The sequence below is a fragment of the Phoxinus phoxinus genome, assembly GCF_949152265.1.
Source record: "Phoxinus phoxinus genome assembly, chromosome: 25".
NCBI lineage: Eukaryota > Metazoa > Chordata > Actinopteri > Cypriniformes > Leuciscidae > Phoxinus > Phoxinus phoxinus.
The window spans coordinates 16,675,326-16,737,174 of NC_136900.1; the positions used below are offsets into that span (position 1 = coordinate 16,675,326).

The 61,849-nt window shown below is 39.2% G+C and overlaps 1 protein-coding gene across 3 annotated transcripts; it reads right to left on the reverse strand.

Annotated features, from left to right (window-relative positions):
- Positions 1–1,936: 1,936 nt before the first annotated feature.
- LOC306993587 (solute carrier family 23 member 2) lies at positions 1,937–40,312 on the reverse strand. 3 transcript variants are annotated; one of them, XM_079603453.1, is made up of 12 exons: positions 40,201–40,312; positions 32,140–32,295; positions 28,624–28,781; positions 25,109–25,280; positions 23,520–23,701; positions 22,363–22,480; positions 21,038–21,194; positions 10,206–10,459; positions 8,379–8,543; positions 8,142–8,250; positions 4,759–4,854; positions 1,937–3,603 (listed from the first exon to the last, which is right to left on the reverse strand). In XM_079603453.1, exons 1-12 carry the CDS (start codon positions 40,273–40,275, stop codon positions 3,419–3,421), a joined length of 1,827 nt encoding a protein of 608 aa, XP_079459579.1. In that variant the 5' UTR covers positions 40,276–40,312; the 3' UTR covers positions 1,937–3,418. The 3 variants fall into 3 exon arrangements, with proteins under 3 accessions (XP_079459579.1, XP_079459580.1, XP_079459581.1); XM_079603454.1 differs by lacking the exon at positions 40,201–40,312 and adding an exon at positions 35,815–36,072; XM_079603455.1 differs by lacking the exons at positions 28,624–28,781; positions 40,201–40,312 and adding an exon at positions 35,727–36,072.
- Between the last annotated feature and the right edge of the window lie 21,537 nt (positions 40,313–61,849).

A 61,849-nucleotide genomic window follows, 5' to 3' on the forward strand; every position in this document is an offset into this window, starting at 1 on the left:
AATTTCTCTGAAAGGGAATGAGAACAGGCAGTGCTGTAATTTCATTTGGCACAACTGAAATGTCATGTTGATGTCGGGCATTCTGTTTACTGATACTTTGACGCAACTGTCCTACGTCAAAGAAAAAAGAAGGCTCTTAGGTATAAGTGAGCTAAATATTGTGGTGCCGAGGAGTCCAGATCCTCTAGTGACCAGTGTCTAAACTCTTTTCAGTTATCTAACGCTTTAAGTTCACAGTTTGTTTTCCCTATAGTTCTCATTTCTAGACTTTTCTCCATGCTTAGTGTCCAAAAGGAATAGTTCACCCAATCATTTTTAAATTCTAGCATTATTTACTCACCCACACGTCATAAGAAAGCTGTGACTTAGTAGAACATAAAAGATACTTATGAAGAACAATATGATATTGAGTAAATAATGACAATTACCCATGTTGTATTTATTTTTTATTAAATATAATAATTACATTATATATAGATAGATAGATAGATAGATAGATAGATAGATATAGATATACATACATAGGCTACATACAAAATTCAAATATCGTGCAAAAGTTCATTTATTTCAGTAATTCAACTTAAAAGGTGAAACTAATAGCTATGAAAACCTTTTCACAATATTCTAATCTTGAATTTGGGGTTTTCATAAGCTGTAAGCCACTAAGCCATAATCATCAACATTATAACAAATAAAGGCTTGAAATATCTCACTTTGCAAGTAATGAGTCTATATAATATATTACAGTAGTTTCACCTTAAAGTTGAATTACTGAAATAACTTTTGTACGATATTCGAATTTTTCAAGTTTCACGTATATGTATATATATATAACAATTTTGCTTTGTATAAGGCCATGTTAAAGCAAATTTGAATATTTTTCATATTTTCTCTCAGTCTTCGTTTCCAACATAAATACATTTGAACAAATAAAAAACAAAATAAAATGATTAGGAATACAAGTCAACAATATATTTATTTGGTTACACATGTAAATATGAACTGCTTCGTCCATTTCAAGGAAGACAAACACAAATTGATGTATTTATTCACAGACCAGCTTGTCTTTGATCTAAAGATTAGCTTTCAGCTTGAAAGGACCCGTTGCTTTTGTCTATTTTTTGGCACACAGTCATTTACATGCACAAGTGTGCAAAACACAGTACTGAAGATATAGTGTCACATTTACATTTGAGGACAGCAGAATAGTGCTTTTAAAGAATATTTAATTTTCTGTAGAGGTAGCATAAAATAATCTTGCTGAAATTATATTGTCACATGATATTCAGACGTGAAAATACACTGTGTATATATATATATATATATATATAATAGGATACAACGATGTCCTCAAAATCACAAGTCTAATATAAAAAATACAATAAAAGATTTGAATGGCTATAATTATTTAAATATTAATCAGGATCAAAAATCTAAATTCCTACTAAAGATTTGAATGTGTTCAAAGAGCATTGTGGATTTTGAATATCTGATGCACAGTTCTCACAGAACTGACATGACATTTATTCTGTAGTAGTACATCTCTGTATTCAGGTTACAGAATTCAGTTAATGTCTCAAAGCAGAACTGAAATGACACCAAGAGAAACAAGAATGACGCAGAGCGGAAGGAAGGAATTTGTTCTATTGTGTTATACAAGTGTTTAATGCCAACAAAGCTGGCATGCGGTGACAAATGTGTTATACTGTACCATGAAAGGAGTGGTATTATTGTCATGACAACGGCAGCGTTTATGGCAACGGTACCTGTGAGCTCCAGGGTACAGCAAATCCGCCGCAGCCCTGAGGTGACATGTTATTTTATCCACTACAAAAAGCAAATGCAAATGCAAAATTCCACTGACGCAAATGGGTTTTATTTGATTTATTACGAGTATTATTAACTTTTTGAAACCTAAATCTTTATCACCTAAATCACAGAAAAGTGATGTACAGCCATCATGCTCAAGAACTCGAAACAGAAGGGTTTTCAATTCACCTTTGGCTAAGCCCCGCCCCCCTTAGTTACTGTTGCTACGTCCGTCAACTTCAAATGGGCTGTGACAGCTCTTCCTGCAGAAATTTTATCAAACTTTTTTGTACTTTTTTGTAAATAAAGCAGCAAATAAAGTGTCTGATAGAAGTAGCCAAAAGTGGCTGCAATATGCGTTCGAAGGCTATATTCAAGACATACCGGTGAAACGCAAGCAACAACAAGGCATCCAAATAGAGGCAAAAGCATAATGGTCACAGTCAAAAAATGAACCACCGCATATCCTAATCGAGACGGAGGCTGGGACTACACTGTTCATGCAAAGCTGGGTAGGCCTCTATTCACTTCTATAATCGTTATTACAAAGCAAACGGACTACGCGAGTATAAAGTTGTATTTATTAGCAGCGTGTGCTAGCGTATCAACAATTAGGGTAGAGAACCTTAATCATAACCTAAAACAGTATAAAACTGTCTAACTAGTATAACTTCACAGTTTATGCGATGTGTTTCACATGTTGACTCTATTCTGCCTCACATCTGTGCCAGTTCACCGCCGGCGCTGTCTGTAAGACATATCGCTCTGATTGGCTGTTCAGCTTAGCGAACGATAAAAGCGGAAGTGATGAAAGCAAGCAAAAAATTAAAGACGGGTTGTTCTATTTTTACGCCATCTTATCGCCTGAAATGAAGAAATTGATCAACATGATGGATCTTCAAAATGGTAAGCAAGCGTTTATTTTGGGCCGAGACGCAGTCGACAAAACAGTCGGTATTTGTCGCCACTAATTCTTTGACATAACCTTGTTATGTCGACCTGTAGTCAAGCATTTGTCATGGATTCATAGCTTATACAGTCAGTCTGTGCAAAGCACTTCATCTTTTATAACATGAGATTTTGGCCAAATGACAGAAAAAAAAAAACATAGTGTCCACATAGTTACAATAAACTGTAAGTTGATGAAAACGTAATGCCTTAGATGCAGCCATTCTAATGATGGACAAAACACATGTCCGAAATTCTCCAAAACTCGCTGGTCAAAAACCTTTTAAACTCCATTTGTGCTTGATTTTGGTTAATGTAATGTAAATAACATAAATGACACATGCAAGTGTCTGACCATATATAAAGCCACATATTTATATATTTTTTTGGACATACAAGGTTTCCACCCGACATCGACAATATATTATAATGAAAATTGGTAGGAGGCGCTTTTGAGGAACTTTCATGTAATTTAAAAATCCCAAAATAGCTGAAAAATGTCCAAGTTTGAACGAGTCCCATTAAAAATTGGAGCAATTCTGTGGTTAGGGGGAACTCTTATTCTAATGAGCTTAACGTTGGAGACGGGCATGAATGTTGCTCACCTCTTGCCTGGAATATGCCATTCAAAAACCAAGCCTCACCACAGAAAGCTACGGTGCTACAGATGCGTTCCCAGTTCCTGTGACTCAAGTGATGGGAGAAATGGGAGGTAGTGGAGCAATTTGAACCTCTGAATAAAGTTCGTGCAGAAAGGCAGATTGTAACAGGACTGATCGGTCATGTGTATTTTAGATCCTGCATCAACCTTCCTCCAGCTCTTTATTCCTCTTTCTTCTTCGGTTCCTAAGGGAAAAAACATGATTTGTATTCATTATATTAACAATACTTTGACACAACTAGATGAAAAAGCAGATATTTAAATCTTTTCATAATGCAAACATTCATTTCAATAGATTTCAGTCATGTTATATGCCAATTAGATCTGGACTCTTAGAATTTTTTTTATTGGCATCTGGTTCCATGAAGAACCTTTAAAGGCCTGTTCACACCAAGGACGATAACTATAAGGTTGACAACAAAGATATAGTAATAGCAGAGTCCACACCACAACTATAATGACAATGTCACAGAGGAACAATATTGCTGGATACACTTTTTCCATTAACAGCCAATAAGAATCTTAAAGAGCTTGAGCATTTAAAGTCTGCGTGAACTGGAAGTTGCAAACAACTTTTCTCCAGTGTTGTGACGTATTTCCAAGTGAAACGGAATATTGAACAGAGGGCAGGGTTTTACTTTAGCGCTCCTCCTCTCCATCTCTTGCTCATAGCAGACTAATGGTTTAAGGGGAGTGGTTAAGCGTTTTCAACCCAAGCCGTCAAACTGACGTCATCAGAAAAGCAACGCCATTCCAGACCGGAAGTAACTTGTCAATTTTTTATTAAAGATTAAACGGCAAATACCTTTTCTCTGTGTATTAACTTGCACGGATGAATTGCTCACCACAAGACTAGTAATATGCGCTAACAATGTAAATAGGGTCAATTTTGATTTCATGTCGACTTTAAAGTGTGCAAAAGAATGCTATTAGTGTGGACGCTAATATAGTTATCATTATTGGTGTGAACAGGCCTTAACATCCATCGAATCTTTCCATTGCACAAAAAGTTGTTTATAGTGGAAAAAGATTCTGTAGATAAATTTCTTTACACTAAAAAAAATGGTTATTTTAAGAATTGTTAATTGAAAGGGTCTCTGGGGAAACAAAAATGGTTCTTCCATGACATCACTGCAAAAATTACCTTTTGGAGTGTTCCTTAGCATTTCCTGTTATGTTCACAGATGTCATTTTTAATGAATAGTGACTTTCATATGACTTCCGAAGAGTTAAAACAAGCCCGTACAAAGGCGTAAAAGGCACACTTACAGTAAACCTTTTGACCACAGCGTGCCCCTGCAGATTTACATGCCCAACAGTCATGCTTTTTTACGACTTACCTGGTATTGTGTTGTCCAAAACAAACCCAAAGAATCCACCAATGAACATGTGGGTGGTGAAGAGAATCATAATGAGCTGATCCAACTCTTTTATGCCTGTTGACAGATACAAACCATTCAGGTCACAAAGAGCCTGGCGGACAGTGACAGATGCCCAATGCATGTATATATATAAGCAAGTCAACAGGTGGGCGTAAAAACTCTTGGTATAAGATATCTTATTATTATGTCTTAATAGGGTAAATATTCTAGGACGAATTGACACCCATCTGACGAGACCAACACAGCAAGTGTAAGTCGGGAGTTCAATGTATCAGCTTAGAACACTAATTCCTGAAAACCTATCAATAAACTGCTTAAAAGAGCCCCTGATGAAGCACTTTAAGACTTATGGTGATGAGCCGCCCAAATTTTAAGCAGTTTTAACCCAACACTCAAAGGACAAAGTTCATCGAAAGGGTGCACTGGCCAAATGTCGAAGGGGGAACGCTGGTTTTTACGTGAAAGGTTTGTGCTGAAGCGAAGGGAGGAGATTACAGCAGAGTCAAACGGAGACTTGTAAAGAGGATTGGCAGATAAGTCGCCCTATCCTCAGGAGTCCAGACAATGCTTCTCACCACTGCGGATAAGCTCGGGATGTGCCACTTGCACCGAGTGACCCGACACATAGCTGTAGTTATGACTCTCAAATGAGATCTCAAAGAACTACTGTTTCTTTCCCTGTTCAGTTGCTGAAGCAATATTTGCGTCTAATGCGCAGCAAAGGAGTTCAGACTGGAATTGTTCTTTTAATGTATTTATTTTTTATTCGTTTTATAAACTTTTTAGTTAAGGTCATATGTGTGTGTCAGACCATGCAATGCTCAGAGAAACTGCAAAAAAAAAAAAAAAAAAACAATAGCGACATCTCAGACTCTACAGGCCTCAGTTAACATCTTAAATGTTAAAGTTCATGACAGTACAATTAGAAAAAGACTGAACAAGTATGGCTTGTTTGGAAGGGTTGGCCTCTTCACTCTAAAAAAGAACATGACAGCATGGCTTAGGTTTGCAAAGTTGTATCTGAACAAACCTCAAGACTTCTGGAACAATGTCCTTTGGACAGACGAGACCAAAGTGGAGATGTTTGGCCATAATGCACAGCGCCACATTTGGCAAAAACCAAACACAGCATATCAGCACAAACACCTCATACCAACTGTCAAGCACAGTGTTGGAGGGGTGATGATCTGGGCTTGTTTCGCAGGAACAGGACCTGGGCACCTTGCAGTCATTGAGTCGACCATAAACTCTCTGTACACTAAAGTATTCTACAGTCAAATGTGATGCCATCTGTCTGACAGCTAATGGCAAATGACTTGGCAGAAATTGGGTACTATCTACAACAGAATGGCTAAAAAAAAGAGGGAATGAAGGTGTTGCACTTGCCAAGTCAAAGTCCAGACCTCAACCCGATTGAAATGCTAACCGACCTAAAGAGAGCTGTGCATGAACAGATGCCCACAAACTTCAGTGAACTGAAGCAACACTAAAGAAGAGTGGGCTAAAATTCCTCCAGAATGATTTGAGAGACTGATAAAGGCATAAAGAAAATGATTACTTCAAATTATTGCTCTTAAATGTCACACATGGCTTCTCCATTTTGGCTTTATTTTGGTTAAATAAATAATGACATTGTGTAAAATGTCACATGTTGTTGTTCATCTGAGGTTGTAGTTACCTAATTTTAAGACCTGCTAAAGATCAGATGATTTTTTGTTATGTCCTGATGCATAAAACCATATAATTCAAAAGAGTGTACTTTCTTTTTCACATGACTGTATACATACACACACACACACACACACACATATATATATATATATATATATACAATTTACAATTAAGTTTATATTTTGGCAAAATGCAGTATGCAGTAGGCTCAACTTTACTCAGTTTCAGAGACAACTTATTGAACATTTATATCTACGTCATCAAGATTCAACAAAACAAAATTAAACTTAATTTTGTGTGAATGCTTGAAACCATAACAGAAGTCATATGTGCCTATAGTGTTGTGAGATCGGGTTAACATCACATGCAAACGCTTGTCTGCTGTCCAGGTTTCGTTTCTTTTGATCTGGCCACGCTACAAGGTATCCATGTGTTAAAGTATTATATTACCAACAGTCTTTCTAAAACAGAGCAGTCGGATATCACCAGCACAGATGCTGAATACTCTTAAAAAAAAGGGAAAAGGCAAAGTGGTTTGGTCTTGTTGTCTGGTTCTGTTGTTTAAATTCAGTTTGTGGTGTGGAAAGGAGTCACAGACTACAAAACAAGTCTACATCGGGTTCTCAAAAAACAAAGAAGTGGAGAGAGAGGAAAAGAAAGCTGCAGGAGGGCAGACAACTTCTAGTTTTTATTTTTTTTGGAAGAATGGTGAGCCTTATGAGAGAAGCGTAACTGTTCTTATCCCTTTGCCTCAGTGTAGTAGTGTTGTCAAAGATACCGGTACTTTGGTACAAAGTGGATACTGAAATTGAAAAAATGTGACGATACCAGTCTCTCTTAATTAGATACCCGCTGATAGGCGGCTGCATTCAAACGGACTCGTGCGTATTCATGTTTGCATTCAACGTTTACAACGTATTTGCAGCGTTGAGCATTGTAGTCAATCACAGAAAAGCGCATGAATGCAGTGACCAATCAGAGGTGTTTAATTTAGTCAGAATCAGAGTCAGAGTTTTCTTTCAGCCTGAGCTCACTGAATTTTAATGAAGAATCCTTTTATGTGTAAACATGATGTAAATACGAGATTCATTGTGCTTCTTTGATTAATGGGAGTTTTCGCAAGAGTGCAGAACCGAGACTGAAGTTATTGACAGCTTCAATGATTAATGAGAGCGCACTTAGCAAGATTTTTGTATTGGCTATATCCCATTCGCTATTTCAAGAAATGGTGTGTTTTTCATGCTACCAACACACTACACAGTGAACAGTTTCAGGAGTGACAACCCGAGAGTGAATCTGTTATATTATTGTTTTAAGTCACCCGGAAATTGAAATGATTGACAGTGATAATTTTAGCAGTAGACGGAAGAAGAAAAAATGATATGTTATGTGTTTTTTCACTAGGTCTTTTTAAAGGAATGATGGCTGGATTGAAAATATTCGAAGGGGACATTATGATGTTTTGATGCAAATAAATACAATTTGAAATAAAAGCTGTGAATCAGTGAAAATGAAGCTGTATTGGGTTTTTGTGACGGGCCCAATAATTGGTGCTATGCCCCTGGGTAGAAGTGTTATACTCCAGTAAAATATGTTTGCTGATGGGTTAAATGCTGCATACTTTAGGTGATGCTGATGTTATTTTGTATATGTTTCAATGTTATATTCACCTGTGTTGATCATGCCTGGATTCGAATGAAACCAGGTTGGGAGCACAAGACCACTGAAGGTCGAGAAGCCAAGAATTAGGAGATTCCTGGAGGAGTTTAAGTCCACATACTGCAAGAAAAGAAATGAAATACAAAAGAAACAAACTCTTAGTATGTATTTTATTAGATGAAGTCGCCCTGATAATAAATTTTATAACAATGAAATGAAAATGTATGACAACTCTCTTTCAAGTATACCTGCAGATTGGAAATACCCACTGCTGCTACCATGCCAAACATGATGAGGAACATTCCACCAATGACCGGGTCTGGAATAGTTATAAAGACTGCACTGAATTTACCAAAGAGTCCCAAGATGATCATAAGAAGCCCAGCGGTCTGAAGTACCAATCTGCTGCCAACCTGGCACACAATGTAGGGATCAACCATCAAAAATATAAATCATCCAAAATACTGTCATGAAACCCAAACCAAACAAACCAAAAAAAACATTTATGAACATGCAGGAATGCAATAATTATCATTCCCATGAAATAGAGATAAATTATATTAAGAGAAATGGCCTGATAACATTTAAAAACCACTTGGCAAAAATCGAGATAAAATGTTTAAAATAAGACTTTTTTTATATAGCACTGCCCTGAAGAAGCTGCACAGCAGATGTTTAAGCATTCCTCAAAAAATGACATTAATCTCATGTCATGTGTTGCCTCCTCGAGCATCAATGACGGCTTGCAGCTGTTGGTGATAGATGTGGATGAGACCCTCAATTGTCCTAAGAGGGGAAGATCTTAAATGTGCAGAGGATGCTCAAAAAACAAAATAATTTACAGGAAGTGCAAGATGTTTGAGAACAGTGGGGACCTTTATTACCCAGAACTCATGCACAGGAACGATCATAAAAGGACACAAATAGTCATTGATGCTCGGGAAGTCAACACTAACTATTAAGCACCAAAACAACCTGAAATTCTGATCAGGATAATTTCTGTAAATTAGTTTTTGATTTTGTGGGGTTGGGGATTATATGTAGGCCTATATATGTGTACTGCATATTCTTTTATTGAATTAAATGTATTCATTTACTGCTCTAACTTCTCTTTACTCTTTAAAAAGTGAAACATTATTATTTTAGTTATTTATGTTCTGGAATATGTGTAAATATCAGTAATGACAAGTTATGAAAAGCTTTATCACCAAAATATCAGTAATGGCAAGTTATGAAAAGCTTAATCACCCAAAAAAATTTAAATAATAATGCACGTGCAGATTGTCCAAGATGTATGTAAACTTATGAGCAGAAATGTATGTAATATTTGTAACGTGAAAAAACATGCAGCATGGCCTCATACAGTATTTCTGGTATATTGATATTAAGAACATATACAAATGGCAATATTAATATTAAGAAGATATCAAACTGAATTCATCTGAGTTTAATTTTGAAGTAGGCCCACATAAAGTTATGTTAAAGCATGTAATTCTCACATTTTCTATTCTCAAATATAGTGTACTTATCCAACTTTATCCGCATATACATATAGAATACCCACGTAAAGCGATATTTCCTATATAGCAAGTCTCAACTGCATGGTTGTTTATATAGAGCTGTGCGATAAAAGTTTACAGTTTGATATGATATAAAGCTTGATCCAAATTTATTCTCATACATACACTCGCATAAAGTGATCTATAGAATATAGCAAATCTGCTTGATTGTTTAGATTTTCACAAAATGTTTATTATAAGTTCACCCAGCTCTAATCTGTTAAATTTGTATACAAAGCATGAAGATATTAAAATCGTATAAACAATAACATAATGATTTACTGTAAAGCTGCTCCGAGATAATGTGTATTGTGAAAAGCACTATATAAAATAAAATCGAGTATGGATTACTAATGTGTGGCTTCAGGAAGCCTAGTCAATGTTTTAGTTGAATAGTAATATAAAAGTGTTGAAATATAATTAAGAACTTGCTTTGGTGTTGGTGCCCACAACAATGAAGATAGTTATAGTTATTATTATTATTGTTGTTGTTGTCAATAAACAGAGAAATCCTACCCTTGTAATTCCCAGAGCGGCGATATTCTGACTGTAGGAGGTGGTTCCATTACCACTACCCCACAGGGCAGCCAAGATGCAGCCCACGCCTTCCACCGCAATGCCGCGGTTAATAGCATGCGTGGGAGGTGGAGGCGCACCAGAGAGACGAGCGCACGCATAATAGTCTCCAATGGACTCCATTGTTGAGGCCAGCACTCCAGCCATCATGCCCAGTACAGACGACACGCTCACAGTGGGTAAACCCCACTGTCCTGTAAAAGAGTTAATAGATGAGGAAATGCTCGTTATGGACAAGGAAGAAGTTCCTTAGTACACTTTATGATGCAAAAAAATAAACAAATGGAATATGTAAGGGAGTGTTTTACAATGGCATGTTGAGAGTAAAACATAATTATAGTATGGTTGGAAGCATATGAAGATTATGAGGTTACCAGGAAAAACATTTCTTTTAACCGTTTAAGGTGGAGAAACTGAACCTAAAGAAACCTTTGGGTTGTTGTTTTTTCATTTCGTCTATTGACACAAGGAGGCAAAGTTTGAATAGTTTGTTATGGTGTCATGAAGGTATGTTTGCTTTGACTCCCACTCAAATCTGTATCAGATTTTCAGCCAAATAAATACTCAAAATACCAGTTTTGATTTTTGATTTGAATCAGACTTTCTCAGTAATACGTAAGCATAGTTCCCTATCAGTCGGTCACTACTACGTAGGTCGTGACCGACCAATAGGAATCTCGCTAGAGAGCCGATCTACTTCGAGTGAAACTAAACGAGCCAATACACATTGGCGTGCAATCATTTGCATCAGCTGCGCAGCCTCGCAGCGCGGGTATATAACGAGCAGCTGGTGATTGCACTGTAGCTTTTTGCTTCGGAGCCAACCGATGCTGTTTAATCTATCTAATATTGAGTGATCAAACAACGAGCAAGCTCTTCAGGAAGATCTCTCGTGTCTGGTACGGGCGATACAGCGCAGCAGTGGGGTCGACTTTCTTTTGTTTTTGTGTTTCTGAGCAAAACAAAAAAGCTGTTTTCACAGCTGGTAACGGTGCGCCAAGAGCGTTAAATAGCCGTTCTTACGGCTGGTAAGACCGCCGTGAAGAGAGACAGCGCACGACAGGTTGAACATTTCTGTCTGTGTCCGCTGCGACCATTCCCCTGCGTGCTTCAGTACCAAGAAGAGCATTCACCTGAAAGAGCTTACATGGGTGTGAGTTGCGTCTTTCTAAAGATGACATTCCACCCGTGTGTTTCTGGATGCGGTCGTTTCCTGTCCTCACTGACGGCCACGATCACTGTCTCGCATGCCTGGGAAACATGTGAGACTGTGTTCGTGGGTGGTTCATGTTTTCGCACGGGAACATGACCACGTCGGCACGCCGGTTGACTCTGCTTTCTCCGGAAAGCTTGAGTCCCCTCTGTTGTTGGCCAGCCGCTGCTTGTGTGTGAAAGCACAGCTGCAGGTCTGCTCGACACTCTGGGACACCAGCGTGTCGTGTGCCGTCGAGCTGCCGGGCTGCAGCGCGGGTTGTCACGGCGACCCAGCGCTCGCTCGGCGCTCTAGGTGCGCGGTCCCCATGTCTGTTCTCCGTTGTAGCGCCCTCCCTGGTGGCCACCAGGAGAGGTCTACTTCAGTAGAATAGCTTGGGTGATCCTGAGAGCTGAGGGCTTCTCCTTCGGGGAACCAACCCCCTAGGGCCCCTCCCTCTCTAGCGCATCACAAGCTGTGCAGCTTCTGGATGAGATGGCTGGTCCTTCAAAAAAAAAAAAAAATGGAGGAACCTAGCATTTCATTCAAGGCTCCAGCTGAGGGCAGATGTCGATTGCTACATCGGAGAGAGGGGCTGTTTTGTTCTGGAAATGAGGATGATGTTAAGTTCCCACTGTAATAGTGTGTGTGCTTATGCTGAATCAGATTCAGAGCGGACAGCCATGCTTTCCCGGGTCTTTCTCGGACGTGCATTGAAAACTTAACAGTATGGAGCTATATTGGTGCCAAAAATATGGAACGCCAAAAGTGCCAAATTCTGCATAAAGTTTTCACCTCTCTCACTACCCTCGATAGTGGGGTGGCCGTGCCTCTGGCAGGCCACCTCTACCCTGCATGCGAGGCCAAGGCACTCTTATTGCACGAGGGTAGTTCTGAGCCGGGGTTGAGCTGCGCTTGTCGACTGACCGTGTTCAAGTCACAGTGCTGGCCCTCGATCAGACGATGTCCACCTTGGTGGTCCAGAAGCCCCCCTGGCTGTCCTTGTAGAGGTGTGAGAGCTCGTCAAAGTACGCTTTCTCGATGCTCCATCTCATAAGGTGGCCTTTTCAGCGACACTGTTGAGAACTGGCCCAGCAGTTCTCCACAGTCGGCAGCAGACTGAAGCGCTTCCCCTGACGTACCACCAGAGTACCTCGTGGGCTGCCCCTCAGTCTACTCGTCGCCAAGGGTGTCATCCCCTGCAAAAAAGAGAAAACTCCGGCACAACCTGCTCTACTGTGTCCGCTGCAGGAGGATGACACCACCCGTCTCAACCACTGTTTAAGTGGTCGGTGAAACAATCACTGGAGACGGGTGACCCGGAGATGGTTGGAGCTGCTCTCTCCCAGTAGAGGGCTGGGAAACTAATCTTTTGAGTCAAAATTCTGTTCCACCACTGGAGTCACAGTGGTTCCCAAGTTCTCAAAAAAAAAAAAAAAAAAGAGCAGATCCTCTATCTCTGGGTCTGAAGAGGGTCTGGAGAGTAGTGGGAGGAGAAAATCCTCACCACCCTCATCCGCCTCTTCTGTCGCCAGCGGGCAGCGCAGTGTGTGGTTCGAGAACGCAACCAAGCCGCCTCCTGCACCTCCTGCCTCGTGGAACCAGGTAAGTGCTGCACAGCACACTTAGACGACGCTACGGGCCGCCTCCCCAAGAGAGCCTCCCGGGCCGCGTCCCTGTGTTCCACCTCGCTGCCCCACTCCGGGTACGCCTACGGTCCCTTTGGTCCCGCTTGTACGGTCTCTGCGAGCCTGGTTAGCGCTCCCCAGTCCGTTTCGCTGGCTCATTCGGACCATCAGGCTCGGCTATGCGATTTAGTTCGCCCCGGCATCCCCCCAAGTTTCGGGCCATCCACTCCACTACAGTGAGAGCAGCCGATGCCCATGTCTTGCGTGCGGAGATCGCAGTCCTACTGGCGAAGGACGCGATAGAGCCGGTCCCTCCAGCCGATATGAGGTCAGGACACTACAGTCCCTACTTCATTGTACCCAAGAAAGGTGGTGGGTTACGACCGATCTTGGATCTGCGAGTTTTGAATCGGAGCCTCCACAAGCTACCGTTAAAAATGCTCACGCAGAGACGCATTTTCAGATGCATCCGTCCCCAAGATTGGTTTGCAGCGATCGACCTGAAGGCTGCGTACTTTCATGTCTCGATTCTTCCTCGACACAGGCCGTTTCTGCGCTTTGCGTTCGAGGGTCGAGCATATCAGTACAAGGTCCTGCCCTTCGGGCTGTCCCTGTCTCCCCGTGTCTTCACGAAAGTCACGGAGGGGGCCCTTGTTCCCATGAGAGAACAGGGCGTTCGCCTCCTCAACTATCTCGACGACTGGCTCATACTAGCACACTCTCGAGAGCAGTTATGCGAACACAGGGACCTCGTGCTCAGGCACCTCAGCCAGTTGGGCCTTCAGGTCAACTGGGAAAAGAGCAAACTCGCCCCCGTGCAGAGGATCTCTTTTCTCGGTATGGAGTTGGATTCGGTCGCACAGACAGCGCGCCTCACAGAGCAGCGCGCCCAGTCGGTGCTGAACTGCTTGAACACGTTCAAAGGCAGGACGGCGGTCCCACTGAAACTTTTTCAGAGGCTCCTGGGGCATATGGCAGCGGCAGCAGCGGTAATCCCGCTCGGGCTGCTTCATATGAGACCGCTTCAGCACTGGCTTCACGGCCGAGTCCCGAGATGGGCGTGGCATCACGGCACTCACCGGGTGGCAATCACACCGGCGTGCCGCCAGACCTTCAGCCCGTGGTCAGATCCCTCGTTCCTATGGGCAGGAGTGCCCTTGGAACAGGTGTCCAGGCATGCTGTGGTATTCACAGATGCCTCTGCCACCGGCTGGGGCGCCACGTACAACGGGCATGCAGTGTCAGGGGTGTGGACGGCTCCCCAACTGCATTGGCATATCAACTGCCTCGAGTTGCTAGCAATACATCTCGCTCTGAGCCGCCTAAAGAGGCCGCTACAGGACAGAGACGTGCTGGTCCGTACGGACAACACAGCGACCGTTGCGTACATCAACCGACAAGGTGGTCTACGCTCCCGTCGCATGTCGCAACTCGCCCGCCATCTCCTCCTCTGGAGTCAGAAGCATCTGAGGTCGCTTCGAGCCATGTATGTCCCCGGGGTGCTCAACCGTGTGGCCGACGAGCTATCACGAGCTGTGCTCCCGGGAGAATGGCGACTCCACCCCCAGGCGGTTCAGCTGATGTGGAGAGAGTTCGGGGAGGCTCAGGTAGACCTGTTTGCCTCCTCAGAAACCACCCACTGCCAGCTGTTTTACTCCCTGACCGAGGGAACACTCGGCACGGACGCACTGGCACACAGCTGGCCCCGGGGCCTCCGCAAATATGCGTTCCCCCCAGTGAGCCTACTTGCACAGACCTTGTGCAAAGCCAGGGAGGACGAGGAGCAGGTCCCTTCTGGTGGCTCCCTATTGGCCCACCCGGACTTGGTTCCCAGAACTCATGCTCCTCGTGACAGTCCCTCCCTGGCCCATTCCTCTGAGGAAGGATCTTCTGACTCAGAGACGGGGCACCCTGTGGCACCCGCGTCCAGACCTCTGGAAACTCCATGTCTGGTCCCTGGACGGGATGCGGAGGTTCTAGGTGACTTACCCCCAGAGGTACTTAACACCATCACTTCTGCAAGGGCGCCGTCCACGACGTGTGTACGCCTTGAAGTGGAACCTGTTCGTCGAGTGGTGCTCTTCTCGCCGAGAAGACCCCCGAAGATGTTCGATAGGGTCCGTGCTTTCCTTCTTGCAGCAAGGGTTGGAGCGAAGGCTGTGTCCCTCCACCCTCAAAGTACATGCTGCCGCTATTTCAGCCTATCACGACCACATAGATGGCAAAACCGTTGGAAAGCACGACCTGGTCGTCAGGTTCCTTAGGGGGGCGAGACGATTAAATCCTCCTCGACCCCCCTCCATACCCTCTTGGGACCTTTCCCTGGTGCTTCGAGCACTTCAGGATGCTCCCTTTGAGCCATTGCAATCAGCGGACCTAAAGCTTCTCTCCATGAAGACTTTGCTGCTGGTTGCACTGGCCTCTGTCAAGAGGGTAGGGGACCTGCAGGCATTTTCGGTCGACGAATCGTGCCTAGAGTTTGGGCCGGGTGACAACCATGTTGTACTAAGACCCCGGCCTGGCTATGTGCCCAAGGTTCCTACCACTCCCTTCAGGGACCAGGTAGTGAACCTGCAAGCGCTGCCCCTGGAGGAGGCAGACCCAGCCCTGGCTTTGCTCTGTCCCGTTCGCGCTCTGCGTATGTACGTGGACAGAACTCAAAGCGTCAGGACCTCAGACCAGCTCTTTGTCTGTTACGGAGGCCAGCAGAAGGGAAAGGCTGTCTCCAAGCAGAGGATGGCCCACTGGATAGTGGAGGCCATCGCCTTGGCTTACCAAGTTCAAGGCGTGCCCTGCCCGCTCGGGTTGCATGCACACTCCACGAGAGGCGTTGCATCCTCCTGGGCGCTGGCACGTGGCTCCTCGCTAACAGATATCTGTAGAGCTGCGGGCTGGGCGACACCTAACACGTTCGCTAGATACTATAGCCTACGTGTAGAGCCGGTCTCCTCCCGTGTTCTCACCCTAGACGGGTAGAAGCACTGAGAGGCCCGGCTCTGTCGGCTTGCTGCACCCTACTGTGCACCCTTATTCTCCAGTGTGAAAAACCTGTGAGTCCTCCGAACACCCTCGGGCCGGACATGGCGGAGCGTCCTGTGCCAGGCCTGTATCCGCTGAATCCTTGAGAACCGGATATAGGCTGGGTCCCATATGTGTGACCCTACGGGGATCCCATATGTGTATATTCTCCACGGCTGCTCCTAAACGGAAGCCCGTGTCTTTCCCTTAGGCTAAGTCACCCATTACTCATATGCTGTACAACCCTCGGGTTAGTCCATATGTTATCTCCACTTAACTCCTTGAGAATGTGGCTTCCGCAGCGTTCCCCTCCTTCAGTTCGGGCACGCTTTCCCAGTGTTAATCTCACTGTATGGGTTATCACGGAACAACAGTGACAGGTTCACTCTGTGTAAGCCGCCTCCTATCGTCCTTCCAGGCAAGAAGGTGTAGAGGCTTGCACAGGGCGCTGGATGGGGTGCAGCAGCTGTGGCGCTTTGGTAGGGATTCCTATTGGTCGGTCACGACCTACGTAGTAGTGACCGACTGATAGGGAACGTCTCGGTTACGTATGTAACCCTCGTTCCCTGAAGGAGGGAACGGAGACGTAGGTCCCGTCGCCACATCTGCTGCCGCCCGCCGGGGCAGCCAGCGTATCGGCTTGGCTCCTCAGCAAAAAACTACAGTGCAATCACCAGCTGCTCGTTATATACCCGCGCTGCGAGGCTGCGCAGCTGATGCAAATGATTGCACGCCAATGTGTATTGGCTCGTTTAGTTTCACTCGAAGTAGATCGGCTCTCTAGCGAGATTCCTATTGGTCGGTCACGACCTACGTCTCCGTTCCCTCCTTCAGGGAACGAGGGTTACATACGTAACCGAGACGTTTTCCCAATGACTCAACTTGATGCATTTAGGCATGCAGACATGGTCGAGACGATCTGCTGAAGTTCAGCCTCAAAATGAGGAGGAAAGGTGATTTAAGTGACTATGAACGTGGTGACAGATGGGCTGGTCTGAGTATTACTGAAACTGCTGATCTACTGGGGATTTTCACACACAGCCATCTCTAGAGTCTACAGATAATGGGCTGAGGTCAGAGAAGAATGGCCAGACTGATCTGGTTTGAACAGATAGAAAGGCAACAGTAACTCAAATAACCACTTGTTACAACCGAGGTGTGCAAACAAACATTTCTAAACAAACAACACGTTGAACTATGAAGCATATGGGCTACAGCAGCAGAAGACACACCGGGTTAGTCAGCTAAGTACAGGAAACTGAGTTAACAATTTGCACAGGCTCACCAAAATTGGACAATAGAAGATTGGAAAAACATTGCCTAGTCTGATGAATCTTGATTTCTGCTGTTACATTCAGATGGTAGGGTCAGAATTTGGTGTAAACACTTTGAATTTGGCACACTTTGGGTCCCTTAGTACCAATTGAGCATCGCTTAAACACCACAGCCTACCCTCAGTATTGTTGCTGACCATGTCCATCCCTTTATGACTGCAGTGTGTGGCTACTTCCAGTAGGATAATGTACCATATCACAAATCTCTCTCCCTCTCATATAGCTATATATATATATATATATATATATAGCTATATAAAGCAAAAAGGATAATACACACAGTAGTAGAATATACACAGTAGAAACACACTATGGTAAAAAAAAAAAAACAGTAATATGAGGCCCATGTTAAGTTATTCTTGTATAGCCCGGAGCACATGTCTCAAGGGATTTAAGTGGGTCAAGCCAAATGACTGATTGTCCTCACTAACATTCAGACACTGATGCAGTCAAACCTGTATTAGCTATTTGATGTTTAAAATACCACCTTCCCGAACATTTAAGCCCCTGGGTGATACAACTAATAGGCTTTATCTAAAGAAGTCAAATGGGACGCAGTGAAAAGTAACGATGGAAACCTTAAAGCTGTTTCAAATACATATATATGTGCTAGCTGATTCATAGCAGAGGACCGATTGGTGTTGAATGCATTTCTTAATACAACAGAACGACTGAAAAGACCTGAGAGGGAAGCACGCTGAATGGGTGAGGGCTCAAAGCCTCACTGTCATAGACAATATACACCTCACCTTTATGAGTGAGAATTGACCCTAGCAAAGAAAACTAGGGTTCCCGGTGACTGACAGTTCCTAAATGTTCTTCAGGATGAATTAGAGAAGCCCCATTCATGTCACTTTATCACCAATGCCCTCAGAGCATATGTATCTCTCATCTCTGGATTCTGAAAGAAACACTACCATTCAAGATAGCTCTTTCTTTTTTAACAGACGTGTCGTAAAAACAGCTGGCAAACAGCAGTTGGGAACCAGCTTTGACAGTACTTATGAAATAGCTAACATTCATGTTCATTGACTATGAAAATCAACTTTCATATATTATTCAGAGAGCCGTCAGATGGTTGACAAAATGTTTGTTTAATGAGTTCCAGTGAAACCATGTATCTTTGCATCAAACCATTCATTAACTTTTTGCTATCATGAATTGGTATTTTAATTCATGACAAGATTAATTTGATTATTTCTTCAGGAATTTGCACAGGTAAGCCAAGAGATAACAAATGTGGGTGTTTTTTCAACTATGTAGAAGTAGATAAGTAGATCGGTAGCTAGGACTTTAGGTAAGTAGATCGGTAGTTAGGACTTCAGGTAAGTAGATCGGTAGCTAGGACTTCAGGTAAGTAGATCGGTAGCTAGGACTTCAGGTAAGTAGATCGGTAGCTAGGACTTCAGGTAAATAGAGCGGTAGTTAGGACTTCAGGTAAGTAGATCGGTAGTTAGGACTTCAGGTAAGTAGATCGGTAGCTAGGACTTCAGGTAAGTAGATCGGTAGCTAGGACTTCAGGTAAGTAGATCGGTAGCTAGGACTTCAGGTAAGTAGATCGGTAGCTAGGACTTCAGGTAAGTAGATCGGTAGCTGGAAGTTCATGTAAGTAGTCTAGGTCGTGTAGAGACAAGACCAGACACTGAAGTGAAGGGAACGGTGGCTGATATAGGGAGTGTAATCATGAAATAGGGAGTGTACAGGTGCAGGTGATTAGAATTTAGGTGACTGTGATCGGGTGGGCGGAGTGTAGTGATCAGGTGCAGTGGGCGGAAGTGATGACTCTGTGACAGTTTTTAAAGGAACACTCCGACTTTTTGGGACTTTAGCCTATTCAACTTATCCCCCAGAGTTAGATAAGTCCATACATACCTTTTTCATCTCCGTGCGTGCTATAAGTCTGTTTGACGCACACACCGCTAGCCTAGCTTAGCACAAAGACTGGATGTAAATGGTTGCAGCTAGCATACTAATCCAAATAAGTGACAAAATAACGCAAACATTTTCCTATTTACATGTTGTGATTTGTATAGTCACAGAGTGTACAAAAAACAAAGTCACATGAGACACAGACATATTTTAACCATATAAATACTGTGAACTATATTCTCTGAAGGCGAAGCACTGCTACTTGGGCGGAGTGATAACCGCAGCACCTGAGATGCGCTCTGAACGAACTCTCTGCTCCTCACCACGGCGCGTCTCAGGTGCTGCGGTTATCACTCCGCCCAAGTAGCAGTGCTTCGCCTTCAGGGGGATAAGTTGAATAGGCTAAAGTCCCAAAAAGTCGGAGTGTTCCTTTAACAGAAAGAAATAAACATGAAATTATCATTTATTGGCTATGAGACATAATTTATTTAAATCATATGATTTTTAACCTCATATATTTATATTTGAACTGTGAACCATATTGAACTGACATATACGAGTTGCCTTTGACGGCAGCTACAAGCACTACTGTCTGTTCAAAAGAAAAAATCATAATCACGATTATTTTGGTCAGTATTGAAATCACGATTATGTAACACGATTAGTTCACATGATTTTGGGAACGTGTTGCATTTATTAAAAAGACACCTTTCAACAATTCTTAAAAAATTGAAATTTTAACATTTACTGTACTTTTTGAACTATTAAAATAAATACTATAGCAGATAATACTTCAATAAGTATTTTAATAATTCCCGCAGGTCTACCACTTATAATGCGGGAAATTCCCCCGCAAACATTGATTCACTTTAGCAAGTAGATTGTATGAGTAGCCTAATTTAATTCATTATAAAATCAAATCAATAATTTAAAAACTTTTCACAAACAATTTCACAAACCGCGTGAGTGTTCAGTGGTGCTGCGTCTTTTCTCTCTCTCACTCTCAAAATGGGTTGGACAAGGCAAGCGCCGAAACTCTCGCGTTCAGGAGTCGGGACATGACGGAATTGTCACTTGCACAATCGGCATCGTAAATAAAGTTGATAATTTTCACTTCTTTTTAAGTTTTATCAATTTAAACATTCAAGCTGAGAGAGGTTATGGCTTCAGGAGGGGCGCATGTGCGTGTGTCATTCAGAACACAAGACAAAATAAGAGTGATCTTGCACAACAGAACATGGCAAAATAATCGCTTTTACTCGATTGTACTATTTTGGTGATCGTTGGGAGCCAAAATCGAAATTGAAATTCAATTTATTGCACAGCCCTAATTTGTAACTTTTTCCTGTTGTACTGAACTCGTATCGAACCGTGACCCAAAAACCGAGGTACTTACGGAACCGTGACTCGTGACTTCTGTGTACCATTACCGTTCTGTGAACGTTTTTACAAAAGCGTTCTATTTCAGATAAATGCTGTTCATGTAAAACTTTCTTTTCATCAAAGAATACTGAAAAAAATTTACACAACTGTACTCAACATTGATAATAATAATAAATGTTTCTTAAGCACAAATCATACCATCACAAGAATAAATGACATATATATATATATATATATATATATATATATATAGTGAAAAAACTTTCACTATATATGGGCAAATATGGGTCTTCGAAATCTTTAAATAAAATTTGTAAAAAATTATGACGACATAATAGCAAGGCTCACCTGGATAAGGCACATAAAACCATGCAGCACTTTTTACTGCATTGAGATTGATGTCAGTTCTGGCCATGTATCCGTACTCATTCGGGGAAGAGGGCAGGGCATTGAAATATGTCAGCAGGAAGCACACCAGCCAGGCTCCACACATCCCAAATAAAGCCTGTACATTAAATACAACATACACAAACATATGGCTTTCTACATCTCCTTGTCATGGACTTCACAATGTACACTTTCTTGTTTTTGAACCTTTACAGGCTGGATTTATTAGCTCACTCATGTCAATTATAGTCAGGCTAGTAATGCTAGGAATCTTTTTGCAATCCGTATCTGTAGCATGTAAAATGTGACAAGGCAAGCATTAGCCCTGGGGTATTTCTTGATTGTTTGCCAAGAGTAAAGCTTGAAACTATTATTTTTTTATTTTAAAAAAATTGTCACAGACTGAGCGGTATTTTAGACGTAGTTACTTCGAAACCACCATGTGACAGATTACATCTAATATCTTATATGTTATCAGTAGTGGCTTTCGCAACGGAAAAACCTTTTCATAGTTCCTAGTACTATTGGCGGAAGTAGACTTTAAGGAATAAAGTCCAGGGAGAAGCCCATAGAGAGTGATAAAGTTGATCCTGCTGCTAGCTCATGGACAGCTAATAATCCCCCTTGGAAAACAGTGATAGGTGGGCCTATTAACCTTTACGCTAAGGAGAAAATCCAACGGGGACCAAGCAAAACATGATTATGTGTTTCTGCTCAGCTAGCAACCTTTTCAAATACGGTCTACTTTCTATATATAATAATAGTTATATCTAATAACATAGTAGACAGGACTGTTAGACAGATGGTAAACTAATGAACATGGAGAATGTGAGCACTGTGTGCTCAGGCTCTGGCTGACGTTCTCAGCACCGTCTAAATAAAGATATGCCGTGCCGTCAAAATAAAAGTCACAAAAAACAAGCACGGCTTTGTCACTTCAGAGTTCCAATTGGCGGTGTGAATGCAACCTGGAAAATGGTTGCACTAAAATCTGCACTATTTCTAGGTCACTAATTTAATTGAAGGATTCAAAAACGTGGTTTACCAGGCACAAACTTGTGGAGTTCATGCCAGTTTGTCACTAAAGCAAATTGAGGACATACCCAATATTAAGAAATTCAATTTTTCACTCAAATTGTTATGCTATTATAGCATTTGTAATGACAATTTAAACAGCAATGCAGAATCATTTTCTCTAGTGGCCTCATACCTTTGGATCCCATGGTAGATATACCTACGTAATTATATTATACAGACATAATTATAATGATATAAAATACACTCACAGAAAAGAGTTTGAAGAGAGGGTACTGGAAGACTTTCCACTTCTTGTCCTTATAAGCAATGAGAGGAAGGTTAACTTTACTTAAATACTGGGAGAAGAGAAGGATCAGGCAAACAGTTCTGTAGAAAGATGACAAGATATCATCATTAGAAAGACAGTAGCTCAAATGCACAGATCTATACAATTTACAAATATTTAACATCTTAATCTTTGTTTCCATATTAAACATAATTATTCTAAAATGATTCTAGTTGTTTTAATCCATTACTTTTATCTGTTTTCTAGGTCCAGCAAAGAAAAATCTAATTCTTTCCAAGTATCTGCCACGTGTAAACCCTGATTGGAATGCTTTAAACGTGATCTCTTCAAGAACAAAATGTCAATAATCCATTTTTTTTAACTAAACCATAATTTTAATGTGCATACGATTCAGGTTTTTTACTCTAATTCAATTGGTTTACTTTAACAACAAAGCTTGCCATATTGTATATGGTGTAGGCAAGGTTTAAGATTAAGACTAGTGAGGATCAGATTAAAGGACTGGACGAGTATGAGGAAGAGGATTATGAATAAGGATTGGATTTAATTTGATACTGAATTAAAAATCCTCATAAATAGCATCTGCTTTGATTATTTAATTTTTTTTAAGTAGCTGACAACAACGAACTTAAAATAAAAGTAAAAACGCACAGAAATCAACACGTTATTTGTTCAAACAAACAAACAAACAGGCATCTTTTGTCTTGTACACTAATTAATGCTGCCACAACCTGAATCTTATTTACAGGGCTTAAGATGAGATGTTTAAGTGACCTGATGGGTCACACACACATATGTGCTTTAAACCTTTGTTTACACTGTGGCACCTGGACAGGGAGGGTCAGAGGGGCGAGACGCTCAAACCGATGGCAGGATTAATGTATTCTCTTAGGGATGCTTGAGGGTGAGTAATGAACAGCGTTTTTTTCATCAAAGGATCTGAGCGATGTTTTATCATTGAAATGAAAACACTGAAGAGGGTTGATCTGTACAGATAATAACTGAACCCTTCGTGTGAGAGCCCTTGCATTGTGAGAGCCACACGAAAGCCATACACAATTAGAAATACAGATTAGTGACTCGGCTCTCGAAGTTACACGTAATTCTGCAGTAACTCACAGTGCAGCAATTCCCCAGTGAGCTCCTGACTTCTGCCCAGCTTGGATGAAGAGCGACAGTCCGATGAGGTTGATGGTGGGAGCAATGGCCAGCGGCCCGATGAACCTCAGCACTAGCCCCACGAGACCCGACAGGCCCAGGACAAGCTGAAGCATTGAGGCCACTAGAATAGCACCCTGGATCTACGGAATGTGGGGGAAAAAAATGGTCCGAATGTTCTGAGAAAATCTATGAAAATTGTACATATTTATTCATGAAACAAGGTACGTTCATTGAGTTTTGGTTTTCCCTGTCTGTGTTCCTAGTTAGTTTATTTGGTTGTTAATTAGCTGTGCACATGTAATGTTTTACCTTGATTTCTCTGTCTTTAATTTAAGTATTTAATTCCCTAGTTCTGTGTTTCGCGTCATTAACGTTTAGTTGTGAGTTATTCCCTGGTTATCTCCTGCACGTTTCATTTAAATTCTATTAAAATAGGTTTTGCATTCAAGAAATTCTTACATGCATCACAAACTGGTTTCTCTTCCCCTCACAATAAATATGAATGAGCGAGTCTTGAGTGACCAGTACGACATCTCATATATACGACCTGTTCATTTCTATTAAAATAATAACAATTTTTAACTCCTTGATTTAGTACTGGGCTCACCTCATATAGGTAGTAATATATGCATGGATTCATTCCATTCTCCATTTATTGTAAATGTACATATTTGAATTACCCTATACAACTGAATAACTTTAAAGCCTCCCTCTAATTTACAAAGAACATCAATACATTTTTGCAATACTTAAGGCTAAACTTAAAATGCCTTTGATTGAAAATATCTGGTCGTTCAGATGTTAAATATTATAGGTTTTCCTTTTGTAACCTCCTTAAGACAAAAGCTGCTCTTCACATCTGAGACTTTACAAAGTAAAATTATTACAGTAACAAAAAATTCTCTAATTTTACAGTCAACACTCATTTTAAATGAGCAGACTCAGCATCTCATTAGTATTCATAAGTACATGGTATAAGAGCATTCTTAAATTTTTGTACATTACTGATAACTATAATTTCCATGACAGCTTTTAAATCAAACCTTTTTACAATTGAAAATCTTTAACGACGTGCAAATGTTTATCAATATTTGTTATTTAATAATTGTTATGTATTGTAATTAATATATATTAAATGAAACATGTTTAATGATATTTAATTTAACGCATTTACAACGGTTTTACCCAACTGTGTGCGTATACATATCAAGAGTGTTCTTATATTTCATTCTTGTGGAGCATTTGCCATTTAAAATGTCTTTAAAAGTTCAATGAGAGAATCACTACGAGGATTGAAATCACTCACAAAGCTTCCAACGATTTCAGTTTGGATGAGGTTTCGTAAAGATTTGCGAGTCTCCAAAACTTACTAAAATGTATGTGCTCACTTTCCACATCATTAGTGGATCATTATCGTCCATCTGTCCTTATTTCTTTTGCTCTTGACACACATTTCCTTTTGACACATGACTCGCAGCTAAGAACAGACACACTTGTTTCAAATTATGCAATTAGGTTCAGGTTTGAAATAATATTTCCTACAGTACCTCACGGATGCGGACCTTCCACACCTCATCGCCATCCACGAGGAGGGCTGCAGAATCTGTGGTGTTCGGTTGAGCGGTGGCACTCATGTCTGGGCATCTCCACTTGGGGAGGGCGAGGATAGCCAAGGTCGGGGTGATGAAGGTGAACGTCCCCCCTTGGAGGATCGGCAACCTGCGAAGTCATAAATCATTTTATAGATTATGTCAGTTAAATCATAAAAACATTGGCAGGAGTCATACAAAACATTGTTATATTCCTTTCACTGAATTATGGAGTTCATAAAAATCGTTGAATGCAAAGGTCCCGGCTGAAAAGACGAGAGCCAGACTGATTTTAATGTACTTATATTGAAATTCTGTCGTTGTTTATTCACTCTCATGTTATTCCAAACTTCTTTCTTCTGTGGAACATCACCACAGATGTTTATTTTCAGTCAGTGTTCAATGTTGTTGATTTTCATTGTATGGACAAAACCAGTACTCCTATGTTTTGTACTAATATGACTTAACTCTTTCCCCGCCATTTTCTTGCAATCCATGTTTTCACTGTTATGCATTAGGGGGCACTATTACACATATTTTAATATAGTACAGTATCTCTGGCTCAAAACACAGGAGAAGAAGCAGAAACAAAAAGCGATCGAAGCATTGCTTATGCACATGTTAAATTTTGCGGTGTTGATGGATGAAGCTCCATCATACCCTATACTCCCAAACAAGCAACGCAAAGCTGATGCGCGTCCCCACCCGAGATAAAACGAGGGTAGGGAACAACACAACGTTTGAATTCTTGTTTCTCCATAATATATATATATAGATACTGAGACAGACAACAATAAATAGACATGGACAGTTTACAGATAGCGCTTGCTGAAGGCAACAAAGCTAATGTGGTATGATCGCAAGGGTGCTTTATAGCTTCCTGGTCGATGACGTCACCCGCCTATGACGTCTACCCTTTTTCCATTGGACTGATTATTCACGTTCTTCACGACGCAATCACGCAAGGCGTTCCCACCGAGTCTCGACGCAGCTCGAGTTCCCTTGAAAGGGAACCATTATTTTCTTAGTGCAAAGAAGATTGTAATAACTAAAGAACCTTTTTGTGCATTGCAAAGATTCCATGGATGTTAAAGGGATTGTAGCCTGGCTAACGCCAGACCCAATTCTCATTGAGACTTGGGTCTGGGAACCACATGTGCATTTTCTCGTATTTGAGGCGTGGTTTACGAATGCCCGGCGCCGTTTATTGGGTGCTAAGAATGTCTATCAAATGCGCCTGTACGTAGCTCATAGCCAATTGTTTCCATTATACCAGATGACGTATGTAGAGTTACAGAAATTATACAAGGAAGAAGACGATGGGTAAGATATTTTTGTGTAAATAATGACGTTCAGCGACTATTGCCGTTTGTGCAAGATAAACATGAGGGTCGAAGGTATATATGGATATAAACAAACTGCTTAGTTGTGTCGCATATATGTCGTCATCGTCTTGCTGCTCCCTCCCCGTTCTGTGATTGGTTCCCTAGATGAGGTGAAAATCTGGTCCATGGTATCCAGACTGCCTTTCAGCGTGAATAAAATCGAATGGGGAAACCCAGGCTAGGGATTGTTCACCCACAAATGAACATTTTGTTGATGAAATCTGAGAGCTTTCTTTCCCTCCATTGGTAGCTACGCAACTACCACTTTGATGCTTCAAAAAGTTCATAAAGAGATCGTAACACTAATCCATAAAAATTTAGCAGTTTTGTCCAAATTTTCTGAAGAGACACAATCGCTTTATATGTGGAACAGATTGAATTTAGGCATTTATTCACATATAAACATTGATCAGCGAACATAAACAGAAGTTCAAACAAACTTGCTTGACGAGCGGGAACAAACCTCTTACGGAAGCTCAAATGTGCTGCGTAACACGAGAATTACCCTCATTTGTTCTTGGGGAAGCTCAAACGTGCTGCGTAACACGAGAATGAACCTCATTGGTTCTCGCAGAAGCTCAAACGTAATGCGCGACACGAGAATGAACCTCATTGGTTCTTGCAGAAGCTCAAACGTAATGCGCGACACGAGAATGAACCTCATTGGTTCTTGAGGAAGCTCAAACGTGCTGCGTAACACGAGAATGAACCTCATTGGTTCTCGAGGAAGCTCAAACGTAATCCGCGACATGAGAATGAACCTCATTGGTTCTTGCAGAAACTCAAACGTGCTGCGTAACATGAGAATGAACCTCATTGGTTCTTGAGGAAGCTCAAACGTGCTGCGTAACACGAGAATTAACCTCATTGGTTCTTGAGGAAGCTCAAACATGATGCGCGACACAAGAATGAACCTCATTGGTTCTCGAGGAAGCTCAAACGTGCTGCGTAACATTACCCCTTTTCCACCAAGGCAGAGCTGGTGCTGGTTCGGAGCCAGAGCCTAGTTTCAAATCGGTTCTTTGTTTTTCGACCACCAAAGCACCAGCTCCGAACCAGTAAAAGTGGTTCTTAAGTAGCACCAAAACATTGCTGGGCTAGAGTAAGAACTGCTTGCGTCAGGGGCTGGGGGCGGGGTTACCGTGACCAACAAGACGAAAAAAAACTTGTGACCGCCATTTTTTAAATAGCTGCTAATCGAGCTAATAGCTGCTCGATTGTAATCTCCGTCTATGCAAGTTACGGCGAGCTGCACGAACGCGTTGGATTCACCGTGTTTGGATGCCGATGTAGTTTCGCAAAGCCATGAGCATCAATAGTAACGCAACGAACAGCATTGTTGATGTAAGACTTGTTCGAGATGCATCGGAGCGGCGCGGACCGATCAGAGCTCCGGGAGTATTTGGAGAGCATACGACTCCTTGTGCTTTTGGATCGCTTTCGCAGTGCTTTAATGTCACGCGGCGATCGGTCTGCGTGAAGCCGAACCATCTTGAACAAGCCTGGTGTGTTTTTGTTTGGCGCTGCCGCGCTAGCGTTGCTGGGCAACATGAGATGTATACACAGTGACGTAAGATCTGGCTCTGTTTTGGCTCTCTAGCCTGTGGAAAGGCAAACCGGTTCTTAGAAGAACCGTCAGTAGAACCAACTCCGAACCGGCTCTAGCTCTAGCTCTGAACCAGCACCTGGTTCTTGTTGGTGGAAAAGGGGTACATGAGAATGAACCTCATTGGTTCTTGAGGAAGCTCAAACGTGATGCGCGACACGAGAATGAACTTCATTGGTTCTTGCACGTCAAGTGAACATTGAGCTTCCATTTACTACAACTGATGTGTGAGTTGATGAATTAATCAAATAAAGCGATTGTGTCTCTACAGACACTGGAGTAAACCGCTTGATTCATATAGATAAGTTTTACGATCTCTTTATGGGTTTGGAACGACATAAGGGTGAGTAAATGATGACAGAACTTTAATTCTTTATGGAACCTTTAACATCCATGAAATTTTTAAGAGTGAAGGCATTTTTTTTCAGGCAGTGTATATAACTTCAGATATCACACACATTGAGGAATGTTAATCCCCGTACCTGGTCCCGAAGGTGGTCTGTAGCAAGGTGCACAGGCCCGAGACGAAGAAGATGGTAGAGATGAGTTGACTTTTGGCAGCGTTGTTCTCTTTGATGCACAACGGCTCAGCCAGGATGAGAGGAATTGCCAGGATGCCACCAAATGCCAGTATGTAATGCTGTGTGACGCAAGAAATGGGTATGAAGAGCTACCATGGATGACACCGGTCTTAGGTTCATCGCAAACAACTTGTTATGCGGGACGAGACACAATCGAAGACAGATGATCACAAAAAATGTAGCAAATCTTAAATCCGGCCTGACTAAGCCAGGGAGACGTGCGAGAAATGGAAGACAGATGTTGGACTATCTGTTGTGAATTGATAGCACCTCTTTACTCTCACCAGTAAGCTTCATAAATTTGTCAGGCTCAGAAAAAGTTAAACCTGCCTGAATGCTCAGCAGCTTTGACAGGAGATTACCGTGCGGATACGGAGATGGTGCACGGGAGACTATTTACACAGCAGGAGAGGTATGGAAATAAATGTGTACGGTTTTGATGCTTTATGTTATCCACACTTAAATTCCTGTTGTTTTATTGTTTTTCGGCTGTTCTGGTTTATACTTTCACAGCTGCCTTCCCCCAGAAGCCAAGTAGAGCAGAGCGGGTAAAACAGTTGAATTGAATTTTAAAATTTCAGAACCCTAGAGGGACGTGCATTAGCGTAAAAACATCGGTAATGAAAGCAGAAACGGCTGGGGGCTCCAAGGGAGTCTGCGCTGACATGAAATACCAGGTCTCTCCCTGCCTTTTCCTCCCCTCCATGACACCGGAGAGATGAAAGCGAGCATGCTGGAGGAGTGAGACTTCTTCTTTGTACTCCTCTTTACGCTCAGCACATCATCTTACCTCACATGTCAATGCGAGTCCCTTGTGTACCTTGCTGGCCTTTCTCTCCCCCCACCCAGTTGCCTTTGATCTCCATGTGTCATTCCACGAGTAAGTGGAATGCTTTGGCTCATATTCCCCTCACCTTGAACATCAGATGCATATAATAAGTAATAACACGGTAAAGAGTGGCAGTGAAGCCTTTAGGCGCTTAGGCTGACGATGATAATTAGCGGCGTCAAAGCAACCAGAAATCATCCGTTTTTAATGAGAATTGGCGGTTTGAAATTAAAGAGACCATTTACAAAATGGAATGATGACACAAAGGGCCCTATTTTAACGATCTGAAACGCAAGTGTCAAAGCGCAAAGCGCAAGTAACTTTGTGGGCGGATCCCGGCGCTGTTGCTATTTTCCCAGCGGGATAAACGACTCTTGCGCCTGGCGCAAATCTAAAAGGGGTTGGTCTGAAGTAGCTTCATTATTCATAGGTGTGGTTTGGGCGTAACGTGAAATAAACCAATCAGAGCGTCCTCTCACATTCCCTTCAAGAGCCGGCGCGCTTGTTCCACGGCGGATCGCTATTATAACGGCGGATTTGCCAGCGCACACCAGGAGCAGTTCAAAGCCGAGGAGACCGACGTTCTCGTCAGGGCCGTAAAACACAGAGAAGTGACATTCGGGATGATGGGAGAAACCCACCCAAATTAGCTTCGGTTAAACGGGCGTATAATTTGGGTAAATGTGTAGCCTAATCTAGATTATTATTATTTTTTAATCTAGATAGATCTTTTTCACATCTTCACGGGCACAACAATGATTTCCCTCGTGTGTTAATATTTTTCCTTGTAATAATGTATGATTTGCAAAAATGAAAACTGCTGCGTCTGTTTATAATTATTAGAGAATCAAAGTGGATGCGCGTTAACACGCTACATTATGGCCAAGCACGCGCCCTTAAAATACCATATCACTAACGCGCAACGCGCCACTGTCTTTAGACTGTTTTTTTCCTGGTCAGTGGCGCAATTGCTTTCTAAAACTGGAAAATAGCACCAGGGGAGTTTTGCGCCGGAACACGCCTCCTCTTTGCGCTGAACCGCCCCCGCGAGTGCAAGTTCATTCCCTAATTTACCGACGTGCGTCTGTGATGATATGATACATGCGTCGGTGTTCAAAGTCAATTGCGCTGGGTGCAAGATAGGGCCCCAAGAATGATAACAACCAGCTCGAGTTTTGTGTGACTGTGAAAACGGTAAACTAATTTCTGTGTGACTTACACTATTGACAATAGATAATGGATAACGTTTTGCTAATGTGACCGTTTTAATTAGCGGAGAGCATGCCAACAATATGTAAAACAGCACAGAGGAAAGATATCATTTGAATCACTTTCAGACTGATTTTTTTCAGTTAATGAACTAAAGCTGTAGTGCACGCTTAAAAAAATAACGTTATCGTCCACTAGTGCGAACGGACACTATTGTAGTTAGCATTATAGTTTTTATTCTTGGCTGGAATGAACCTTAAAGCTATAGCTCACACAAAAATGTTAATTCATCATCTGTCATCATTTTCTCATCTCATGTCATTCCAAACATGAATGAGTTTCTTCTGCAGAGCACAAAAGAAGATATTTTGAAGAATGTTGGTAAACAAACAGTTTTGAATTCCATTGACATCTTGTAAAATATTTTCATGAACTATCCCTTTAAGCTATGTAAGCAAAATGCAAAGGGTAACTGAAATATACCCCAAAAGATTCATACTAAAATGAAATCAAATTGATCAAATTAAGAGCTTGTGAACTGCAATATTGGATCATAAAATATATATCTATTCCCAGCTCTAGCAGGAAAAGCTACTAGAAAGAAACAGTACAGCAAATAATTTTAGTCACCAAGACTTTACACCATGTCTAAACTGTGTGATGCAACAATAAAAATGATTGAGAATTTGAACATTCCAATTTTAAGCACCTAAGCACTGCAAACTAGCAAGGTGACTAGCGGACTTGCAGTGTAGACTGGTACCATCCACCTACTATTCGTCATAAATATATGTCCCAAATCATAGCATGTTGAAGTGAGTATTCCAAAGATACCCGGATTGTCTACTATTTTCGGTTAGGATACCGGTTAGTGAAGGTCCATGCATACTCAATAGCTAATATAGCCCACAAAAAAAAAAAAATACAAAAATGCCAGATAAAGGGGTTTGAATTATTAAAAATCAGTATCTAACTTGACAAAAAAAAGTTTATTCAATGTTATCCACATTATATTTCATCTGCAACAACATGATACGTAAAATAAGCGGATCTGTGAAATATCAGATGTGACCAAGCTTCAGTGCAACATTCCTGGGTATTAGGGAGTTGAACCTTATCTTTTAGTCACTCTGCTCATGCCCTTCAAGGCAACTCTACCATCCAGATGTTTACACACCTTTTGCTTGGCATGCAATGAGGAGAACTCTACCCTCAAGCTCAATTTAACCCTAAAAAGGCCATTAAAGGTCACTTGTTTAAATCAGGAGAGGCCTGTACGCTTGAGAAGAGATGTGTGCAGAGATGTCATTACGTGTGGTGGGGGTTAAGCCGCCTTTCTCGAAAGGCTAACTAGAGATTTGAAGCATGTTGTGTCTCACCTGGAAACCCAGAAGAATGCAGAGGTACCAGGGCGGGCGATCATTGATGGAGTAGATAAGGTTGCCATCGGGCCTTGTGTCCAGGCCCTCTTCCAAACTGTCAGCACGGGGTTCAGTGATAACGTTCTTCTCAGGGTCATTGATGCCATCTGAAATCTGAAAGTAGTGGGGATTATTCCAGCATATACAAGGAGACATATCAGCATTGAGGTTAATTAAGAGAGCAAAGGGCAGTAACCACTGAATCCTTCCGAGAAACAAGATATGGAGACATTTAATGTTCCGAGAAAAGCTCTGTTCCAGAACCAAGTGAGCCACTTTATTCTCTACATAGGAAGCAGCATCTTAACAGTTATGGAACCTCATAAGTGACCATTTTGGCAAACTATAAGGCAGCATTTCAGTATAGATGACATGAGGGAAATGACAAACTGAAAAGAAAAAAAACCCAGAAACATCTAATAAATTAACTGGTTTTATTCAACTCAAAAATATTATTTAATATCGGTAATTCAAACTAAATCCAGGGCTAACAACTTTAGAGCTTAGATTGGAGTGAGAAATATAAATTCTTAAATTATGTCATGCTAATTCTTTTGAGGAGGCTCTGTCTTCTGTGTCTCCTAGAAGAATACACCACTGGTTCATTTTCAGAGGAACACATTATCAGACATTAATGCATTCCTGTCATGCATCTATGTTATCTTCATAACTCCCAAATACTTACTTTCTCGTGTGACTCATTCAAGTCAATGAGTTTCCCAATCACCCCTTTTCCTTTCGCTTCATGCTCATTGAGAAATTTATTCAGATGAGCATGCATGCAGCCAAATAATGGGCCTTTTAAACAGTGTTTGTTCTGAGGTTGATCTGCAGTTAAGAAAAACCAGGCCAGAGCACCTCACGGGGGATATACGATACAGCAAACAAGTGACTTGATTTAACGCGATTCGGTCCAGCGCATATGCATGTATGAATGATTTTAAGGAGTTTGCTCTTTTCTTTTCATAAGCTACATATCCTCAGGTCAATTTCAATACATAGCATTTCTTTAAAATTAAGGAAAAATGATTCATCCATGCGTGAACGAAAAAGTCATTATAAGGTAGTGAGATTGATGATGTCTTAATGGAAGAGTTCACCAAAAATGAAACTTCTGTCATCGTTTACTCAGCTCATGTCGTTCCAAACCTGTCGGACTTTCTTTGTTCTGTGGAACACAAAAGAACAGTTTTGGCAGAATGACAGTGTCAGTCACCGTTCTCTGTTAGTGAATGGGGAAAAAAGATGCAACAACAGTAAATGGTGACTGATGATGTCTAAATAACATAATCTTTTTCTGTTTTCAATGGAAGACATATGGATTCAAAACAACAAAAGATGACAGATTAATTTTCAGCTTTGAGTGAACAACAGACAGATAGATACAGTGCTATGCATAAGTTTAGACACCCATGCTAAAGTTCACTAAAAAGAAGAATAAAAAATCATATTTTGGAAATTGAACTTAATGCCTTAATTTAAAAAAATAGGAAAAATCCAACCTTTAAGGACACCAATTTTCTTTGTGAATGAATAATGTATCGTAAATAAATAAATGTTCTTCCTTAAAATACAGGGTGCATAAGTTTGGACACCCCTATGTTAAATTCCCATAGAGGCAGGCAGATTTTTATTTTTAAAGGCCAGTTACTTCATGGATCCAGGATACACTGCATCCTGATAAAGTTCCCTCAGCCTTTGGAATTAAAATATCCCCACATCATCACACACCCTTCACCATACCTAGAGATTGGCATGGAGTACTTTCCATAAGATCATCTCTCAATGCAAATCAAACCAGCTGTTAGGCTAACTGAAATAAAACCATGCCAATCTCTAGGTATGGTGAAGGCTATGTGATGATGTGGGGCTATTTTAATCCCAAAGGCCAAGGGAACTTTATCAGGATGCAGAGTATCCTGGATCCATGAAGTAACTGGCCTTTAAAAATAAAAATCTGCCTGCCTCTATGGGAATTTAACATAGTGGTGTCCAAACTTATGCACCCTGTATTTTAAGGAAGAACATTTATTTATTTACGATACATTATTTATTCACAAAGAAAATTGGTGTCCTTAAAGGTTGGATTTTTCCTATTTTTTTAAATTAAGGCATTAAGTTTAATTTCCAAAATATGATTTTTTATTCCTCTTTTTAGTCAACTTTAGCATGGGTGTCTAAACTTATGCATAGCACTGTAGATAAATCGACAGACAGACATACAGTGCTATGCATAAGTTTAGACACCCATGCTAAAGTTGACTAAAAAGAGGAATAAAAAATCATCTTTTGGAAATTGAACTTAATGCCTTAATTTAAAAAAATAGGAAAAATCCAACCTTTAAGGACACCAATTTTCGTTGTGAATGAATAATGTATCGTAAATAAATAAATGTTCTTCCTTAAAATACAGGGTGCATAAGTTTGGACACCCCTATGTTAAACTCCCATAGAGGCAGGCAGATTTTTATTTTTAAAGGCCAGTTACTTCATGGATCCAGGATACTCTGCATCCTGATAAAGTTCCCCTGGCCTTTGGAATTAAAATAGCCCCACATCATCACATACCCTTCACCATACCTAGAGATTGGCATGGTTTTATTTCAGTTAGCCTAACAGCTGGTTTGATTTGCATTGAGAGATGATCTTATGGAAAGTACTCCATGCCAATCTCCAGGTATAGTGAAGAGTGTGTGATGATGTGGGGCTATTTTAATTCCAGAGGCCAAGGGAACTTTATCAGGATGCTGAGTATCCTGGATCCATATAGTAACTGGCCTTTAAAAATAAAAATCTGCCTGCCTCTATGGGAGTTTAACATAGGGGTGTCCAAACTTATGCACCCTGTATTTTAAGGAAGAACATTTATTTATTTACGATACATTATTCATTCACAAAGAAAATTGGTGTCCTTAAAGGTTGGATTTTTCCTATTTTTTTAAATTAAGGCATTAAGTTCAATTTCCAAAAGATGATTTTTTATTCCTCTTTTTAGTCAACTTTAGCATGGGTGTCTAAACTTATGCATAGCACTGTATGATAGATAGACAGACAGATAGAAAGATAGATAGACTGACTGACAGACAGACAGATAGACTGATAGAACAGGTAGATAGATGTACGGACAGTCATTGAAACTGTTAGCCAGTTAGTTAGCCAGTCAAATAGATGAACAAATAAACAGACTAGGCAGGCTAGGTAACCAGACAGAATATCTGAACAATAAATAAAAAAGAAATAAGCTAGCTAGCTAACTAACCAGTCAGATATTTATATAGGCCTATACTTTTTTTAAAGATTTTTTAATTAATGTCATACTAATGTCAGTATTACAGGAATGTATCTGCATGTAATTTATTCAGACATACCATAGTAACATGTGATGACAGTTCTTGAAAAGCACCTAACTCTGATAAGGATGTGTGTGCTACATAGGCTACACTTTGTGTCGACAGTTGTTTTAATGTGAAGATAAACTGGGATTTGTGATGTCATGGTTTACGAATTTACGACTATACTCAATCCCACCTAGTGAAAATACATACCACTTCCCTTTTGGTTGAGGTCCAGGGGTTGAATTTGGCATGAAAGCTAGTAAATTTATTACACGAATTAAGGGCTACACATGTTTACCTGAGCAACGCCGCCCCCCAGGCACTCGACTGACGAGGCTTTTCTAAATGGTATTACCTCCTGGTTCATATATCGACACAGTGGGTGTTGAAAGCAATTAAATCACTTATAAAACCATGTCTGCTTTCCCAAGAAGATTATCATTTTTGCATAGCCTACTGTATGTGTGGCATTTAAATCCACTCAGCTCTTGTTTCGTACGCAACCATGCTTCTGTTTCATGCTCTGATGTTGTTTGTGCAGCCACGTCTATAACACATCAAATCAGCCATTAAGGATATTAATACATGGGTGATTCTATAATTGGAGATACATTTTGCACTTCAATTTTTTTTTTTTTAAAGGTTGTCATACAGAACCATTGTTTAAGAATTACCTTGAAAACACTTTAAAGTTGATATATTCAGTGCTATACAAATACAGATAGTTTATTATTTTCTCTATTTTATCAAAATATCACCTGTTCATAGTTTTTCTCGTCAATTCTGTTACGGACGAACAACCAAATATATAGAAATAACAGTACATCAAAAAATTATAAATCTTTTTAGTTTCATTTGTCATTTAGTCCTTTTATTCAGGCCTTTAAAACAGATATTAAATGTTATATTTATACAACTTCAAAATTAGATTCACCCCCAGGCAATAGTGGATTATCCAAAGGGTGCACTAGTTTTTTTATCAAATTACTTGAACATTACAGGCTAGAGATAAAACTATAACATATATCTTACTCTTGCACAATATAAAAATAACAATATTAAGTAGTTTGATATTTCAATGTATTATCTCATTAATATTCAAGATGAAAGACTAAAAACAGAATTGACACATCTGGCAACAGAATTGATGGGGGTAACAGAATTGACCCAAACCAACCAGAACATGCCTATAACAAGAAAATAACTGCTGAGTTATTGAGAAATACTCGACCAGATATCCCTCTGGATCTCTACATGCCGTGTCGCAACCTTGGTCGGGGGTGGAATTAATCTGAGGATGTCCTCATGTGGGTACCAATGAACATCTTCACGACCAGGCCAAAAGAATCAATTTTTTCCTATTTGGTGCATGCACTTGACCCTCACATGAGTCTCATTGACCATAGTTGATTGTGTATCAGCAAATTACATAAGAATAATGTTCTCTGATCAAAAGTAAAATTTAATTCTCCAATATACTAAACTCTGTGCATTCCAAATACAAAACATACTCCATTAACTTTCATTGAGGCACACATTTTTACATTATATTACATTGTATTATATTATTGTACGGTAGCATGACAAATAACCACACATACTTGGGTGGATGGTGCATGTGTGTGTCTGTGTGTGTGTTGAAATCCTCTGATCATGGTAGAATAACCCAATTGATCAGTGTGTCTCGGTGTGTGTGTGTGTGTGTGTGTGGCTATAAACACACATTATGCATTTTTGTGTGTGTTTGTATCATTGTGTGATTGTAACCAAGGCAGGGGCAGTGTGAAAACCAAGGCATTGGTCAATTCTGTTACCGTACCTTGGTAACAGAATTGACAGTAACAGAGTTGACATTTTTAGCATTTTTTTACTAATAACACCACATGCTAGCATAAAGGCTAAGAGCACATGGCCTGATACTAGAGATGATTTTAAAAACTTTTAATACCTCCTTTTGTTAATATCTTTGAACTTTGCTTTCCCTATGAGATTGTTGAAACAGTTTTGACATGTTATATAAGAACTCTTGGTGGAAGTGCCTGTAAGATTACATGGCTTCAGAGAGAACAAAACACATACCTCCTAGTTCTTCAGAGTTTAATACCAAAAGGGAAGTGACATCATCTTGCGTTGCTTAGGATACTGATGCGACAGATAAGCATAATTTAAAGAGACAATAACATGTAGTAACAGAATTGACACAGGATTTATGGATTGGTATTTTTCAACAATAAAAGTTACTTTTAAACAAATTAATTTAGCATAATTTGGAAACTGTCACCAATAATAATTTATAAACAAAATAATTAAAACCCCAACCTGAAATTTGTAATTTAAAACATGTTTAATGCATATTTTACCCTTGTTTGAAAAAAGTACCACCCACTAAGGACAGTATGATATCATGACTTTCAGCATCATTAAATAGCTTTTAAAATAAAATATTTTCTAGTTTTACACTCTAACATTTTGTGACTCTTAAAAAGAATTAAAACAAATAAAAATGTGTTTTTGGAGTAAAATTTTGGTAAAGCTGTTAAAAATAAATGGCTTCGGACTTCAAATGTATCTCCAATTAAAGAATCACCCACATATTTGTTAATGTTGTTCAACGATTTGCATACGGTAAACACATTGTAGCTGAGGTTTATCTAACAGCTGGACAAAAAAAAAAAAAAAACCTATGCATTCACGCTTCGCTGCCGCCTCGTAGTGGTAGTTAGTGGGTATTTCATTCACATTATTAGGCCTCGGGTCTAGCACCGCTGACTCTGTGCTCTGTCAAGTAGGCTACACAAATTCTACCTTCACGTGCTATCGGAAACTTCCTACTTCCCACTTGTCGTGATTACGAGTTCATTGCATTCAATTTTGACTTGAGAGGGCGTTCATGTCCAATTTTTTTTACTATAAAACTAGGCGTTTTTACGATAATTCCAATATCACGTGAAGGCAGAATTAGTCTGGACAAATTGTGAGTTATATTTTTTTATAAATATAATAGGCTACTAATTGATGTAGCCTACTAAGTCACAGAATTCACACTGCCTACCAACCAGGCTGTGTTGTTATGCACTATTTATTTTTTACTAATGCTTTGTTTAGGTTTGCTTTGCAGATATGATTGTTGTATATGTAAATGTTAATCAATGATGTAGTTGCTCATGGCATGAAATTCCACATAGTGACTGATCCTTCATAAAACCCAGTTGGCCTATATCTGCAAAATATTAAAAGCTGGTTGAGGGAGGAGTGTTGGTTATTGTTGGACTATGGTGTCTATTTTTTGCACTTAAGGAAGTACGCGTGTTTATCTAAAACAACAAGATGGTGTCCCACAGTTTCCCCCAAAGCCATTTGACCTTTCTAAATCTGTTTTCAGTCCGTAATTAAATTACTCTGGTCTTTATCAGCCTTTCCCTCCGCAACATATGAAACAAATTGACAAGAGCTAAACTTATTCATATCTGTTATGCTATATTTTATAATAATGCTTTCATTTATTGGATGAAGCCCCCAAAATATAGGCTATTACATCAAATTATTAACCCACAACTTATATATATGTAATGAATGAATAATAAACTTAATTATTAAAGATGCATTATCAGAGAATGAATAAATAAATAAATCATATATGTTAACGTTACAATGTTATTTTATTTCAATAACTGTATAGTATATTCTGCAATATATACTATAAATAGTGCCGTAATCCTGATTACAAAAAAAAAAAATTATAGTGTGTTAATATAATATATAATATAATAATTATACTTGCGAATATTTTTCTTACATCATATTGGAATCAGACTTAATTATTTAAGACTGAACTTATGCAGTTTCATTGCATATTACATTTTTCTGATTTTGCGGTTATGTGTGTTTGAAAACTGGCACTGTAAAGCATTTTACTAATACATAATATGGTGGCGACAAGAATTTCAAATATTATAAACATAATATTACCTCAACAAGCCCAGCATTCATATGGTCTCTCAAAACCACAAATTATGTCTTATTAACTTCTCAGATTACTCATGTTAGTGCTGCAGAATTCCACTATGAGAAGATGGTTATGATGATTTGAAAATGATCCTAAGAAATTTGGAATCCAGTTTGAACAGTTGCATTCTGTCACGTAACATTTTGACCTCATAATTCAAAAAGCAAAATCACAGATATATTAATCTCTGTTAACCCATAATCCACCACATGACTCCAGAAAACAATATACACTAGTATTGTCTCACATTCATTAACATTAATGAACTGCATTTATTCATCTTTGTCAATGTTAATTTCAACATTTACTAATACATTATTCAAATCAAAAGTTGTATTTGTTAACATTAGTTAATGCACTGTGAACTAACATGAACAAACAATAAACAGCTGAATATTTACAAACTAGATTTATCACAGATTAATAAATACTGTAACAAATGTATTGCTCATAGTTAATGAGTAAATAGTTCAAGCTGGTTAATACATTAACTAATGTTAACAAATGAAAACTTACTGTAAAGTGATACCCATGTATTGACTTGCCCGTAACTAAAACTGACAAAACAAGGCTTTCTATAAAATCACATGAGATGAAGAGAAACAAGCAGCAATTGATAAAACATGTTTTTCTCAGAATCGAGCTGTTTTTATTCAGAGCATTTTTTTTGGCACTTACTTCAAAAGTTGAGTCTGTGGCTCCCTGGTTTCTTAACACAATGTCAATCTTTTGGTCCTGTCGAGTGAGATGCATGGCTGACCTGTAGGATTTGGAGAGAGACACCGGCCACACTTCTGATAAGTTCAGAGAGAGAGACACTGGCCTTTGCCGTCTGATGGTCGTCAAGGAAACCAGAGCTGTGTTTTACATGCGCCTTGAACTTTTGAAGCATTTATGTAATGGGTAGCTGGACTGAGGGTTTTGGAGTCATGTGCCTGCCTGAGGACCGCTATACGGCTACTGATAGGGCCCGAGACCACACGAGTGCTCCCAGTGTTTGTGTTGATTTTAAGCAGATCAAACCAACCCTGACTGAGCATGAGGAGGACCAGGGGGTGTTCTTTTACGTCGAGTGGAACAGGAGCGGTGCAAATCAAAATCTATGCTCCAGTCTGGGAAAGACACTATGTAAAGCAGAAACCGATATCAAGAACCGAACAGATATCTCATTATGATGTTAAAGTGTCAACTTACTTGAACTTCTTTAATCTGTTTTGTAGTAAAATAGGATGAATTAAGGTGAATCAAAATAGACTGTCAAATTACATTTATGTTTGTTTTATATATTTAATGTTTGACCATATATGATAAAGAAACATATAAGCTTCAATTTTTGTAATGTTTAATTGTTTAATTTTTTTGTAACATTGACAGTAAAAATATAATACAAACTGAGAATTCTCAAATCAATTACCAATATAATATAATATCAATGTGTTGTTTGAACATATATGGTAAGAAAACTTCTGCCATCATTTACGTACCCTCAAGTTGTTTCAAACCTGCATGAATGTCTTTCTGCTGAACACAAAGGAAGATATTTTGAAGAATGTCAGTAACCAGACAGTTGATGGACCCCATTGACTTCCATAGTAGATACAAACATACTATGGAAGTCAATGGGGTCCAAAAAGTGTTACTGACATTCTTCAACATCTTTGTTTGGGTTCAGCAGAAACAAGAAATCCATACAGGTTTGAAACAACTTGAGGCCGAGTAAATGATGGCAGAATTTTTATTGCGGTGGTCTGGACTATAGCACTAAACCAGCATGAATCAGCAGACCAGCATGGAAATTGATGGCAGTTTTGTGGAATCATCATTACATGAACTGTCATTTTGATGATGTCAGCTCTGACCCTATTTGCTCTAAATGCCTTCTCACTGTCACGATTATAATGGATTAGTAGTGTGTCAGAGCAGCTCCCTTTTAAGCGGTCTTGTCATTATGGCTTTGCATTTGTCAGTTGGATTGATACATAAAAGAATCAATTGATCTCTGTGACCTCTTTTTTCAGCCCCCATCATCAGCCATCAACCAAATAAAATACCTTCAATTAATAGATATTCAAAGAGGCCTTATAAACTCATCACAATCTGGGTGAAAGGTGACACTTTCTTGGCTGACAGGGTCAGAAACATAGATGCCGAGATGTGACTTGCGTAACTTTTCACCAGGAATTTTTCTGTTTGTGTCTTTTGCTTTTTCAACCCCCTATGTCGACCAGCTGGACAAATGTCTAAATATACAGACGTCTTTTTTTTCTTCCCTTGTCCAGATTTCCCTTTTTAAATTATATTATATTATATTATGAATAATTTCAAGGTTTAAGGTCATTATAATTATACTTTATTTTAAGATTTTTTCTTAAGGCTGCATTTATTTGATTAAAAATACAGTAAAATAGTAATATTTTGAAATATTATTACTATTTAAAATTTGATTTTTATTTCTGTTTACATCATTATCAATGTGCTGCTTAATATATTTGTGGAAACCGTGATACATTTTGTTCAGGATTCTTTGATGATTAGAAAGCTCAAAAGAATTGAAATAGAAATGTAACATTATAAATGTCTTTACTGTCACTTTTGATCAATTTAATAATAGACCCTTGCTGAATAAAAGTACTCATTTAAATCAGCTTAAATTCAAACACAGTCTTGGGACATATTGTAAAAAAAAAAAAAAAAAAAAAATGCCCACCATAACCTTCTGTAATCTAGTGATATGGTCTCGTGAGGGAGCAAAACAGAATGGGTTTATGGAATATTGTGTAGATCACATTCATGAGTCCAGACCCTGAAAGAGGAAGTTAAATCAATTTACTCTGATGTGGCAGATACACAAATACCACACAAAACCTATACCACACAAACACACTGTCATTTAAGCATGTCTCTGTAATCATGCCTTATCGATGCACTGTTCATGCACAGAAAATGGCAATTAGATGTAGATTGACTCACATGAACCTCACATGGTTTGACTGACTGACTAAAGATGTGTCAATGCTATATATAGAATGTAATGTGACATATAATATAAATTAATGAATGAAATAAGAAAACGGTTCTTTTAAGAACCAAACATTTGGGGAACAAAGACTGGTTCTTCTATGACATCACTTTTTTAAAGAGTGTAACTGGTATAATTTTTTTTGATATTTTGTTGATATAATATACTGCTGTATAACTGGGGTAATTTGGGATACATACTCAATAGCTGGGATATTATTATTTTGTTTTAGATATTTTGGCATTCTATAACACTAAATAACTGGGATATTTTGGAGATATATAATATTAGATGGGATATTTTGGGGATATATACTTTATAACCATAATATTTGGGGATATATAATACTCTGTAACTGGGATACAATGAGGAAGGAATGATGTTATACATTTTCTCCGTTCGCAGAGGAAATTCCTCAAGGAAACACAGTGGAGATCAATGTGATTTAAGAAGAACTTCAACATATCAAATAAGACCAAACATATTCCTCCTGTTTCATTCCATTTCCCCTAAAACCAATGGGATCTTAGCTCAAATTAAATACTGTACTGGCCAAGAATGGTCAGAGTTTCCATATGTACACGCTGTGATGTTGTTTAGAGGCCCTCAAGCAAAAAGGGGTCTTGGGGGATCTCTATGAAATCCGTGAACTCAAGTAAAAGGAAATGAGAGAATACTACTAATGCTAACCCCCCACAAACATAATATGATTTGCAGTTGATTTATGTCTTGTTTGCGGTGCAGTTGTTTGCATATGGTAACATGGATATGCAGGCCTGGCCACAGTATCCTAAACTTTGTATCAAAATTATGAGTTATGACAGTCCCATAGAACATCAATTTTTAACATTCATTGCATGCTCATATTGCTACAGGGCAGGGATTACATGATTACATCGCATGATGCTTGTTGTATCACAGTGGTTATATTCAGTATTAAAGGTACAATATGTGAGAATTTAGTAATAAAATATACAAAAATCACTTGCACAGTGTGATATATTTCCTGCAGTTGTGTACTAGCCTACAATATCCCAAAAGTTCCCAAAGATTTTTAATTTCCAGGCCGTCCTGGAAAACCTGTTCACTTGTCAATGACATAATATCCACGTTGCCCCTGGTTTCCGCCATAGACAGTATATAAGATGGACACAGCGACCCCATAGATTTCAACGGAGAAAAGTGAAGCCCATTTGAAGCACTCACTTCCTGATCGCCAGGCGAACTGCGCAGACTCAAACTGAGCTTGACGACGTAGATGTGACGTGGGTCTTCTAGTAGCTGTGCCGAGAGAAATCTGAATAATTCCCTTCCGAATCTCGCAGAGACGGAGAGCGTGATTATTAGTTGTCAATGAGCAAGCAGCGGGAGCAACTTTATGAATCTCTATGGATTTCTCCCTTGACTTTATGCCTCCACGTCCCCCCGATTGCTTGCAAGCTTCTCCGCCTGTCTATACGGTAATTTCTCTACAGTGCGACAGAGAGTCGCGTGGGTATGATGCAATCGTTAGCCTATTTTTTACAAAAACGGCTTCTACGAAGTCATAACGTAAGATACAAAGTAATGGAGCCTTTTATACATTGTCGTGTTTCTTTAGAAATAAATAATGGACAAATGGAGTCTTTGGACGCCTCAGATGTAAAGTTATTCGCTGTCAAAGTGACGCAAAAATGAATGGGAGTCAATGGAATGCTAACAGCAGGTGAAGTTCTGCTACAATGGCGGCTCCCGCGGAGGCTTCAGTTTCCGGCGGATGGATTACCCCCTTGGTTTCCGCTCATAGTACTGCCATAGTAACCATGGGGACAGACGTGGACAACTGCCTAGTGCGTAACATCTAGCTGCACGCTGTTGTTGTTTCGTTCAAACATTATTGACCATGGCAAGCAGACTTTGGGGAAAAAAGGAGAACTAAATCGTGGATCAATATCAGCGTGGCGTTTTCGAGACGCCGAGAGCTCCACGCTCTTGACAAACTTCGACTTGACAGAGCTCGTATGTAAGTTACTTTATTAGACAGGAGAGCAAATGTACAAACTAATCAATGTTATATAGCTCCTCAACATGATAAAATGTTAGAATATGATCTGTATGTTATTCTAATGTTGATCTAGCTTACTGCTAGTCTCATACAGACAAACTAACACATAGAATGACATTATAACTTTCACCACACTCAAATGCAGTTTAGTGTGATAGTGTAACGTTAGACCAAGTGAAACAGCGCTGCGTAACCTCACAAGTTTAATTCGTCAAATAAACTGACCTGTGTCTGTGAGTAGTAATTCAGCACTTGCGGGTAGTTCTGTAGAAATAAATGTCCTTATTGCTTTATATCCGCGAGGCTCGCGGGATTCGCTTGTGGCGCTGATATGTCTCTTATTAGCAATCGCGCCCTGCTTCATACCACAGTCATGATAAAAACATCAATGTATTCACTCATCCATAAGCATTATTAAATCCATCGGCTTGACGACAAGTTCCATAATTCCGCAGGAAATTTTGCGTCATCAATGTACGCCTTTGTCATTGTAAGAGGTTAGCGACCCCTAGCGGCGAAAAACAACAACATTTTGTGTCTTTAATATAATCCAGAAATACAATACAGAATAATACAGTATAATATTTTCTTAACATCTGTGCAGATATTTACCTTTGAGCATGATTTAGAGAAAAAACATAGACTCGTGTACAATGACTTTTTTTTTGTAATGCCACTCATTACATTTTAAACTAAAATAACTTTTATGCACCCATCTTTTTTTAAACTTGCCTTTTTCCAAAATGTAAAAAAAAAATATGAAACACAAAAACAAATGAACCTTAAATATTTGATACACACATTTCTAAGGCCTTTAATGATCTACATGATCAAAACTTTGCTGAAAAACCTGTTATACACAATCTACTTGCATGCCTTTTTTCATCTGAGAAGTCTATCGGACTACCCTGCACGTTGAAAATTGACACCAAAGGTATGCCCAGTGCGTTAAAAAATTACGCCAAGGGGTCCTGGCCAAGCTTCTATATGTGACGAGTTGGGAGTGAGAATGACTTGAATATATATGAAAACTTCAGATGCAAAAGCTTCTAAGTGCCATCTGAAATCTTCTTCTAAAATTAGCATTTTTATCAAGCTCGTATATTTAAGTTCAGTCATTTCACTTTAATGACAATTAATAGGTAATTTTCAATGCCATTTAAAGTAAATAAACTGAACATAAACATACAATCTTGATAAAAATGATCATTCTAGAAGACAATTTCAGATGGCACTTAGAGGCTTTTTTGCATCTGAAGTCTTCATATATATATATTTTTTTTTTTTGTCTAAATGTTCAATAAACTGTTCCATTCAAATAATAATAACAATAATAATTGCCAGGCCTTACAGGGTTAACATTTATTATTTTTAAATTGTTATTGTTTTCACAGTTTTACATGCTGTACAGTACCTTTAGCACATTTAATTCACCGTGATAAAGCTCAGTGAGAAAAAGGTCATGTAAAATTACATTAAAATTTCTTAGAAACCTTTAAATTATGATTATTTAATAAATTTTAAATAATAATTTAGATGACATTAATCAAATATAATGCTACAAGTTTGCTATATAGCCCTTTTAAAGAAACACTTAACACATTACATCCTTCCTTCCTCTTCTTTTTTTATTGAACAAAAAGCACAGGGGATACAAGTATCACGCACAAAAAGTAAAAATAAAAATATGAATAAGTCATAAAACTCAAAGTAAAGCAAGGCGGTAGATAAGGGATAGTTTATACATAAAAAAAATCCTTCCTCTTCTTCCTCTTCAATTTTTGTATAACTGATTTCAATATACTGCAGTCTGTCCAGCAGATGGCAGCATGTATCATCTTATGCACCACAGCAAACTCCTGACATCATCAACCTTGGGGCAGAAATATCCATGGTAACCCATGAATGAATTCTCACAGCTTACTGTAATGAATAAAATGAACCCAAAGAAGAAATACGCCTCCTGTCACATGAACGCTTAAACATTAGGATTTGCGCTTGATCACACCTGGTGAATATTTAACATCATGTTTAGGGCTCAAGATTTGGCTGGTTCATGGTCCAGTTTAGCCTCTGGTGGAAGTGTTGAAACGAGACCATTCTGTCTTTCTCCAGGTCACCACAATGGCCTCTGCATCTGTTCTTAATCTCTGGAACAGTTACATGTCCAACAGGAAGGGACTGATAACATGTCTGCTCAACCGAATCAGGCCAATTAGCTTCCTGTGAACACAGAGTGGACAGTCAATAGTGACACGGAAGGGTCACTAGCCACTGGCTTTTAATGACATGCGGAGAGGACGCAGGATTAGTGAGGGATGATGTCATCCCTGCCACCAGCAACTGTGCCCTAAATGACATTTCTATTACTCTGTGTCGGCTTATAAAGGAACTCATGCCATTTTAATGCCAAAGAGACACAGAGAAAGAAGGTTTGGGTGACAAAAAACGAGGTGTACCTACCGATATTCTTTCCTCTGATTTATTTGCTTGTTATGAATCATACAGTGGATGGCTGAATTTATATTGCTTCATGCAGCAAGAATGCCTGATTTGTTCAAGTCTCAGTACGACTTCTCGAAGACACAATAGATTCCAGTACATCTGTGTTACATTACATCCAAGTTAGATCACTTTATGACCCGCCTTTTTTGGAAATCTGCGTACTTGGTGATGCGGGAATTCTTTTTTATATATCTTGGTTTTTGTTGTTGTTGAGTGAACAGTCTCTGTTGTTTCTGTACAGCTAGAGTTTTTAATCAAGGTTTAGAGAACATATATAGCCTTGCCTACATATTAAAAGAGCAAGATGTTGTTATGAATATCATATCATTCAGCCGTAGCCATGACACAGTATTGTCAGTTCCTGTTCACACCAAGGACGAAAACTAACGCGATAACTATAACGATAAAGCTTTACAAATCGCTCTAGTTCTATGAGAATAGCGGAGTTCACACCACCACAACTATAGCGATAACATCACAGGGAAGCTTATGTAGTTGGAATCACTTTCAGAACGTTTTTGTCCACCTAATGAACAATAAAGTCATTAGCAGCCAATCAGAATGCTCAAGCATTTAAAGTGGCAGATGACAAAACTGCAGCGCACTATTAAAATAAACAGAATGTTCTTTTGAAGTACTTATTTTGAATAAGTTGCGACCGCTAAAAAAAAAGTATGTTCTATATTGTATGAATCTGTATAGTATTATAATATAATCCAGACATACTACATCAGCCATGTAGTTACAGTCACGTGACCTACCAGCGTCAGTTGCGTCCCTTCACTGCCATTCACAAATCCTCGTGGAATATATTGCTTATTTTTTTATGAGTATTGTGAATTTGGACATACTACTTTTGTCACATACTGTTTTTCATCTACTAGCCGATTATAGTTATAGAAGTATGCAGTTTCCAATGCAGCCAACGTTATCATCTGATGGTGGACATTACTATAGTTATCACTATAGTTATCGTTCTTGATGTAAGCAGGCCTTAAATAATAATGATAAAAATAAAGTTTTTAAAATAACGCTGGAATCATTTTCAGAACAATGTTTTGCTGCTGTTGAACAATAAAAAACATTAATAGCCAATCATAATCTACCCGACTTTAAAAGCCTTGAGCATATAAAGCAGCAGACCACATGCAGCATGCACTTATGATAAAAAGAACATTATCATTCTTTGGTGTGGACTCTAATATATAGTTATCGTTATAGTTATCATTGTGAATGGCCTTTTACGGCCTTTTTTTACTCCATCAATGGAAATAGTTTCAGTCAATGCCATTGTGTGTCTCAGAGCAACACAGTAGTGGTGTTTTGTTCCTGAATGAATCAGTGTTTTTAAAAAAAAATCAGTTGAGGGAATGATTCAATAACTCACTCAAAGACAATGAAAGAATCAGTGTGTTGGACTCATTGGTTCAGTGAATATCTAAATTAATCCGTCCATGAAGACCGTTTCTTTCCTGAAATTAATCAGTGTGTTTGATGGTTCACTCATTAAAAAAAAGCCACTTGTCGCTGCTTACTGGCTTAATAATGTAAATGTGCAAAATTTCCACCACTAATGCACAGTGATCAGCCAATCAAATTGGAGAATCGTTGTGTAATATTATGTAAAATGGTCATTATGATGGTCTTCTTTTTATAAAAAGGTAGTCTTAATGGCTGATTGATTCAGGAGTTGAACTCAAAATTATATCAGATTTATCTTCTTTGTCATTTGTTTCATCCATTCATTTTCTTTTGCTTGTCTGCCTACTTTTTTATTATTCATAAGCTTTCATTCATCCCTCGTTCCTTTGATTCGTCTGCCACACTCAATGCTAATATCTGTTGAATCCATTAGGTATTATTTTTAGCTCTGCTTTACAAAGGAAGAAAATGCGGTCTAAATCTAGATGCATTCTCTTTACTCTCTATTTTCCATTCTCTCCATTCTATCTCTCTCTCTCTCTCTCTCTCTCTCTCTCTCTCTCTCTCTCTCTCTCTAAAATTCAGAACTTAAGAATTAGCTTCTTTTCATGAATTAGTTGAAATGTAATTTGCACCTCACACAGGAATTAACTCATTTTAATTTGTAAGGTTTTTGAAAGAGATTTCTTATGCTTACCAAGGCAGCATATATTTGATCAAAAATAAAACAGTAATATTATGAAATTTTAATATATTAAATATTTTAAAAGTGCTAAATGATCTCCTTCTGGTTTCTGATTCTGGTGCCCATAGTATCCTGGTTCATCTTGATCTCAGTGCAGCATTTGACACTGTGCTACTCTACACTTCTTTCTCGACTGTCTGCAATAGGTATCCCTGGTGCTGCTCTTCAGTGGTTAACTTCATATCTTTCGGATAGACAGCAATTTGTTAGGATAGGTGAGAATCGATCCCGTCACTATTTCTCATGGTGTGCCATACCTCAAGGTTCTGTACTTGGTCCACTTTTATTTCTCATTTATGTGCAGCCACTACACTGTAAAAAATTATCGTGACTTTAAAGGTAAAAGACTAAAAATGCTACAGTGAAAAACTGTTAATTGGTTAACAGAACGTACTATATGCGGTAAATAACTGTGATCGATCTAATGGTACATTTAATGTAATTTGAAAGTGAAAAAGAACAAATTGTACAATTTACAGTGAACAAAACTTAAAATGACATTCCCACAATTCCCTGCGTGACACTTTACATTTGATATATTTTTGTTTAAATAACTATGTTTCTTCATAGTTTTCTTAGTTTTTTTCTAATCAGCTATGTACATTATTAGGGTTTTATGTTACATTTAATGTTGTTAAATTAATGTTTATTGCATTTTTAAAATTTCATGTGTGTTACCATGATGGTGTTTATTGTTTGTGTGAATGACACTGTGCAGCCTCTATATATAAGTATTAACTTTATTGAGGAAGAGCTGCTTGTGATGAGCTTTGATTGATCATGCGACTCTCATCACTGCTGTGATTGTTGGTTGTCAGTGTATGGTACAAAACATATTAATACTTCAATAGGTTGATAAATTAACATTATATCAGATAATGAAATACGGGTTATTACTGTAAATTTAAAATTAAGTCTGTTTATTACTGTAAATTTACAATTAAGTCTGTAAAACCTAAAATGTTGCTACCGGATGGTAAATTACTGGCAACCACAGTGCCGGTATTTTACCGTAAATGTAACGGATTTTTTTTTTACAGTGTAGGACAAATCATCAGACTGCATGGTCTCAACTTTCCTACTTACGCTGATATTCAAATTTATTTCACGGTTATACCTAACTCAGCTTGTCCACCCGCTTCTGTTATCTCTTGCCTTCAGGAACTTAAAACATGGATGTCTGATAACTTCTTACAGATTAATGCTGGCAAAACTGAAATCCTGTTGATTGGCCCTAAATCACAGAGTTTACCCCGGCACAACATTTTCATTGATATTGATGGTGTTCAGATTAGGCCTTCAAAAACTGGGAGTTTTGTTTAACTCCTTGTTACGTTTTGACTCACACATTGGTCAGATTTTTAAATCATGCTTCTTCCACTTGTAATTATTTGTAGTTATTTGTTGTCTCCTTCTGCTTTTCTGCTTGTTTGATTGTTATAATAAGCAGATTGCTTGTCTCTTTGTCTGTCAACTGTTTGTATTATTTTGTGAAGCGACCTCGGGTTCTTGAAAGGCGCTATAAAAATATGATATTATAACATATTATTATCATTATTAACAAACGATTTCTGAAATGCTAAAAAATGTGTCACGTTTTCTGCAAAAATATTATACAGCAAAAACTGTTTTCAACATGTTCACAATATTACGGTTTTATCTGATCAAAATAAAGCAGCCTTGGTGAGCATAAAAAAACTACTTTCAAAAACATAAAAAAAAAAAAATCATAATTATTCCTAACTTTTGGCCAGTGGTTTATATGTAACTTGTATGTGTATATAATATATACATATATATAATTTATATATTTTATAGACTTTGTAGATTCATTTATGCATCCTGTTTGCTACTTTTAAATTTGACTTGTGAATGGCGCACAACCTTTCCATTCACAATGCGACTCTCACACGCATGCTGCGGTATATGAACTTCCCCTTCCCCCCTCCTGCTGACTTATTCCTGAATGGATGCTGAAGCTCAGGGACCGGCAGCTACGCTGCGGCTGTGGCTCAGGGAGGGAGGGATGCTGGAGGTATTAGTGGCTTCTGTCGCCATTACATGTGCAAGCTTGAAACATCCAGCCTCCCATTCGATGTAGAGGAAGGGGGGTAAGGGAACTCTGTCATCCACACTCACCCTGCCTGAGGATTACAGCCCATAATCTGCACGGCAACAGCCCCGCTCTCTCTCTCTCTCTCTCTCTCTCTCTCTCTCTCTCTCTCTCTCTCTCTCTCTCTCTCTCTCTCTCTCTCTCTCTCTCTCTCTCTCTCTCTCTCTCTCTCTCTCTCTCTCTGAGATGATGGAAGGAAAGAGGGAGGGGGGGGGCGGGGCGGGAGAGACGAGATAGAAAGAAGAGATGAGAGATTAAGAATGGCTGCTGATTCATTCATATAATTTCTCCTTTATTCACATTCCCGGCCTGCACTGGCGTGTGTGTGGAGGGAGGGAGGGAGGGGGGTTTATAGCAAAAAATGGGCATCACTAAGATGAAGGAGGGCGAGTGAGGACGAGCACATCTTCATCCATCCACACCCCCATCTTCATCAGCGGTGAGGAAGAGGAAGGAGCCAATGACGTCATTGCACAGGCACCGCAGTACAAAGGGAAAGTTGCAATGAAATACAGACGTGCACTCGTTCTGCCAAAAATCCCACGAATTGTGGGGAAACGCTGGTGTGCAAAAATGGATTTGAAGCACAATTCAGAAAAGATGTGGGTTTATATTGGCTGAAAACGTAGGATAGTACTGGGAAAAATGTGGAAAGTCTTTCCATACGTAAGCTTTTTTATTAGGACAGGTCGTTTGGGGAAAAGGGGGGCAGAGCACATGCCAGTGCAGTGGTTCGGGCTTGACGTAGGCACGATGATGTCATTGATTCAGGAGCACAGAGAACTAGGTGCAGGCTACATTTTTTTTAGCGCTGTAGTTGTCAGGAAAGACAGTTCTAACAAAGAAAATTCTGGAACAAGTGTACAAACTCCAAGAGACAAAATATAGCATGATTTTGACATTGCACTAAAAATCTACTTTATGGTGTGCCATTGAGATAGAGACGATTGCAAAAACTCTTTCAAGAATGGATCCATTGAGGAGCCGTATATGCATCCATCCAATATAGCATTGATGATGTCATAAAGCAATGTCTTTCAACTAGCAGGTCAAGGTTTGACACGTTTGGTAGATTGTATGTTATATCACAAGTCTTTCTCCATTGACAGATATTCAAAAGTAACTGTATTCAGACTTTTTTCTTTCTTTCAAATATAACAACCTATTGAAAATATGTATCTATAGTAGCAGGCTATAGCTAGTAGATATTTTACCAAAGCCAATTTACCAATGTTCTTGAAAGAAGTCTAAAGTCTAAAAATAGTACTGACCCCAAACTTTTGAACAGTACTATATATATTTTACATATATATTTGGATACATGTATTAATTTATTGTTTGATTAACATTAATTTACATATTTATTTAGTTTGAGAACAGAAAGTCCTACTGTGATGTTTCACCATTAGCTTGGCCTGTAAATGCTTCAATATGATCAGAATTATCAATGGTGCATGAGGACAGATAAACCCTCCCCAGTCTTGCTGAGCGGGCATTTGACTGGGCTATCCTCCACTGACCCAGAATAGCATCCCTTTGAAAATGAGGTCAGCACCCCCTCCATCTCATAAAAAAATAAATATAATAACGAAAGAAGATTTCGAATGGGGGAGGAGAGAGAGACAAAATGAATCATGCCAGGATGACTAATGTCTTGCATAACTGCCTGAGAATCCCTCCTAGTGTTTATCAATGGGCGGTGGGCTGGCTGGATTTCATAACCCTCCCACATTCTCTTCAAAAAGATCAAAACCTGTGAATATTCACAGCCGCCAATCATCACAAGCCACCATAGGTATCCGCACTGCGCCGTCAAAAGCAAACAGATTCTGTTTATGAAAGAGGAACGCTGGTTGAATGTTGTATTATTGTCGTCTATTGACATAATAATCAGAGGGAACTTAAACTCTGATCTCTTGTCAATATATTTCAACTTCCGTTTGTCCTCTCAAACAGTATGCTTATTATTATTAATGAACTCTTTTGTTCGCTTGGAAATAGGACTGACATGGCCTGGCTTGGGAAGGGATTCCTCAAGGATGTCATGTCTGACACAATCAAACTGCGTGTCCCTGTATTTTGTCCTACTTTGTTTGAGATGGAGAATCCAGCTCTCTTCCGCTTTGACGTCATCAGCCATATCTGGCCTGTATTATGTTCGCTCCCTCTCCTTAGGTTCCCCCTCGAGAGTTTGTTATTCCACTGAACCAAAATAAATTGCCTATGAAACCGGATGAATCAGTCAACCCCCTCTTCCCTCCTCCCTATTCCCATTCCATCCTTTTTCACTCAGTATTACGTATTTGAAGGGAGTCTCGATGCGTCTTTTACATCTTTTCTCCTTTCTTCTTTTTTTCAAAGTGGGGCATTTCTTCCAGCACCCACTCTGTTTGCTCTTTTTAGCATCTTGCTGCTTTCCGGTTGTCACGCCTTATTTTGAGTCATGAGTGTGTTGTTAGCGAAGTTAGGAGTTTGAGGATGATGTGCTGACAGCAGAAGAGTTGAATCATCTGGAATCATCTTGGGAGGCTGGTTGGAAAGGGACTGCATTTTAAGAATAAAGTAGCCAGAAAAGTGGCATATAAACACATCAGGAAGCATTTTAGAAGTTGCATAATAGTTCAGTTGCATTATTTAAGTATAGCCTATAAAGTGCTTACTAGATCAAACAAAAGCGAACCAGAAACATCTGCGTTCCAATTCAGAGGCTGTATTCTTCGAAGGTTGCATTCGAAGACCGATTGAGTCACAGCGGCGTGATGAAGGTTGTCCTCAAATGTGGCCTTGAAATGCGTCCTTTGTTTCCCAGGTAATGAAAGATACAACAGATGGATCCTTCGCGGCCTAGCACAGATATTATTGTGTGCCGGTGAACACAGGATTTATTTAGTTATTTATTTATTTTAGAAATTGCCAGATTACATTTTTAAATGTAAGTATTGGGTGTCAACTTACTTGAATATCTAATGATACAAATATATAAAAAATAAACAAACGTAAGCAGTTCAAATGTTGTCTTACAAAGATCTAAGTCCCTTTAAGACAAGTCATTTTAGTCGGCAGCCATCTTGGGCATGCAAGTGCAGCTCCTATCTCTTTGAATGGGGAAACATCAAACTCTTCAAAACTGTTCGCCAAGCTTAAGAGTAAATTTCATATTTGAAATCACCAATGAAATCGGACAACAACTGTCTCAAAAATCTTCTTTCTAATCACTTGAATCATGAATAAAAAAACCTGAATTTTTCAGACTGGACCGAGCTAATGCATATGCGCAGTGTTGAGTGCACGTCTCAGAACATTGACTGTTTCTTTAGGAACCGAAGCTACTAACGGCAGCTAATAGATGATTGGCTCTTTTAGAAGGCGGGGCTTATTCCACCATATTGCACGTTGCACTTTATCACATTCATAGTAATATGACTGCACTGTCTTTCTGCAAAAATTGTTAAATTTATCAGCTGTCACAGTTGTAAAGCAATGAGCAATCCTCCGTAGGCTAGACCATCCCATTTAACAATGCCTCGGTCTGACCTTCGCAGACTTAGAAGGCTGGGCTTCAAAGTTTGCATTCTACGAAGGATGCAGCCTCTGAATTGGGACACAACTAATGTGGTATCCTCATGTAGAATCCACTTCACCTCCCTCAGTTCTCGTTAACGCTATGCTAAGCTAATAGGCTAAGCTATTCGCGTGCTAACCTATGGCTAACTGAAAATATTTATATATTTTTTATATCTGTTTAAGTGCTAGTGCCATACAAGATACTATCTCCATTTATTGAAGGCTGGTCCAATATAATGTGTTATTGTAACATCTTGTTATAATTAATAGAAAGTGCTTTTCTTAACCAGTTAGAGCTATACTGAGCAAAATGAAAACAAAGAAAGGAAATGTTTCATTTGACGTTCTGTAACTTCTATATATTTTTGTTGTCGTTCGACCTCAACAAAAAGATAAAATCCCTTTACTCCTCAATGTTTACAACAATCCAGAGGTCCAGTAAATAAGAAATACTGGAGAGGTGTGGGAACAGATGGGCTGAGAGAGAACCAAGGTGTTTGTGGCGCCAGCTGGTCAATAGCGGATTGAAGGAATGCGTTTGATGCACGTTTCACTAGAGAGGTGCAATATTTCCCTCACAGATCCCAAACAAAGACCAGAAGTTGCAGCGACGCCACACACTTCATCTTATGACTATCCATCATTTCCAGAAATGAAAAGAGGGTCATCTGGTCAGATAAAGTTCAGGTTTGTTCTTGATTCTGTGATGATGATGGTTGGCATGGTTTCTGTTTCTCTAGCAGAAGTCACACATGAAAGTGAAGTTGTAGGCGGGCATGAGGTGGCTGAGGCCTTAAAATGCTCCAGGCCAGCCAGTGACAGGAACACCGAGCCCAGACTAAGAATAAAACCTCACACTCTCTTTCTAATCTCACGTGTTTCAGAATGTGGGAATGTGAGTCATCTGAAAGTGTAAGGAACACACAGTAACACTAAACTTACACCTGAGTTTGTTGTGAAGCTAATGCAAAAGACTGCTGTGATCTCCTTAACCACACAGAACACCCCAGCAACTAGAAATAGTTGTTTGCCCAATCTATCTAGTACAAATCTAGACAATTAACAGGGTTCTGCATAATTGTCTGTTTTATTGTATTGTAGTAAAAAAAAAGGTAAATTTGTGGTTAGTGTGTTTTTACAACAAATAGCCTATAGTCAGACTCTGGTTACTGTAGTAAAAGCATAGTTAATTTTATATAGTGTTTTATTAAATTTCCTGTTAGTAAACTAGACCCATGCCATTGGTTGAGCCAATGCGGTTGTCTTACAAAAATAACTACAAAAATGCGAATTTGTAAAAAAGGTGACATCACGTGACGTCATTCGTATTACGTGTTCAGTCTATATCGCAGTGACATCGGCGCCAACTATGGAAGGCCAAAAGGGCCAAAACGTGTGAAACTGTCTTTAAAAATTAATAATGAGCATAAATAGCATAATTAATTAATAAACACTGGCATGCTGCGTTTTTAGTCGTTTTGACAACGTTGCGAAAAATGCAAAAACTTTTATGTTTTTAGTGCATCATTGTCAATGTTTTTCTCGTGAAACCACTTAGTTTGGTTAGTCTGAGAAGAAAGAGCCGGCGTGGAAGCATGCAATGACATGATGTTTTAAAATGCAAAAATGTTTTACATTATTAATGTGCATTTGGTAAGTGGTGGGAGCTTAGTGTGCATTATCCAGTATGATGTAATGACACGTGTATGGAGATCTCATGAGGGGGCTCATAAAATCTTTCGGTATGAAATCATCTTATCAAAAATGAAGCAGATGAGGGGAATATTGCGGGAACGGATTCAAATGCAGCTCCCTTGCCTATGATGTCAGAATTTTCTAAGGATTTAGAGAGAGAGATCGAATGAACATAGGTCAACCTGAAGTATTCATTAGAATTTTAATGTGCAATGTGGCAACAACTATATTTTATTCATTCTTAGTGTGTTGTGATGTTTACTCATTCTTCATGCTGATGTAAACACAAATGAGGTAGTCATGTATATTTGGCCATTTTGTTCATGCATTGGCTGAATGACTAAGTCTCTTGTATTCGCTAGCTTATCTTCTTCCTGCTGCCTCAGGATCCGGGAGAAGCCTGTTTAATTAAATGATGATGTGTCCATGCCAACTCCAGTTTAAGTCACAATCAGTGGAAAGCATTTAATGATTCAGGAAGGATGTTTTCTATCTGTTTTGTAGCCCAGTGGTTCCAGCGGCCGAGCGGGTTACACAAGAACGTATTGATCGGCTCTCTGTCCGGGTTCACACAAGTGCTGATTCTGCTGAAAAAGGATTTTTTTACCTGACATACACATAACACATATAAGCAACACACTTATATGTATATTAAAAAAGTTAGGGAACCCGAGACTGTTGGAACAACATGGCTGGGGATGAGCTCATGCAAGTTAAAATTTAAAATAAAACTTTACATGTATTTACAAAATGAAACAATTGTGTGATATAAAGTCAAACTGTGACATAAACAACGTAATTATGAGGAAAAATTTATGAATGCGATATAAGTTAATTATGAGAAACAAAGTCGCAGTTTAGGACTTTAAAGTCACAATGTGTGATAAAAAATTGCAATTGTGAGAAACATAATCACAGTTGAGTAATATAAAGTTATAATGTAAAATATAAAGTTGTTATGAGATTTAGTCAATTATGAGAAACAGCTGCCATTTTGTCACAAATGTACAATATAAAATATAAAAGTAATTTTGTGAGATATACAGGCGCAATTATGAGAAATAAAGTTACAATTATGAGAAATAAAGCAGTAATTTTGATAAATAGAGATACAGATGTGAAGTTTGTGAAAGTGAGATATAAAGTTTAAATAATAATAAATGTATAAATAATACAATTTGAGAAACAAAGTTGAGAAACAAAGTTAAAGGGACAGTTTACCCAAAAATGAAAAGTATGTCACTCACCCTCAAGTTGGTTGACTTCCTTAGTATGAAAAAAGAAAAGAAAAGGAATATAAGGCTCATTAACTTTTTGGTTACTGACATTTTTCAAAATATCTTATTTTGTGTTCAGCAGAAGAAAGAAATTCATAAAGGTTTGGAACAACTTGAGGGTGAGTAAATGATGACAGAATTTTATTTTTTGGGGGCGAAATATCCCTTTTAAGGAATATTTAGTGACAAACAAAGTCGCAATTAGGACAAACAATGCACAGTTAAAAGAAACAAAGCTGTAATTTTGAGGAATAACGTTGCAAATTTGAGATATAAAGTTGCAGTTACCTGTAGGCCTATATATATATATATATATATATATATATAATTTTTTTTTATTTTTATTTTTTTACTCTGGTTCGGACAAGGGCTACCAGATTCCAAGTTTCTCTGATACTATAAGGAAGGATTCAACTACTTGTTTGGTGTTGTTCCCCGACAGGATGAAAGGCTTTGGCACGCACCTCTCTAGCGATCCCTGCTACAAACCCGAAGCTCATCTGCAAGTCTTACCCAGCATATCTCATCTCAGAAGTGCGACATGAGACTGGCACGTCACCTCCTGCCCGCTCAGGTGCACCCAACGCTGTTTCACGCCCCGATGCGTCTTAAAGACGAACAACCATGGATCCTTGAGTCAGTGAAGGCACAAAACACGTCAGCTTCCCCAAATACAGTCAACACAACGGTACTCTTGTTAAAGATTGAAGTGTTTTCTTTGTGTACAAGGCCAAAGTTTCAAAAGGAGTAAATAATGCATGGAAACTCTTAGCATATGTGCTGAAGTCACACTGATTATTCTTCCTTTGTTGTTGTAGTTGTTTTTCTGTCACACATTACTTAATCAGAGAGTGAGGTAAACATCCTTCCAAATCCCCAATCGTAGCAAATCTGCCACTTTTATTAAACGAAACACGATAATCCAGTGACTCCTGTGTGAAGGAACAGGATGTTCTGCTCTACGGTGACAAATGTTCTATTTCTGCATACAAGATGAACCATTAAAGTTTTTGTGGTGTCCTTTTAAAAGTAAACCTCTCTTTTTTTGTGGCCATTATGGGTGTAGAAGCTGGTGGGTAATGGGAAACCGTTGCTGGATCAGAGCTGTGGGAGTTTCGTTAGCATGAAAGGGAGTAAACGGCTCCCAGTGGAGCAGTGACTGGCAGCAGCCACATGGTGTCATAAGTTTTGTTATGGTGTCATCCGAGCATGAGTTCCTTCCTTGTTGTCAAACAGTTCAACCCCAGCCCTCCCTTTGTCACCAACAGCCGCAGTCCACATCCTGAACTCTGGTTTAGCACTCTTCCTACTGATATGACTGCTAATCCACTGTAGACACCCATGTACAACGTGCTGTGACCTTTGCTATATCAAAATCGCATTAGAGGACTATACAACTGCTTTACACGCCAAAAGTAACACATTAACCAGGGCAGTCTCACAAAGAAATTTCAGGGTCATATTTAGCCCATAAATCCCCAAAATTTGAGCACTTAAATTATTATTACTGTAACCGATATATATGCACCTACAGTAATAATAGTTGAAGGGGAAATGGGCTCAAATGATCATAATGCAAGACACAACAAAACAGCTAAATACAATGAACACACACACAAACACTTTTACATATTATATATAGAAAACATTTTAGTTTTTGGACTAATAAGATTTGTGACATTTTGATGACATTTTTTACATTTTTCATTTCAAGTATGTGTGTCTACAAAACCAATTTCAATCAATTTGAGCACAAGACAAATGTATTAATAATCGTTTATGTTTTTATTTAGTGCAGTTTTATGTTATTTTAAACCGATTATTGTTTTATACAGGTTTTATACAAAAGCTAAGGGTATCGTTTGGTCAATGAGGTGTGTGTGATTGTTTTATCTTAATGTGCAGGGGGCAGGATGGATGATTTGACACCCTTTGTGCAACACTGAAAGGAAAAGACCTGAACAGTTTACTGAGCACGGCACGGCTGTTTAAAACTCATCAATATTTAAACAGCTCGGCTTACTGCTTCTCTCTCTCTCATGGTTGAGTGGAGGTAATTCTTGCATAATTTGACTTTAATGCATTCTTAGCTCAGCAACAGGAAGATAGAAGAGTTAAGCGAAGAAAAAAAGAAGTATCAACACCTATGTGATGAAAACATTCAGTTTTGAATGGCTAAGTATATTGTCACCAATTAGACCGGCACTGACTGAAAGAATGTGCTACTGTCACTTCTTGTTTGGAGCTTGTGTGGTCGTCAAGCGCAAAACTCTTTACCTCCTACTCAGATGAAAAGGTTCAAAGCGACCTGTGTGCCCCGCATCCATTCCTTATCAGGTGTGACGCTTCCCCCTCCTCAGGAGCAACCTTTTGAACTGTGTCTTCAAAACGCCTGTCTTGAGGAGTCTCGGCCATCAAGGTGCAACCAGAACACCGTGGAATTTTTACAACAGGATGTTTGTGGGAGGAGCCAAAGGTTTGACCCTCGAATGAAGGGTCAAATGACACCCTGACAGGAAGATTAGGTGTGCCATTTGTTTAGTTATTTAGAAGGAAATTGCCTCAGTCGGCGCTGTTGAATTCATTCATTCTGACTCTCTTCATTTGTAACTTGTTGACAAATGACTTAATGTGTAAGATGTTCGCAGTAATTCATTAATAATCTCTAAACCAATGAATCACCTCTCACAAAAGATCACCTCACTGTTAAGCATTGATGTAACACAATGAAACCTAAATAGGGGTCATACAAGACCAAACCCTCTGAGGCAGTAAAAGCCAGTCTGAAGTTGTAAAGTAGGATCTTCCCTCGCTGTGAAAGCTAATGAATAGCGCCATTTATCGGATGGTCATGTGGACCTCGACACAAAACATTAGCAGTTATATCTGGCCTCCTCTTTATATCTCATGATACCATTTGTGCAGAGGATGAGGAAGCAGAGAGAAGCGTGAGAGAGAAACATTCTCTAGGAGGTTTTATTTTTAGGTCATGTCAACTTGTTTATGCTCTCATTTTGTTGCCTGAAACGATAGCTCTCACAAGGACAAATGAGGAGATGTTGGAAAATGCAGCAGTGCTATGACTGTATGGTTGTGTGTTCTGCAGGCCTTGACACACACACAAAATAATCTGATGGACAGAAATATTTTTTTACATTGGGGTTTTACACTGTGTCCAAACTAGGAGCAATGTGACCAGAAATATATCTGTCCACAATGAATTCGAGTTTGTGTCATTCGGTTCATTGTGTGAACGGTTCTTGCATTCTTCTGTTGGTGTGGATGGAACATCGTGCTAAAATACTTTGACAGAGTTTCGTGCAACAACGCTACTGAGTCTAAAGGGCGAAAGAGGCAGTGCGTTTATTGTAGACTGATTCTCAAAGAAAATAACTCTTATATGGTTCAAAGTGGGTGTAATCCACACTGTAAAAAATATATTGTTGGTTCAACTTAAAAACCTTAGTAACCTAGTTAGTTAACCTAAAATTTTGAGTTCATTGAAATTGATTGAAGGAGATTGGTTCAATCAACAGAAAATACAAATATGTTATCTGAACCACATTAATTATCTAAGTTGATTTGACAAAATAAAAAAGTTGTGACAACAATTTTTTTTTTTACAGTGACCTTATAGAGCAAGGTCACTGTAAAACAAATAGAGCAACCAGTGTAGTCGGTTGAAAAATTATTTTAAGGTAATTAAATTGCAATTCTTTTTTCTGAATATAATTCTTTCAAGTAGTTACTAAAATAATTGTTATTAAAACGTTTTATTTAAAACACATTTCAAATATCAAAAAAGAAAGGAAATGCATATTGATGTAGAAAATCCAGATGCAATAATTAATTTTCAACAGATTTATTGTACAACATTTGCCCGCAGCAAGTCGAGTCAAGGTTTTCCCATAACACACTGCAGGGTTATTTCCACCGTGAAGGA

Coding starts and splice junctions, on each gene's coding strand:
- LOC306993587 (XM_079603453.1), bottom strand. CDS start 40,275: ATGCATCTCACTCGACAGGACCAAAAGATTGACATTGTGTTAAGAAAC. Junction 8,251..8,378: donor TGGGTATTTCCAATCTGCAG/GTATACTTGAAA, acceptor CTTTTCTTGCAG/TATGTGGACTTAAACTCCTC. Junction 3,604..4,758: donor TTTGGACAACACAATACCAG/GTAAGTCGTAAA, acceptor TTTTTCCCTTAG/GAACCGAAGAAGAAAGAGGA.